This window comes from Mytilus trossulus, chromosome 8, assembly GCF_036588685.1.
Source record: "Mytilus trossulus isolate FHL-02 chromosome 8, PNRI_Mtr1.1.1.hap1, whole genome shotgun sequence".
NCBI classification, from domain to species: domain Eukaryota; kingdom Metazoa; phylum Mollusca; class Bivalvia; order Mytilida; family Mytilidae; genus Mytilus; species Mytilus trossulus.
In genome coordinates this window covers 47,775,334-47,837,521 of record NC_086380.1, presented here as the reverse complement: position 1 = coordinate 47,837,521, position 62,188 = coordinate 47,775,334, and the positions used below count along the sequence as shown (strand labels likewise).

Sequence of the window (62,188 nt, the reverse complement as noted above, 5' to 3'; positions counted from 1 at the left end):
TTTCCCAATAGATGTACATGTATATGTATTAAACGAGTACCAAGGTCCTAGCTGTAATATATACCAAATGAATGTGGTCTATGGTCCAATATCCAAAATCTAAATACAAGGTTAGATTCAGCATATCATAGAACCCCAAGAATTCAATTTTTGATGAAATCAAATAATGTCAATTTTAGACCTTTTAGACCTCAATGTGGACCAATTTGATAACCAGGACCAAATATTAAAAATCTAAATACATGATTAGATTCAGCATATTGAAGAACCCCATATATTCAATTAAATAATATGAACCTCATGAAGACAAAGCCTTCCAAACTATTTATGGCAATACATTAATTTATCATATCTGGGTATATGTAGGTAGAATAGTTTTGCACTTCCAGTCTTGAAGTAGTGTTGATGTGTATCTCAAGAAAACAAAGGCTGTCTAAAGTTGTGATGATAATACTTAGAATCCCAGTTGCTTACAAAGTATGTGTATATTTCTTTCACCACAAAGTATTTCTGTTAACAACTTAGTATCACTGTTCTCAAAGAAATTCTAATAACTTTCTAATCTAAAAATGTTTGCACTAGCTGTTTCCTCTCTTCTTTTTTTAAGAAAATTGTATTCTTTGCTATATGTAACAACTGCTTCTTTTTTGCGTAAATATACTTTTCTAAACCAGTGAATGAATTTCGTTCAAACAAACTTCCACAAATTAATTGGGTTTTCGCTTAGCAAATATTTGACTGTTCATTGCTATATATGGGGAGTGTATATGGTGTATCCTCCATTTCTTCTAAAATTTTAGAATTTATTGAAACTTTCTTAGATTAATTCTTAACCATGTTAACTATATAATGCCGTTGTATAATTTGTTTTTTTCCTAATGTGAATAGGCGTTGCCGTCAGTTCATATTGTTTTTCAGAAGATTGGTAGAAGATTATTTCTTTACCCTTTTAAAGTATATGTGCTTTTGAGACATTTTCTGACTCCTGTCCTGTTCAAAAGTTTGAACGATAAGCTGCAGATTCTTTTTGTTATCAGGGGGTCTCATTGTGGTGTGCCGATCCCGGATCCCGCTTACTGTTTTGTCACATTCCCGTTTCCCGCTTACACTATGTACGTAAGCAATTCTCATTTTTTTGTCATTTCCTGGATCCCGCTAGACCTCATTTCCCGTTTTCACGACACAATAATTTGACTTTCACGTTTCACGCTTACAAAATAATCGGCAATCCCGCGTCACGCTTAGACCCCAATGAGACCCATTTATCATAAAACTTGTCCTAGATTTTTTCTAAAGATTTTGATTGATTGGTATAGGCTTGCGAATTATGTGGACAGTTTTTTTTTTAATTACCATTGCTTACCATGCATGTACATATATTGTATATGTCACATGCCTTTTTTCCTCTCACACAATGCTTTGAAGGGTACATAGAAACAACTTATATCAGGGGTTAAATCAGCAATGTCTTGGGCTCATAGGTTAAATCAGCTTTATCTTGGACGAGTTCAAAAATCAGTGTGGATTACTTACTTTAAAAAGAATAATGCCCGTTGAAACATGAACTATTTGGGAAATTGTATACTAAGCGCTCTCATGTGTACAATTCTTGCCATATTTTTTTTTATGAAATAATGATTTCACCCAACAAAGGTAGGTGTGTAAATACATCATGGTGTAGAAAATCTATTTATATTTATAACATTTTAGTGGGGAAAACAAGCGGAAATGGAAATATAAAGGAAGATCACAAATTAAAAGGGTTTCCTTGTTAATGGTTTTAAGTACAATGTTATGTTTGGATTACCTGCTTTTAAATTATAATGTATAAAGAAATGTTGTACTGTCTTAAGGTGATTAGCTGTCATTGTATTTTTAGAAGTAACTGGTGTATTATGCATGATTGTTCTACCTCTGCTGTGCACGTGCTTAATGGCAATACAGCAAAAAACAGCTGTAAATGCACAATGTTAGGATCATATAGTGAACAGTGAAAATAAGTATTAACAAGAATGTGTTCATAGTACATGGATGCCCCACTCGAACTATCATTTTCTATGTTTAGTGAACCATTAAAAAAGGGGGTAAAAAATCTAATTTGGCATTACAATTGGAAAGATCATATCAAAGGGAACATGTGTACTATGTACTATTTCATGTGGACCATGCAATTTGGGTCAAAAGTCTGAGTAAGCTTTAAAATTAGAAAGATCATATGATAAGCAACAAGTGTACTAAGCTTCAAGTTGATTGGACTTCAGCTTCATCAAAAACTATACCTTGACCAAAAACTTTAACCTGAAGCAGGACCGATTCTATTTGAATGAATTAATGTTGATGATCATTAATGACCCATCCAATAAACGGATAACCTAGAACAACAGATTGTGACACCTGATGTTACTGTTGATTAGCTTGGAGTCGTAAAGAAAGCCAGGTAAAATTTCGTTATTGGCGGATCATATCAATACGAACAAAATAATATACAATCCATCTTCTAAAAAAGGCAGGGCGCCCTGGAAACTGTACAAAGGGCACAGGGCGGCACTCGGGTAAGGGCGGGTGGACCGCCCTGTGAAAAAGGACTAGCTTGAACACTGTCCATACACCAAATATAGTTGATTTATTGCATGTAGTATGTGATATTAGAACATTGATATTGAATTGAAAGTAAAAGGTTCAATGGGCCGGGTGTTTTATATATTATATATCATATCCATTTTACAATATCTTAACATTTAGATACAAAATGAAACATATTGTGCGCCATGTGGGAGCTTACATGTGTCACTCTATGCGACATTTCTGAACAAAAAGCGCAATTTTCAGGTCTCGTAGCCCAGCTGGCTACTGATCTTTATAAGTTAATCTCTACCTCTGAGATCATCATCTTCCCAATCACTGGATGTATAACCCACATCAATGGTTTAATAGCTTTAGATTTTCAGTAAGAAATAAATTTAAAGATACCTTTGTGCCCTGTAACATAATTTTCAACTTCAAAAATTAAAAAACTAATGCTAAACAGCCTATACAAGTCCTTGTTCTATTAAAGTGTATCAATCCCAATCCCAATCAATTCTATACTCATATGTTATTGAGGTCAAAGGGCCCCGTTGAATCCTGAGGTAGATGTGTTGAAATTCATTGTAGGTAACTAACAATATTTCAACGGGAACAGACCTCACCTTTCTTGGCTTCAGTGCATAGAGTATACATTAAACTATTTAACAAACATCAGTGTTTTTTTATGTATGATATTACAACATGTATAATTAAGATTTGGTGATCAGGAAGCTTGATAAATAGCAAGTACTCTTGACCTGAAATAAGACGAATGTGTTGTTTAAAATAAATAATGACAGTTAACTTCTGATTTAAAAATACGCTGTTTGTGTAAAAGAATTTCAAGGCCGACAACCCAATGTGAAAAACTGTATTTGATGTACATGTCGTGTTTGATTGGTCATTCATTCGTCTTAGTGCAATTCGGACAAAATGAGCCCCGAATGTAATTTTGAATAAAGACTTTTGCCTAATTGATGAACCAATCATTGTATTAAATGTGTTAAAGTTCTTTAATTTCCAAAGTAGAAAGTTATTCAAAGACGAATCTGACCTCTCTCAGTATTAAATAACTAATGTTTACAATAAAAGTGACATCACCTCCTCATTCTGCAATTCATAAACAAAAATCCCTACAGTTTGCCTAGACCCAAAGACCCAGGTGGGTAAAGTTATGAAACATTTTAAATTGAGGCCCAAAGTTGGGGTAGGGTGACCCTAGCAACTAGAGTGAAATTTAGAAAGACCCAAATTCAAAGAAAATGGGGGGGGGGGGGGGGGTAAAAGTATTAAAAAATTGCCACCACCTCTTCTTATACACGAAATACAATAAACAGCGTTGGTATGGCAATACTATAATATTAGTATAGTTAATTTCATAAAGTTTGATACAAATATGTTTTCTCTAATCTACAATGAAATAATATCTGTACAAAACTTTATGTTAACATATGGTTATTTTTCTACAAGTGGGTCCGTTATACCCAACCCTGCTTTCCTGCAATTATTTAGTCTCCAAAGTTTTTTTTTTATCATTTCTTCTTCTTCTTCTTCTTCTTCCCACTACGAGTCGAACTCTGTAGTAAAGTGTAATTGAATCGGGCGCATCTCAAACAGACAGGAGGCCACTCTTCTGGCCAAAAGTAAAAGTCCAGGAAATAAACTGGACGGTGTTTACAATAAAATATGATATTAATTACATCTATGTACACTGGTTATCCTGCTGTCTATTTCAGATGTGGCTGGGTCCAGGGGATGGTATTCACTCTGGCCCTGAAGTCCTCTAGAGATCCAGACTCCACTACAGATTCGGGGAGTTTATTCCATTCTCTAGTTGTTCTTGGGAAGAATGAGTGGTAGTATACATCCCTCTTCACTCTAGTTTTTCTAAATTTATGGTTGCCCCTGGTCCTACTGTCCCCTGTTGTGTAGTATTTGGCTGGATGAATGGCAATCATCTCGTGTTGAGTCTTGTAACACAGCACCAGACACTGTTTCCATCGTCTGTGTTGCAGTGATTCCCACTGAAGTTGGTCCAGTAGCTTAGTTACACATCCATGAGAGATTTTTTTTACTTAACGAGTAGCTAGTCTATCTGCTATCAATATCTATGTAGCAGCTAGGCTAGCTACACGTTCAATAGTCATAATTAAATCTATGTAACTTAAGGCTGACTGTTTTGTGGCATTTCTTGTTTGTGAGATTAACAAAGTCTCAACGTGTTTTATTTTTAACAAACTGTCCTAGGTGGTCGTCAGTAGCGTACACAACAAAACAGAAATGCATTAAATTCTGTCCTGTGAAGTTGAATAGACTATGCACGGGAAATAGTGCAGCCACGCATATTAGAAGCATTTTATGCACACAAGCGCCTTGAAATGTCATGCCGTGCATATACTCACATTGCACAAGGTATGTTCAATTTGCACCTTATGTATGTCATATTGTCCTTGGTCTTATGAAAATATTACTAGAGATAAGACCGTGGTGTCTTGTATATGTAATATATGGTCCATGGTCTTATGAAAATATTACTAGAGCTAAGACCATGGCGTCTTGTGTATGTCATATGGGGTCCCTGGTCTTATGAAATTATTACTAGAGATAAGACCGTGGTGTCTTGTGTATGTTATATAGGGTCCCTGGTCTTTGAAAATATTACTAGAGATAAGACCATGGTGTCTTGTGTATGACATATAAGGTCCCTGGTCTTTGAAAATATTACTAAAGATAAGATCGTGGTGTCTTGTGCATGTCATATAGGGTCCCTGGTCTTATGAAAATATTACTAGAGATAAGACCATGGGGTCTTGTGTATGTCATATGGGGTCCATGGTCTTTGAAAATATTACTAGAGATACGACCTTGGTGTCTTGTGTATGTCATATGGGGTCCCTGGTCTTATGAAAATATTACTAGAGATAAGACCATGGGGTCTTGTGTATGTCATATTGGGTCCCTGGTCTTATGAAAATATTTCTAGAGATAAGACCATGGGGTCTTGTGTATGTCATATTGGGTCCCTGGTCTTATGAAATTATTACTAGAGATAAGACCATGGGGTCTTGTGTATGTTATATGGGGTCCCTGGTCTTTGAAAATATTACTAGAGATAAGACCATGGCGTCTTGTGTATGTCATATGGGGTCCCTGGTCTTATGAAAATATTACTAGAGATAAGACCATGGGGTCTTGTGTATGTCATATTGGGTCCCTGGTCTTATGAAAATATTACTAGAGATAAGACCATGGTGTCTTGTGTATGTCATATGGGGTCCTTGGTCTTTGTAAATATTACTAGAGATAAGACCATGGCGTCTTGTGTATGTCATATGGGGTGCCTGTTCTTATGAAAATATTACTTAGGATAAGACCATGGGGTCTTGTGTATGTCATATAGGGTCCCTGGTCTTTGAAAATATTACTAGAGATACACCTTGGTTTGTTGTACGTTGCACCTTTTAGAAAAGGATTTTCAATTGTGTCCATGTCTCTGGTGATAACAATGTGTTCTTAGAGATGAAATGTGTTCTTAGAGATGAAATGACCCGCTCGGTTTATATCCTGTTACTTATTCGTTCCTTAATCGCTTTTAATACGCGTGATTTACGTTGCACCTTGAAATAAATCGTTTTTTAATTGTGTTCATGTCACTGGTGGTAATTATGTGTTCTCTGAGTTGAAAAACCCCTATTAGCGCCTATGTACCCGTTTCACCGCTACACTGATATCCTTTTAATTATTCGTTCCTTATTCGCTTATAAAACGTGTGTTATGCGTTTCGCTTTAACAAAAGAAATATTTTTGTGTCTCTGGTTGTAATTGTCGGTTCTAAAAGGTGAAATAACCCTAATAGAACATATCTTCCCGTTTCAGCGCTCGACTCAGTGATACCCTGTTACTTATTCGACCCTTATTCGCTTTTAAAACGTGTGTTATGCTTTGCACTTTAAAAAAGAAATGATTTTGTGTCTCTGGTGGTAACTGTCGGTTCTTAGAGGTGAAATAACCCTAAAAGAACATATGTACCCGTTTCAGCGCTCGACTGGTACCCTGTTACTTATTCGTTCCTTATTCGCTTTTAAAATGTGTGTTATGCGTTACACTTTAAAAAAGAAATAGTTTTGTGTCTCTGGTGGTAACAGTGTTGGTTCTTAGAGGTGAAATTACCCTAATAGAATATATCTACCCGTTTCAGCGCTAAAGTGATACCCTGTTACTTATTCGTTCCTTATTCGCTTTTAATGCGCAGGGTATACGTTCTTATAATACGTTTGTTGTACGTTGCACCTTTTAGAAAAGGATTTTCAATTGTGTTCATGTCTCTGGTGGTAACAATGTGTTCTTAGAGATGAAATGACCCTATTTGCGCGCATGTACCCGTTCCAGAGCTCGGTTAATACCCTGTTACCTATTCGTTACCTATTCGCTTTTTTACGTTTGTTGTACGTTGCACCTTTTAGAAAAGGATTTTCAATTGTGTTCATATCTCTGGTGGTAATAATGTGTTCTTATAGATGAAATATCCTTATTAGCGCGTATGTTCCCGTTCCAGCGCTCGGATAATACCCGGTTACTTATTCGTTCCTTATTCGCTTTTAATGCGCAGGGTATACGTTGCACTTTAAAATAAATCGTTTTTTAATTGTGTTCATGTCTCTGGTGGTAACAATGTGTTCTTAGAGATGAAATTACCCTATTAGAGCGCATGTACCCGTTCCAGCACTCGGTAAATACCCTGTTACCTATTTGTTACCTATTCACTTATAATACGTTTGTTGTACGTTGCACCTCTTAGAAAAGGACTTTCAATTAAGTTCATATCTCTGGTGGTAATAATGTTTTCTTATAGATGAAATACCCCTATTAGCGCTATTATTTTTATTGAATATTGCGGTGGACACGTTGCTTGTTTATGTGTTCTGTGTCATTTTGGTCTCTTGTGGAGAGTTGTCTCTTAAGCAATCATACCACATCTTCACATTTTTATATGTCTTATTATGTATATTTTATGTATATGTTCCGGACCATATGAGTATTTGGACCATACGCGTATGGTCATGACCATATGGGTATATACTGATATGGTCCGACCGTACGCGTATGGTCGGGGTAATTAACACTCTGTTACAGTTTACTTTTTTTAAATACTTCTAAACTCTGCATATGGTATGACCGTTCATTAAAAAGACGCTATCATGTAGGTAATTTTATTATTATATTATAATAAAAAGATAAGCTAAATAAAAATAAGAAGTTTCACATAGTTATTTTACTTAATTGTCAAATTTATAGTAAACACATTTTATACCGATGGTCATTACCGATGGTCATTACCGATTTGTTATTACGAGTAAATGGCAATAGGTCGACTAAAAAATTAAATACCAAAAACTTCTTAATCAACTGTTACATTTATATAAGAAGTCACTGCACTGGAAAGTAACATTCAATTAGTTTATTTAAGTTGTGTTGTGAAGATGGTGTATTGCAGTCATGTTACGATATTTGAGATGTAGAGCTTCTTAAAAACACCGTAGACATCGGAATGGCCAAAGAGCTCGGTATCACTGTATGCAGCTGCAAGAAAGGCTTGTTTTTCACTCGCAAACAAAATGTGTAAATGAAAACGATCGTGCACAAATTTCTTGCAAATGCAAAAAAGCTATGATACCATGTGGAAGTGAATGTCAACCAAGCCTACATGCACGAATGTAACTAGCGATGAAAACTAACTATGTCATCAATATTCAATTTTTACGAAGTTTTTGGATTATAAAATTAAAAAATTGTCATGTTTTTAGATAAAGTTTTTGTATTATTGAAACATTATATACCCTTCCGGAGCACCTGAGATCACCCCTAGTTTTTGTTGGGGTTCGTGTTGTTTATTCTTTAGTTTTCTATGTTGTGTCATGTGTACTATTGTTTTTCTGTTTGTCTTTTTCATTTTTAGCCATGGCGTTGTCAGTTTGTTTTAGATTTATGAGTTTGATTGTCCCTTTGGTGTCTTTCGTCCCTCTTTTATAATGTAATTTGAAAAAAAAATATACCTCATATGGTCCGGCCCGTTAATAACCAAATGAGTATTATACTCATATGGTCCGACCATACGCGTATGGTCGGACCATATGAGTATACGCATATGGTCATGACCATAAACGTATGGTCAAAATACTCATATGGTCCGGAATATATATAATGAACGCATTTCTAACCCTTTTGAAACCATAAAGCACATGCATATGTATAAAGAAAATTGCAAAAGATTTATATTTTTTTTATTAGATACTATAATCAATAACAGATAAGAATAACAATACATTAAATCATTCGAAAACTGTTCATCTCAAAATGTTTAAATGTTCAATAAATGTTCAATACTGTTCAATCACACAATTGACCACTGAGCGTTTTTCAGCTCTATTGTTGCTTATCTATTCTCTATATGAGCAATCTCATATTTGATTATTGTTTTTACATATTTTAATTCCAGTGAAATATAATTTAATTAGAGCCGGCTAAATAGCAAATTTGCTATTTTGCCGCTGCCAGTCAAATAGCCACTGCCTTTTTTTTTTACTATACATTCAATTTTTACTTGAGATCAACAATGTTAATTTTAGAACTGTATTTTCTTCAATTTAAGAACCTTGCTTAACTGCAAAAAAGATATGTTTTAGGAAAACAAAGTTCTCAATCACAACTTCGAAGATATTTATAAATATCTTGATCTTGGACTACTTGGTATTTTTTGCAATTTATTTTAATCTTTATATGATAATGTACTCCAAAGGTTAGTTTTATTTATAGACGAGATTAAAAAATGCAGAAGAATATAAGCTCTCTAAATATAAAAATGCTGTATATTATATTCCCATGAAGCATTTAAAATAAGAAAAGCAAAACCTGAACCTCGTTGGCATTTTGACTGTCCCTCTGGTATCTTTCGTCCCTCTTTTTTAGATATCCATGATTTATCCTTATTCTGTACATGGGATTTGAAAACTGACATGTATTCTTTTAACTTGCGAAAACCAAGAAAATGCTTATTTGGGCCCTTTTTGGCCCCTAATTCCTAAACTGTTGGGACCAAAACTTACAAAAACAATCCAAACCTTTCTTTTATGGTCATAAACCTAGTGTTTAAATTGCATAGATTTCTATTTACTTAAACTAAAGTTATAGTGCGAAAACCAAAAGTATTCGGACGACGACGACGACAACGCCAACCTGATACCAATATACGACCAAAAAATTAAAATTTTTGCGGTCGTATAAAAAAGTTAAAGCACTTTACCCATCTTGGTCGTTGGGTCCAAACAACCTTAGGTAATTCCCTATCATTTGTACTTATTGTTGACAAAGCTGTGCCGTAGGGAATTTTTGATAAATTAAAGGTGGAAGGTGGTAACACTACCCAAACTTTAAACCTTATAAAACCTTACCCACCTTGGTCCCATCATTTGAACTAAGTGTGGACAAAACCTTTCCCGATGGGATTTTTTTTTATGCATTGCAGAATAAAGGAGGTTGTTTCACCCTACCATAACTTTGGAACTCAACTAAAATAGTCCCACCTTTTACCACCTAGGGATTCGGGTCAAAGCAACCTTATGCAATTGGCTATTATTGGTACCGTGTGTGGATAAAAGCTTAGCATAAGGTTGTCTTAAACACATTTCATTTACCTTAAACTTCTCATTTCCTCTTGCTAAACTGCATCTGCTATGCTTTTTTAATATGTACACATGTATGAATTTAAATGAAAATTTAATTCACTTATTTTCATTCTTCTAAATAATCAAAATTTGTATTCATTGAAATGTATACTAAAGTAATTCAACAGTATAACCAAAATCATATATAAAATAGTGTATAATGTTGCAAAGCATGAGCCAATAAAAAACAGTATTGTGCCTGCACAATTTCTACTTTCAGAATGATAAAACAGAAAAAAACTATATTGACAATCCTGTGTATTGTTAGCTTAATTTTGTTGTAAAATTTAATATAGAAAATGTGGAAAAATGATGCAAATTTTACAGATCATAACTATAAAAGAACATTTTTGCTGTAAAATTAGTCAGTTGGCATTTCAACAACCAGGAGTATAGTTTCGTCATTTGATCGAAATAATTTGTTTAATACTCCCGGACAGTTCGCTGATTTGAATTTCATTATTTCTCAAAAGATCACAATTTGAAGTTCGTTCGTCGTCATTTGAACGCATTTTCGTCACAATTGATATAAATTGTCATCAAAAAACTTTGGACATTTCCATTTAAAAAATGACTTGAAATAAGTTCCTGTACTTTACATGATTAAACATATTTATCCTTGTCAACACAAATCACAAAAAAAAAATCACAGACACTGGATTTCTAATAGTATTTCTTTGTCTTTGGTGTCAATGAGGTTGCACAGGTTGAACATTAGAGCAACAAAAACTTTTTTTTTGTTCACTATAGCACTTGTTGTAAAAACATGAGATTGAATAAGATGCATGGTTGTCTTCTTTGAACAATTAAGTCAAGTATAATTCAATATGTGGAAGACGATCTAGATGATTGAGATAATGAAACAACCACTGCCTATTAGTATAAAACACAGTTGTCAGTGAATGCCTCGTACATGAGAGAGACTATGATCATGATGATATGATGGGATGTATACTGTTACAATCATCTAGATTTGGATATTCCTGAAATGAAAAAAAAATATATTTGAAGAAGTATTACAACTTTAGTTATAGCTAAAAATGGCAAAGTTTACTTAAAACTACTAATTAATAAGCAGGTTGTCTGATTCATTTGAAAATGTCAGGGCAGACAGATCTTGTCCTGATTAACAATATTACTCCATGTCAGATTTGATGTAAATGCTTTGGTTTCAGAGATATAAGCCAAATCTACATTTTACCCTTATGTTCTATTTTTAGCTATGGAGGCCATTTTGGTTATATCTTTTAAACACTTTACTCCAATGATGATTGTGGCCAAGTTTGGTTAAGTTTGGTCCAGTAGTTTCAGAGATTTTTGTAAAAGTTCAGGCTAGGTGAGCTAAAAATAGCCAAATAATTTTGATGAGAGAAACCTGTGTTCAAAACCCATAACAATAAGTTTGTTTCACTTTTTTGTCATAATTCAATAAGATGTATCACCTCAAAGATTAAATGAACCTGTCAAAACGTGGAAGTCGTCAAGTTAAAGTTAAAATAATTTGGAATTTTCTTGTTTCATAAATAATAAAAAAACCAAAAATCTTCCTTTTGGATAACAAATAGTTATCAAAGGTACCAGGATTATAATTAAGTACGCCAGACGCGCGTTTCGTCTACATAACACTCATCAGTGATGCTCATATTAAAATATTTATAAAGCCAAACAAGTACAAAGTTGAATAGCATTGAGGATCCAAAATTCCAAAAAGTTGTGCCAAATACGTCTAAGGTAATCTATGCCTGGGATAAGAAAATCCTTAGTTTTTCAAAAAATTCAAAGTTTTGTAACAGGAAATTTATTAAAATGACCACATTATTGATATTCAAACAGGAATGCATGACAACTGATGAATTCCAGGAAGACAACTATGAGGATCTGTTTGTGAAATGACAATATAATGTTGTCTTTGTCTGTAGACAAAACTTGGATGAGGATACCATACATTTTTTGTTTATAACCGTTGAGTAATTAAATTTCAAGGATAACAAATTTAAGAAATGATGACAAAATAGCATACCACTCATATTGTTAAATATGTGAAAGATAATTTTTTTTACATATTTGTGGTCTTGAAAGATATTTTTTACTTTTTTTTCCTACCGACCAACCTGACTTTTTAATGTGAAAAATATGTAAACCAGCAAAATTGAAAAACCCTGGCCTAACAGAAAATACATACAAAATTACACTGACATTTGTATAATATAGACATATATTTGAGAACAAGATTTATAAAGTAAATATCAAACTTTAAATGAATTTATAAAAAAAAAACATTTTGACTATTTTTTTTTTCTGATAATTCCATAATTATAGAATAAATACTTACTTCACTTCTGTTGTCCATAGAGGTCAACATTTTATTAAAATCAATAACAAGGTTATTGAAAGATGGTCGCCCTGATGGATTCTCATGCCAACAGGACTGCATCGTTTTATTAATTATTTCTGAAGCATATGGAGGTCTGCCCATTCTATGACCTTCTTTTAAAAGTTCAAATAATCTTTCCACAGGTACAGATGGATAAGGATTCCCTCCGAGTGTAAATATCTCCCACAACAATACTCCATAGGACCAACTATGAAAAAAAGATTAAAATTGTAAAGAACAAGGATTAATATATTTATGAATAAATTTAAATTACTTAGTGAATCAAAATATGCTTTTATTTCAACCATCTTTGCAATTTATTTTTACTTGAAGCAAGGTCCTACAAAAATCAGTCATCATAAAGTATCTGTAAGGCCTTTTTTGGGGGAAAATATTACTGCTGTAGAACCTGTGATATAAATTCGTTAAGGTGGTACCCAACACTTTAACTCAAATTAATTTGGCTCCTTTAATTTTCTTAAAATGTTGACAAAGTATTTACTTTGACCCTTTGACAAAAATATAAAAATTTCAAAAAGTTTGAACCAACCGTTTGATCAGAAAAAAATACACTGGTTATATAGCAGTTTGACAAACACTTATTTTGATCATTGAGAAGCTTAATACTCCCTTATGAACACAACGTCATTAAAACGTTCTGCTGATTTTACAGAGTTATCTCCCTGTAGTGTTAGGTACCATCTTAAGATGATATACAGGCATACATGTCAAGTGACATGATATTCGCGTGTAATACACGCTTTTTTAACAGTTTACACACGAGGATTTTGTCACTTGCGTGCATTGTACAGTACAATATGAAACAAGTTGAATTAAACTATAGTAGCAGTCTTTTGACCTTTGTTTTCGTAAGACTTAATTTCCAGAACATCTACATCATGTTTCTTATAAATGCTAACACAAATTCTTTATAGAATATGGAATCATTTTACTGTTTGTTCAAATCTTTCAGTATTTTAAGCTATAAAATAAAATCCTCTGTTCAAAACAGTTCTCTTTTTTATGTTTTTATTAATATCCAATAATGGCACTTTTCCCTAGTTAATTAAGATTGGAGTTGAGTGCACCTACACAAGGGTGCAATCAACATTTTTTTTCTCTATGACATCATACTTTAGGGACTATGCATGAGTGACCCTTAGTGGTGGAAGGATTAATAAAGATACTTGTATAAAACTAGATATCACTGAAATCAGAATGATCCCTAGTTTATAATGAAATAAAAATAACGCGACTTTTAATATATTGTCCTTGTCCTTGGCCTCATTTTTATGGTTGTGTGACGACTTGAAAATAGTTAAGATTTTTTTTTAATGTTAATTTCTCTCCTATTAAGAGTACTAGTAATATGAGTAATATGATAACTATATTTGGTATGTGCGTACCTTGCAAGATCCTCATGCCCGTCAGACAGATTTCACTTGACCTCAACCTCATTTTTTGATCAGGTAACAAGGTTAAGTTTTGGTGGTCAAGTCCATATCTTAGATACTCTAAGAAATAGGTCTTGTATATTCGGTGTATGGAAGGACTGTCAGGTGTACATGCCCAACTGACAGGTGTTATCTGACCTTGACCTCATTTTCTTGGTTTAATGGTTATAATTAAGTTTTTGTGTTTTGGTCTGTTTTTCTTAATCTGTTTGCAATAGGTTTACTATATTTGATGTATGGAATGATTGTAAGGTGTACATGTCTAGCTGACAGGTGTCAATTGGCCTTGAACTCATTTTCATGGTTCAGTGGTTACAGTTAAGTGTTTTGAGTTTTGGTCTTTTTTTCTATTACTATATGCAATAGGTCAACGGATTTGGCTATACTTCTTGGACCTTTTGGATTATAGCTCTTCATCTTTTATATAAGCTTTTGATTTCAAATATTTTGGCCACGAGCATCACTGAAGAGACATGTTTTGTCGAAATGCGCATCTGGTGCAAGAAAATTGGTACCGTTAATATTATTATTTGTTGTATGCAAATATATCATTATGTATTTGTCATTATCGCTATTTTGTGCATTTTGCCTTTGATCTTTTTTTGTGATAATTTTTCAGTTCGTGCTACTTGCTTGAGAAGGAAAATTATAGCTAAAAACTAAGCAGGCACGTGGCGTTGCTAGAATAGCTATAAACAGATTATCATTGGTCATCTCAACTCGATTGCCTTTCTCGATTTCGCCGTCCCGGTTCAAGCGAGAAAATCAATCTCGTTGAGATGATCAACGATATTCTAAATAAAGTATCGCAGGTTTAATTGACTTTGATCTCATTTTCACGGTTCATTGCTCAGGTTAATTTTTTGTGTTTTGGTCAATTTTTCTTAAACTATAAGCAATAGGTCAACAATACTTGTTGTATAGAAGAATTATAAGCTCCAATTTGATTTCATTCAACAAATTAATTCATGACCTGCATGTATACGCTTAGAACACGGCAACGTAGCAAATGGTGAATATTTATCATCCGTGTAATTTGGTCATAAGGATATTTGCAAACTTTCAACGGATTGCCAATGAGACAACTATTCACAAAAGACCAAAATGACACAGACATTATCAACTATAGGTCACCGTACGTAAGAGTTCATAAAATACAAATATTCCGCGTGGAACACCTCCTTTTGCTTCCTCTATTTTCACCCTTTGGATGGGACCTTCAAATTTAATTTTGCTTTCTAACCGATAAATGCATATACAAATCATGATGCATTTTTTATGTGTACTTTAAGGGCCCTTGATTGGAACAATATTCTTCTTTTTTTCTATCATAGAAATTACAATAAAACTTTCCAACAGGCTGTGTCTACTTAACGTTAACATTAATTGGTACTCGTTTCCCCTGATACATGTTAGACTGAGTCCTTTCGCCTGTAGAGTCTGTTCATCAGAAGTTCACAAAACTGTCAACGTTGCTATTACAAAAGGAGTGATTACATTAATTCAAAATCCATGACCCAAAATTTTTTACAAATGTAGTTTATGTCATAAAACATGAAGAAACAAATTTGGGAAGGGTATAAAAATATAGCAAGTAACACACTGTTCACACTAGCAATATTGACTATGGCCGTGTTCACACCAAACGCCGTGTACAGTAAACATGTTTACATTTGGTTTAATGAACTGTACACTAGTTTCACATAAGATTTGTCCACATCTATACACCTTGTTTAGTTACCTGGATAAGATTTGTTCACACTTGTAAACTATATGTCATTTAAATGTTCATTACGTAGAAACCGAATTCAAACTTTCAAACAACTTTTTTAGCAGTAAGGGAACGACCATTTGACTTTAAGAAAAAGGGGGGATGGATTTTTCCACAATTTGATTAAAAAAATCGGGTCAAACAGATGATTAGAATGAAAAAAATTCTGAATCCAAAGTTTCCCCATACATTATAGTGTTAAATATTGAATTGCTATCTTAACTTTCGCGCGAGAAAAAATTCGGACTCAGACCGCATTAAAAAAGGCTGCATCAGCTTGCTTATAGACAGAGAAAAAGAATTGCGATTTTAAGGATCAGTACATTTCTATCTTTTCTGTTTGTTTGAAATGATATTTTTCTACAAGTTTTTCTTTGGCAAAAGAAGAGGGTGATATTTTTTTTTTATTTCTAATTGTATTTTAACGGATCTGAGATTCTACACAAACAAGCAAGTAACCTCACCCTTTTTCAGTAATGCATTAATGAGTGAATCGTTGTTTGAATAAATACCAGTGGCAAATATTTCTGTCAAGTGTGTACGTCCAGTCGATATGGGAAGACCTTTTCTAATAAATTATGTGTTCGGCAAAGATGATGGATGAGTCTTGATAAGGGGCTAATAAGGCTACGTAAAGTGTTTTATAACAAATAAATATATCAAGTTTAGACAAATATTTCTGTAAAGAACTTTATTAATAAGTGTTATAAGTATCAATTTTATATAAAAAATCGTTTCTTTTTTACGTATAAATGGAAAAATTACAGTTCGGAATGCCTAGTTTTGTGTACACTGAACCTACACAAGGCCTACATCGACTATCGACTGAATGTAGGCAAAACATGATTTAAACTACATGTAAACATTGAGTTTTATCAATGGGAACGTAATTATGTTTAGTTTATGTGTGAGTTACACTAACATAACACCGAGTTTAGGTCAATGTGAACACGGCCTAAGGTGATCAGACACCACTCTTCATATGTTGTCTTAGGTTAACTCTGCTCACCTTGAACACATATTGACAATGTTTACCTCTGGTCCAGTTACAATGATTCTTTGATCAAATAACACACTCATTTATGTTGGTAACCTCTGGTCACCTCGTACATATATTCATTATGTTGACCTCTGGTCACCTTACTATAATGCTCACATAACACAATCGTTCACTTTGGTTACTTCTGGTCACCAAACACATTCATTGACGTTTTTTACCTCTGGTCGCCCTAAACCGCTATTCATATATTAACTTCGGTTCATGTTTGTAGATAATATCAGTCAGTACTTGAGGTACAGTTAATGTGTACGTCAAAAAAACAAAGCTTTTTCAAAGTTTTAATGGTTGCATACAATTCAGTACTCACGAGGGTTGGATGTTTGTAGATCATATTGGTCAATGCTTTAGGTACAGTTCATGTGTATGTCAAGAAGGCTGGGGATTTTGAAAGTTTTAATGGTTGCATACATTAGTATTCACAAGGGTTGTATGTTTGTAGATAATATCGGTCAGTACTTGAGGTACAGTTTATGTGTACGTCCACCAGACATAGCATTTTAAAATTTTTATGGTTGCACAACTTAGTATTCACTACGATTGGATACTTATAGATTATATTGGTCAGTACTTGAGGTACAGTTAATGTGTATGCCAAGAAGACAAAGCATTTTGAAAGTCTTAATGGTTGCATACATTAGTACTCACAAGGGTTGGGTGTTTGTAGATTATATTGGTCAGTACTTCAAGGTACAGTTAATGTGTACACCAAGAAGGAACACAAGGAATAAGATTAAGGTTATACTTATATCTATTCATGTTATCATAGTTTTGTAACAGAAATAAACAGGCCCTTAAAATTACATAGAAAATCTATTCGTAACACCAAGTTCAAAAGACAATGAAAGAAGAAGAACAAAGGCTTCATCAGAACATGACATACAAATTACACTGACTTGGGTCAGACAAATGGATTTTTTAAATAATAACAGCAACAGATTCTATTCCTTTTCAATTAAAAACTAAGATTGGTTTGCTCATTGGGAAAGACTGTCCTGTAACCTTTAGTTAATGACCTTCTACATAATGTAGTCCCTGGTGGAGCGTGGTAGCCTTGACAATCATACCACATTTTCTTGTGTCAATCAAATATTATCAATTAGAATGATTCATTTGATTCATATTTAATTAATCTTTATTGCTTTTAAGAATATTAATCAAAATGATAAACAAAAATTACAAGTATATACATTGTTTATTTCTTTAACATATACATGAATGGGAATATTATAATAAAGAATAAAAATTATAATTATAATGTTTACATATCAACACGAAAAACTGATTACATTTTCTGCAAAAAAAAGAAGTAATAATTCAATCGGTTTATAAATATATATATCTGCTATTAAAATATTTCCAAAATAAAAAGTAATTTCACCCGTTGCCTGCATTAATAATAAATAAGTGCTTATTCAAAAATTACAAATTTATCTTAATCCATAAATTCATTGTGTATATAAATAAGTTCATTCAACTTCAATAAATATAGTTTATATGTATAAGCTTATTCAAAGAAAAATAATGATATAATAATAAACTGGCATCAATTAAATGTAAAATGTTTTTGTACAATGTATAAACAGAATAGATTTGCATAAGTTATCATGTTGACTGAAGTGTATAAGTCCATGAAATGGAAATGCATCTACATAATAAACACATAAATGAAAATTACAATTTTTCATCACAGCTACACCAAAAAAGTTCTTGCCAGCTTATGCTATCTCAAATATTCCGACAACAAAAATCTACCTAAATTCAGGAAAATATCTCATGTCATTCAAATGTTATTAAAATTATTGAACTTAATATATACTTATCTAAGTCCAGTATGTTACATTTTAAAATTGATTATGATTCTATAATGTGTTTTCAAAAATAAATATATCATTCAGTGGTTGTTAATTGCAGGCTTATTTACTTATGAGTTTGTTACTAAATTTTACCAAATCTTGACTTTGATAAAAAAAAAAAAAATCAACACAGAGCATGTGGATCACTTTACAGATGATTTGTTGTATTAAATTTATTCTTTAAGAAACATTTTTTCTACTTGTATTTACCTATCAGTGAATGTTTGATTTTTGTTTCCCACTCCATTTGCACTGCAAGGTTGATGAAGTTGAAACAAGAGGCCTGGTAGATATTGGAAAATATCAGTGAATTAGTGTTTAGAAGCCAATAATTCAAAAATAGTAAAGGGGAATACACCTTTGTCTACATTGTCAGTATAAAAAGTATATATCATACCAAAAAGCAACATCACAAAAATACTGAACTCAAGAGGAAAATCTAATCAGAAAGTCCATAATCAGATGGTAAAATCAAATGACAAAACGCATCAAAAACGAATGGACAAGAACTGTCATATTCCTGACTTGGTACAGGCATTTTCAAATATAGAAAATGGTTTGTCGTCAATAAACAACATAAAAAAATGCAAAAATCGGTGTTCCTTAAAATTACATTATAGGGGCAGCAACCAAACAATGTGTTGTTACGTTTGTAGATAATCTTGACCTGAAAAACAATTTTATCCTATGTCAGAAATGCTCTAAACTCTATTTCTTTGTTAGGTTGTGTAAGAGGGTGAGAGCGAGTTGCTTATTTGATTTTTTTTCACATAAACACATTAATTGTGCGTTTAAATTGAGAATAAGGACATCAGGATGAAAGAAAACAGGTTTTAAAAGTCTGCTAAATACATTTATGTTGTCAAAACGCTCCAGATTACACATATACATATGACTTCTTATGAGAAACACAATTTCTATAACTTGACAATCAAACTCAAATAATAAAACCACATGAAAAGTTATAATAAATTAAATAAAGATTTGTCATGTGTTCAATCAAACAAAAGACTTAATATAACAATGTATAAGATGAACTGCAAAGGAAGCATAAAAATGTGTGATCCAATAGTCTTAAATAAATATATCTCAAATGCAAGTAACTCAAAAATTCATTCGATAGGAATACCACATGTAAAAATATAAATACATCTTTGTATTAACACAGACTGAAGTATTGATTTATGCTAAAATAAGACCTCACCTAATATGGCTAACACACTTACATTGATTTTTAAAAGTTGCTGCCTATTAATTTAAACCTACAATCATTCTTCAGATTATATGAGAATTGGTTACAGCCAACTTCAGTCATCAATTTTCAAGAAAGAGGATTCAGGCCATGTGGACAAAACAACATGCATACGAAAAGTCGTGTATCGATATCGAATCTACATTGGTCTTCTAGATACTAGATTAGTCCATGTTGATTTTATTAAGTTTAAGATACAATTTCTTGGTAGTATAGATTTATTTCATTGTCCTGCTCACAAGCAAACTTAAAACTCACAGTAAAACCCAGTAAGATAATATAATTGAAAAAATTAAAACATTTTTTACTTGAAATTGAAACATGATCTGTGTTTTGTGGTAATTGGCATTGTGCATATAAGAGGGGCGAAAGATACCAGAGGGACATTCAAACTCCTAGATCAAAAATAAACTGACAACGCCATGGCTACAAAAGATAAAGACAAACAGACAAACAATAGTACACAAAACACAACATAAGATTCATAACATTTGGTTGAGGCAAACTAAAGTAAGAGAAGGGATACCAAAAAGTCAACAATTTTTCCATTTGTAGAAGGGCATAACTTTAGAACAGTAAAAGTGACGCCACCAAAATTCAAACTTGATCTGTGTTTTTGTGGTAATAAGCATTGTGTATAAATTTCATAACATTTGGTGGAGGCAAACTAAAGTTAGAGAAGGGAAACCAATTTTGGGACGGACGTACAGACGGACAAGGGTTAATCGCAATACCCCCTCCGCTATGGCGGGGGCATAAAAATTGATCTGCACTGATTTTTCAAACTTGTTCTAGACATTGCTGACCTTCAATATAAATTCTATAAATATCTTGCAAGAATAGTACACAGGAGAGCACTTACAAGACTGGATGGATGCAGGGTATTTCTATGTCCCTTGCAATGTGTCAAACAGGGGATGATAAGTAATGGATAATAGATGAATTTCACCATTCTTGCATTTTCTAGTACATTTCCTATGTCACAATAATGTTAATATATATACATATCTTTATATCTAGCTCTGAAAATAACTCTGATGCTGTATAAATAAACTTTTTGTTGCTTTGTTCTTGAATTACAAAATGTTGTGGCAACAATTTCACTAAGATTTTGTACTAAAAAATAAATGTATTTTAAGAGATTCCACCTCTAGGTGTAATACCATCATTGATTTTCCCCTATTAGTCTTTGTTAAATTTGCACTTTTCAAAAAATTGTGCAGAATTTATCTTTGTTTCAAATAAAGAAATACTTGGCATGAGTAAAGTTTTATCCTGTCCAGTTCTATAGAAAAAGTTTCACATAACATTTCATTGCATATAAGAAAATAAAAATCATTGGAAGTTAACCAATCAAATTTCTCCTCTTATTCTATCTGTGTACAAGGTTTAGTAACCATGTAACCTCAAGATTACAAAATTTTCTATAGAAATCACAAATAAAAATAATGGTGTTTTGAAATACCCAAGACATATGTTTATGACACAGAAATAGTTTTACTGCAATAAAATGTAGGATTAATTACCTACAACGGTCAAATTCAAGGGAATATTTTTTAAGACCTACTTTCGTATGCAACCAGATGTGACGTACCATGATTTGGTGGTATTACACCTCTATATTCATTACTATGAATCAACTTTGGTATTCACTTTAGCTTTGATAGGGTGAGCAGATTCTAGTAACACAAAAGGCAGATTATACTTTTGGTATTCCTAATCTTTGTCGGTTTCCTAAACGTAGAAAAGCTTTTATCAGCTGGCTCCTCTCCCTTGCCTTTAATATATCATAAGGTCCAATAAAATGCAGAGTAGCTTTGTCTTCTGGACCTAATTTATCTTTGATATGAGTACAATACCTGGGTGATGTAGACAGGCATGTTATCAGTATCTGAAAAGAAAAATCAGTTATACTTAATTAGTATACCACTAGAAAGTTACTTGTTACCTGCCCAAGAGATGGTATAAAAGACACTTTAAACTGATATTTGTGAATATAGCACACTGGAAAAAAAGTAGAAGTACCCAGTGATCTTGCTCCACAAAATGATAAACCCTTCCCCTTGCAAAGTCCATGATTTGCTAAGGGGAAACCCTAAAAATAATTTTAATAAAAAAATTAAAGAACCTCACATACCCCACACCCCCACATTGTCACTTGACAAACAAAATCTCACCAGATTCCTAAGTTCAAAGACTCATAACTCTACAAAAGTCAACTGATAAAAATTTTCTTGTGGATATGCACAATTAACATATTATGTCCTCATAAACTACAAAGTTTCAACTGTTGCAGTAGTATAATTGGGCCAAAATTCTAAGTTCTAAGGGGCATAACTCCTAGAAAAAAAATTGAATCGTAATTTCCTGCAATAAGTTCATCTACATAGTATGTCCTTATTATCTACAAAGTGTCATGAAATTTTGTTGTGTGGTTTCAGAGAAGTTGCAATGACAAACTGTTGCAGTAGTATATTTTGGCCAAAATTCTAGGTAAAAGGGGCATAACTTCTAGAAAAAAATTGAATCGTAATTTCTTGTCGATATGCACATCTACATAGTATGTCCTTATTATCTACAAAGTTTCATGAAATTCTGTTGTGTGGTTTCAGAGGAGTTGCGATGACAAACTGTTGCAGTAGTATATTTTGGCCAAAATTCTAAGTTAAAGGGGCATTACTCCTACAATAAAAATTGAATCGTAATTTCCTGCCGATATGCACATCTACATAGTAAGTCCTTATTATCTACAAAGTTTCATGAAATTCTGTTGTGTGGTTTCAGAGAAGTTTGGATGACAAACTGTTGCAGTAGTATATTTTGGCCAAAGTTCTAAGTTACAGGGGCATAACTCCTACAAAAAAAAAATCGTAATTTCCTGTCGATATGCACATCTACATAGTAAGTCCTTATTATCTACAAAGTTTCATGAAATTCTGATGTGTGGTTTCAGAGAAGTTGGGATGACAAACTGTTGCAGTAGTATATTTTGGCCAAAATTTTAAGTTAAAGGGGCATAACTTCTACAAAAAAAAAAATCGTAATTTCCTGTCGATATGCACATCTACATAGTAAGTCCTTATTATCTACAAAGTTTCATGAAATTCTGTTGTGTGGTTTCAGAGAAGTTGGGATGACAAACTGTTGCAGTAGTATATTTTGGCCAAAATTCTAAGTAAAAGGGGCATAACTCCTACAAAAAAAAATTCGTAATTTCCTGTCGATATGCACATGTACATAGTAAGTCCTTATTATCTACAAAGTTTCATGAAATTCTGTTGTGTGGTTTCAGAGAAGTTGGGATGACAAACTGTTGCAGTAGTATATTTTGGCCAAAATTCTAAGTTAAAGGGGCATAACTCCTACAAAAAAAAATCGTAATTTCCTGTCGATATGCACATCTACATAGTAAGTCCTTATTTGTTGTGTGGGGTATAATTAACTGCTGACACAGAGAAATGTCTTGCTGTCAGCAGAAAATTCTGAAAAAGACAATTTGAGGGACAGCAGCATTGACAATTAATACAAAGTCGCTAGACCATGACATCGGGACAGGGCATCCAAATAACTAAACTGATTTGTACTGATAGTAATGCAATTTTATAGAAAATATCATTTATCTATCAAAAGGGATCATTAATTTTACTGGACTGAAAGTGTTAATCATTTAAGAGTTGATCGAAACATTTTAATCAATTAGCTATATATTAACATTACCTTTGTCTCATGGAGCAAAAGGCCAAGACATTCTTTTTTGAAGCAAGAATTGCCTAGTCCAATGATCAGCTGTCCAACATGTTGGCTAAATCCTCTTATCTTTGATGGATCCATAGTTTGAAGTGTCTCCTTATCAATAGCCTCTGGTTTTTGTCTAGTAACATGAATCTTTTGATCAACTAATGAATCATTGGTTGAAACTTTAACCTAAGAACAAGGAAAACCATATAGGACCCACTAATTCATAATTAATAACTACTGTACATTCAGAAATTATTGCAAGGTTTCTTTATAAAAATAATTTGACTGGTTTAATATCGCAATAATAACTAGAGGCTCTTAAGAGCCGGTGTTGCTCACCTTGGTCAATGTGTTGCAGTGCATATTAAACAAAGGACACTCTACATTATTTAAGACAAGAATAGAATTCATGACAAAACTCTCTGTTTTTGTGTCAGTGACTTGTTTGTAGAACTTACTTTACTGAACATTCTTGCTTACAGTTATCTCTATCTATAATGAGCTTGGCCCAGTAGTTTCAGAGCAGAAAATTTTTGTAGAAGATTAACTCCTGAAGTGGTCAATTGACAATTTTGATCATGGTGACTTATTTGTAGAGCTTACTTTGCTGTTTACAGTTTATCTCTTTCTATTATAATATTCAAGGTTATAACCAATAAACTGCTTCGCTGAGCGCAGCTGGATACGCCCCCAGAGGTCCAACCCTGAACAGTTGGGGCAAAAATGGACACAATATTCAAGCTTGATACAGGTCTGAATTTGGATTGTAATTAAATATTTGACATATTATAGGTTTCTGAATAAATGTAGCCAAAGAACTTGGAATTGGTTATATGAATAAAACCCCAAAACTTGGAAACGGTAATTCTGAAATTTATAAAAAATGAAAGGGAGCTCACGTCAATAGATATAAACAATTCACCAAAGTTTCATGCATATTGGTTAAAGCTTTTTTGAGTTAATGTCCGACATGTTGACGAAGGACGGACGGACAGACGGTCAACGGTATACCATAATACGACCCGTAAACGGGCATAAAAAAACTGCAAAATTTCCTTAAAATTAACAATTCAGGGGCAGCAACCCAACAACAGGTTGTCTGATGCATTTGAAAATTTCAGGGCAGAAAGATTTGTACCTGATAAACAATTTTACTCCTTCTCAGATTTGCTCTAAATGCTTTAGTTTCAGATATATAAGCCAAAATCTGCATTTGACCACAAGGTTCTATTTCTAGCCATGGCAGCCATCTTGGTCAATGGGTGTGGTCATCGGATACATTTTTTAAAGAAGATACCCTAAGCATAATTTAGGCCAAGTTTGGTTTAATTTGGCACAGTAATTTCAGAGGAGATTTTTGTAAAAGACTACAATAAAATGCTCCGCTGGGTGCAGCTTGATACGACCGCAGAGGTCGAACCCTGAACAGTTGGGGCAAGTATGGACACAACATTCAAGCTTGATACAGCACTGAATTTGGATTGTGATTAAATATTTGACATAGCATAGGTTTCTGACACAGAATGAATGTGCTCTAAGAACTAAAAAAATTTTTAATTTACCTATTCAAACCATATCATTATCATTTGCTTTTATATATAAATCATAAATAACCAATTTAAAATGGAAAATTTTAAAGAAGAAAAAAGGGAAAAAAAATCCCCCCCCCCCCTAATTTTGTGAACCCCCTTATGATTCATCACCCCCAAACTCAATACCAGCCTTCCCTTTGTGGTATGGTACCTTGCAGTACAATTTCATAGAGATCTATACACCTGAACACAAGTTATTGTCTGGAAACTAGAACCAGATGCTCCACAGGGCGTAGCTTTATACGACCGCAGAGGTTGAACCCTGAACGGTTGGGGCAAGTATGGACACAACATTCAAGCTGGATTCAGCTCTAAATTTGGATTGTGATTAAATAGTTGACACAGCATAGGTTTCTGACACAGAATGAATGTGTTCTAATGAACTTAAAATTTTTGTTTTCTCTTACAGCAATTCACTATGCTGTTGAATATTAATCCTCTCAAAAAATGTTTGAAGAAATTTTCTTTTTATTTATGAAATTTCAAATGAGAAAATGGAACCTAATTTTTTTAATCACATCCCCCTTTCCCTTATTCCAAAACTAATCTCAATTAAAATTTCTAATGGAGTTTGCAACAATAACTACTCATTTAAATACATCATAAAATATTAAGATGTAAACAAAACTGCTTGTTATCACTGAATGGTAAAGATTATTTTAATTTATTAGTTGGTAGTAAAAAGTGAATATACATTGTATATTGTATATAACAAAGATTTAAGTTGATTCTGGACAAAGAAAGATAACTCCAATTAAAAAAAATTCTTGCTATTGCACAACATTGTGCAATTAGATATTTCTTGCTTACTATTCTGGACAAAGAAAGATAACTCTAATTAAAAAAAAAATTGCTATTTCCCAATATTGTGTAATTAGATATTTCTTGCCATTGCGCAATACTGTGCAATTGAAAAGACTTGCTATTGCACAATACTTAATATAAAAATTTTAGATCCTGATTTGGACCAATGTAGACCAATTTGAAAACAAGACCAAAAATGAAGAATCTACATACACAGTTAGATTTGGCATATCAAAGAACCCCATTTATTCAATTTGTGATGAAATCAAACAAAGTTTAATTTTGGACCCCGATTTGGACCAACTTGAAAACTGGGCCAATAATCAAGAATCTAAGTACATTTTTAGATTCAGCATATCAAAGAACCCAACCGATTCATTTTTTGTCAAAATCAAACTAAGTTTAATTTTTGACCCTTTGGACCTTAATGTAGACCAATTTGAAAACGAGACCAAAAGTTAAGAATCTACATACACAGTTAGATTCAGCATATCAAAGAACCCCAATTATTCAATTTTGATAAAATCAAACAAAGTTTAATTTTGGACCCTTTGGGCCCCTTATTCCTAAACTGTTGGGACCAAAACTCCGAAAATCAATACCAACCTTCCTTTTATGGTCATAGACCTTGTGTTTAAATTTCATAGATTTCTATTTACTTATACTAACGTTATGGTGCAAAAACCAAGAAAAATACCTTTTTGGGTCCCTTTTTGGCCCCTAATTCCTAAACTGTTGGGACCTAAACTCCCAAAATCAATACCAACCTTCCTTTTGAGGAAAAAAACATTGTGTTTAAATTTCATAGATTTCTATTTACTTATACTAACGTTATGGTGCAAAAACCAAGAAAAATGCTTTTTTGGGTCCCTTTTTGGCCCCTTATTCCTAAACTGTTGGGACCTAAACTCCCACAATCTATACCAACCTTCCTTTTGTGGAAAAAAACATTGTGTTTAAATTTCATTGATTTCTATTTACTTAAACTAAAGTTATTGTGCGAAAACCAAGAACAATGCTTATTTGGGCCCTTTTTTGGACCCTAATTCCTAAAATGTTGAAACCAACACTCCCAAAATCAATCCCAAGATTTCTTTTGTCGTCATAAACCTTGTGTCAAAATTTCATAGATTTATATTAACTTAAACTATAGTTATAGTGCGAAAACCAAGAAAATGCTTATTTGGGCCTTTTTTGGCCCCTAATTCCTAAAATATTGGGACCAAAACTCCCAAAATCAATACCAACCTTTCTTTTGTGGTCATAAACCTTGTGTTAAAATTTCATAGATTTCTATTCACTTTTACTAAAGTTCGAGTGCAAAAACTAAAAGTATTCAGACGACGACGACGACGACGACGCAGACGCCGACGCCAACGTGATAGCAATATACGACGAAAATTTTTTCAAATTTTGCGGTCGTATAAAAATGCCTGTTTTTTGGCCTCTTTTTGGCCCCATATTCCTAAACATTTAAAGTAATTACCCCCAAACTCAAACCCAGCTTTCCCTTTGTGATATGGAACCTTGTAGTACAATTTCATAAAGATCCATACACTTACACACAAGTTATTGTCATGACTCTAGAAAAATGCTTGTTTTTTGCCCCTTTTTTTGCCCCTAATTCCTACAATTTTGAGGCAATTACCCCAAAATCAATCCAAACATTCCCTTTGTGATATGGAACCTTGCAGTACAATTTCAGAGAGATACATACACTTGCACAAGTTATTGTCTGGAAACTAGAAAAATGCTTATTTTTGGCCCCTTTTTCCTAAACGTTTTGGGCAATTACCCCCAAAACTCAATTCCAGCTTTCCCTTTGTAATATGGACCCTTGTAGTACAATTTCAGAAAATTCCATACACTTACACACAAGTTATTGTCATGAAACTAGAAAAATGCTTGTTTTTTGCCCCTTTTTTAGCCCCTAATTCCTAAAATTTTAAGGCAATTACCCCCAAAATCAATCCAAACATTCCCTTTGTGATATGGAACCTTGTGGTACAATGTCAGAGAGATCCATACACTAACACACAAGTTATGTCAGGAAGTTACAAAAATGCTTATTTTTGGCCCCTAATTCCTTAACTGTTTGTACCATAATCCCCAAAATCAATCCCAACTTTCCTTTTGTGGTATCGAACCTTATGGTAAAATTTCATAGAGATCCATTCACTTAAACTAAAGTTAAGAGTGCGAAAACCAATCGGTCTTCATAGACTAAATGTAGTTTTCATGATTTTAAACACCATTTTATATGATAAAATAAAGAATTTATCAGATTTGAGAGGAGTATAGAGATAAAGGGTTACTTTGAAAATAATGTCAAAAATATTACTTGAATAAGTTATTTTTAACATTTTTGAAAAAAAATAGAAATTACACTTACCTATTAAAGGCACATAATTGAATTAGGTTACAAATTATAAATAACTTCAGGTCTTAATTAATTCACAAGTATCAATCTATTTATATCAGTCTACCTTCAAGATTTTAGAGGAAAATGATAATTTAATAGTCCCAAGAGACCAATCTTTGACCCAGAAGCGTTGGTATGTAAGATAAGTGTGTGGGAAAGTTAATTAGTGTTTCTGAAGAATTAGTTTTTATATATCAAGGGAAAAATAACCAGATAACTGTGAAAATTATTTAAAGCTAGTAAAATCTGTATTCTTAAACACCTATAAAAATAATATTTAGAAAAATAACTTGTATAAGTTATATTTAAATTAGCCTCGTTTTCAACATTACTTGTATAGGTAATTTTAATTGTTACTTGTTTAAGTAATGCCCCTGACTGATCTATTATAATATTCAAGATAATAACAAAAAACTGCAAAATTTCCTTAAAATTACAAATTCAGAGGCAGCAACCCAACAACGGATTGTCTGATGCATCTGAAAATTTCAGGGCAGATAGATCTTGGCCTGATGAACATATTCACCCCTGTCAGATTTGCTCTAAATGCTTTAGTTTCAGAGATATAAGCCAAAAACTGCATTTTACACCCATGTTCTATTTTTAGCCATGGTGGCCATCTTGGTTAATGGGCGGGGTCATCGAATAGTTTTTTTATAACTAGATACCCTAAGGATGATTTAGGCAAAGTTTGCTTTAATTTGGACCAGTAGTTTCAGAGGACATGATTTTTGTAAAAGTTAAGGGACGACGATGATGATGGACGCCAAGTGATGAGAAAAGCTCACTTGGCCCTTTGGGCCAGTTGAGCTAAAAATTGCATTCTGATATCTGATACATAGTTCTGTATGCAGATTTCTTAAGTCTAGTCTTGTAAGTGCTCTCCTGTGTACTATTTTTGCCAAATATTTAAAGAATTTATATCGAAGGTTTATATCAGATGGCTTAAAATTTCTCCACTGATTTTTTTCAAAAAACTAAAATCCATGAACATGTATTGTAGCTTTTGCTCATACCACATGTACCACGAAAATATAAGTACTTTCACAGTTTTTGAGTTATATGTTTTACAATTGGAAATGAAAATTAATTGTTGACACACAAGCCTGAATTTTTTTTACTTTATTTATATATGAAGAAGTACCTCTGCAACTGTCATTATCTGTATTACATCAGGCATTTCATTTGATGAAATTCTGAAAGTTAAGTCTGGAACTGCCACAACACGTACATCCTTGATCATGGTTTCCTCGACCAATCCTATACTACAAAAAGAACCATTTTCAAAATTAACCTTTCATCATTTTCATATACAGGGTACCAGGATTTGATGATTTAGGTCGAGTCAATCGATTGCGATCTTGTTTTAATCAGTTATTTAAGGTGGTTACAATATTTCATGGATTTTAAATATGTCAAGGGCTAAATATTTTTGTGAGGTTTTTTGTTGATGCTTTTCTTGTCACTGATTTTGATCTTCCTAAATGTTTATAGGACAAGGTACAATTTGGGCTAAAAGTGAAAACTGTATGACTGGCATGAGGACCTTGCAAGGTACACACATTCCAAATATAGTTATCCTATTACTTAGAATAAGAGAGAATTCAACAATACAAAAAATTTTAACTTTTTTTTCAAGTAGTCACTGAACCATAAAAATGAGGTCAAGGACATTGGACATGTGACTGACAGAAACTTCGTAACATGAGGCATCTATATACAAAGTATGAAGCATCTAGGTCTTCCACCTTCTAAAATATATAGCTTTTAAGAAGTGAGCTAACACCGCCGCCGCCGTAGCCGCCGCCGTAGCCGCCGCCGGAACACTATCCCTAAGTCGAGCTTTCTGCAACTAAAGTCGCAGGCTCGACAATAAAACCACTGCAAGCAAAACGCATTTTTATTGTGCCATTCTTTAATTCTTATCTGGTGTCTATTTGAAAGCAGAAGTCATTGATATCATCTTTCACTGTGGATAGACAGGATAATGTTCCATGTCTTGGGCATTCGTCTTTACCAAACATAATACCTTTATTTCCTGCAGATGTTGTTTGATCTGTTTTAGAATCCTGCAACCAAAACCAGACGTCTTTAATCATGTTTTCAAAAATTAAATTGCCATAAAAGTTATTGCCTTTATTGAGGACATATTATTGCTAAAAGTTTTGAGATGTTCTGGTGTTTTAAAGTGGACACGCTTTGCAAATAATAATAATTGAACACCTTTGGATCATTTAGGATTTTGAGGACACGTTTGGGCATTGTTGGGGAGATTGACACTTTTGGAAGTGTTACATATACATTGTATCATGTCTGTCTGAATTTCAAAATTATAAAGAAATAACATTTTCATTCCACTAATTAAGCTTGCTCATGTTGTTTCAATTCTTGTTGTAGCAAGATGTTGGTAAGGAATCTTACTGCTATTCTCAATTTAAAAAAAACAAGATCTTACTGGTTTTACATGTATGTACATGTATTGTAACACAATAGTCCAGCAATGTGAAAAAAAACCCTGAAAAGTCAGTCCTCATTCTGCAGTATGTTAAGGTTAAGCACAAAGTGGTTAAAGAAACAGTCTTGTCAATAGTCATGATAGTAATGGTCAAAATTTATTTTCACCATATTTTTTAAAGAATTTACCTTCCCTTTAGGTTACACATTCTGCAAAACTTCTCCAGCATTGTTGTGAACCTCATTTCTTCCACTGTTCTAGAAGTCAACAACAAATCATAAAGTATTTCTTTTAGGTCATTTTGAAGGTCATGTCTTCCAGCTTCAATATGATGTATCAAAACTCTGAAAAAAAAATCCTAATTATTTATATAAGAACTGGACACTGCTTAGAGGTGCATAGAATCTGCTGTCGATTTGGAAACTTGTTCTATAATCTATTATTAAGTCAGACTTGGTGTCTATTTGAGTCGTACCTGTACATATATATATATGCAAAATCAAATAAATGGGGAATATGTCTATGGGACACAGATGATGCCCCCGCTAGCATATCATATAAAGTTATAAAGGGCAGGGTTTTCCCCGAGTCAATTATTTTTTTCACCAACTTACATAAATATATTTTTCGTTTAAAATGTTCCTTCTTTCTAACTCCCCCCCCCCCCTCCCCCCCATTTACTTTTTAAAAGATACTATAAAAATAGCAATATAGACATCATAATTTTGACTTCTGGGACACAAGATTCATCTTCAAAAGTTTATCGGATATACATTTCCCTTCCAGTTGAAGGATAAAGACTAAAGGCAGAGACTTTTCTTACTTTTCAACAGGTTTTGGAACAACCCTCCAAATGTGGGATATCCCTTAAATAAGGGACTGTCCCTCAGACAAGGGATCATTTTGCTGTTGTAGAAAAGTAAAAAGAAAAATTTAGCTTTTTTTTAACTTAAAAGGGGAAAAATTCATTATATTTGGAACAACTTTTCTTAAAGAGGGGTCCACTTATTTTTAAAAATAAAGAAGATACATGTATAAGTCCAGGAATATTACAAAATTCTTGGACATGTTTTGACCATATAATACCAGATAGTTGTATAGTTCTTTGGGAAAAGTTTCTTCAAATGATATGAATATGTGCCCTTTTGTACTAAGAAGTGGTTTTTACAACAAAACATTTTTTTTTTATCACTTGAAATTGATCCCTGATTTAAGGGATAGTTATTACATTGAAGGGTTACTTATTTGAGGAGTTGTTCCCAACCTGTTGAATATATTTCTTCATAACAACAGTTTTCTTTTCTGGACCATCGTAAATGAAAAAGTTGAGACGTAAAAATATGCTTGAAACACGTGCGTCGCCAAAACGAAAAATAAATAAGATGGATGAAATCAAATCATTATGTATATTTCTTTCGCCAAATTCTTTCGCAAATGATGAATTTTAATGGCCACAATTTTTATTTTTTTGCAAAATGCGAAAATGGAGAACGCCAGCGGTAACCTTGAAAGGGACATAACTGAAGAACAGTAAAAGTGACGCTACTCAAATTTGTACTTGATCTGAGTTTTGTGGTTATATGTATTGTGTATAAGTTTTATAACATTTCGTTGAGGCAAACTGAAGGTAGAGAACAGAAACAAAAAATTCAGCAATTATTCCATTTGTAAAGGGGCATAACTCTAGAACAGTAAAAGTGACACCACCAAAATTCAAACTTGATCTGTCATGTCTGTATTTTGTGGTATTAAGCATTGTGTATAAGTTTCATAACATTTGGTTGAGGCTAACTTTAGTTAGGGAATGGAAAGGAAAACTAGTATTTTTTCCATTTGTAAAGGGGCATAACTCTAGAACAGTAAAAGTGACACTACCAAAACTCAAACTTGATCTGTGTTTTATGGTAATAAGCATTGTGAATAAGTTTCATAACATTTGGTTGAGGCAACCTGAACTAGATTTGATTTGATTTTTGGTGTTTTAACGCCACTTTTAAGCACCGCTTTTGGGCCAATTTTTATTGGTGGAGGGAGACGGAGTGCCAGGAGAAAACCACCGACCTGTGATAGGAAAACTGACAATCCTAGTCAATTTAGATTGGAGTCTAGTGCACCCGCACAAGCGGGATTCGAACTCACAACCTCAGTGTTGACTGGCTAGTGATTACAGTAGTAACTACTTAGACCACTCGGCCACTGAGGCCCCTCCTAAACTAGAGAACGGGAATGAAAAATTCAGCAATTTTTCCATTTGTAAAGGGGCATAACTCTAGAACGGTTTAAGTGACGCCACTGAAATTTAAACTTGATCTGTGTTTTGTGGTAATAAGCCTTTTGTAGAAGTTTTATAACATTTGGTTGAGGCAAACTAAAGTTAGAGGACGGAAACCAACTTTGGGAAGTAAGCCAAAATATTTATCAAATGGAATTTATTTTAATATGTTGCATTAGAATGGAGATATCTGTATTGTATTTCGTTGCTAGCTCAGTATATAGGTAAACTCAATTTGTGACAGTCAAATCTACGTTTCACGAAGGCCAAGCTTAAAATACAATACAGATATCTCCCAATTACAGATATTTGAATTTTAATGAGGGCCTGTAAATAATGAAAACTTATAAATGTAAATAAAATGCTCCGCTGGGTGCAGCTTGATACGACCACAGAGGTCGAAACCTGAACAGTTGGGGCAAGTATGGACACAACATTCAAGCTTGATACAGCACTGAATTTGGATTGTGGTTAAATATTTGACACAGCATAGGTTTCTGACACAGAATGAATGTGGTCTAAGAACTTAAAGATATTTTTAATTTACCTATTCAAACCATATCATTATTATTTGCTTTTATATATAAATCAGAAATAACCAATTTAAAATGGAAAATTTTAAAGAAAAAAAAGGAAAAAAAAGGAAAAAAAAATCCCTCCCCCAAATTTTTTGAACCTGTGGCCCTTATGATTCATTACCCCCAAACTCAATCCCAGCCTTCCCTTTATAGTATGGTACATTGCAGTACAATTTCAGAGAGATCCATATATACACTTGAACACAAGTTATTGTCTTGAAAGTAGAAAAATGCTTGTTTTTAGGCCCCTTTTTGGCCCCAAATTCCTAAACGTTCAGGGCAATTACCCCAACCTCAAACCAAGCTTTCCCTTTGTGATATGGAACCTTGTAGTATAATTTCAGAAAGATCAATACACTTACACACAAGTTATTGTCTTGAAAGTAGAAAAATGCTTGTTTTTAGGCCCCTTTTTGGCCCCAAATTCCTAAACGTTTTGGGCAATTACCCCCAAACTCAATTCCAGCTTTCCCTTTGTAATATGGACCCTTGTAGTACAATTTCAGAAAATTCCATACACTTACACACAAGTTATTGTCATGAAACTAGAAAAATGCTTGTTTTTTGCCCCTTTTTTGGCCCCTAATTCCTAAAATTTTAAGGCAATTACCCCCATAATCAATCCCAGCATTCCCTTTGTGATATGGAACCTTGTGGTACAATGTCAGAGAGATCCATACACTAACACACAAGTTATGTCTGGAAGGTTTTTTTTGTCCCCTTTTTGACCCCTTATTCCTTAACTGTTGGTACCATTATCCCTAAAATCAATCTTAACCTTTCTGTTGTGGTATTGAACCTTATGGTAAAATTTCATAGAGATCTATTCACTTAAATTAAAGTTAGAGTGCGAAAACCAATGTGTCTTCTGACGACAACGACAACGACGCCGACTTCATACCAATATACGACCACAAAAATTTTTTTGCAGTCGTATAAAAATGGAAAAAAAATGGTAACATTTGTCATTTCCATGTGTAAGGGCAATAACTCCCATAAGAAGTTGTCTGACAGTTTTACAGCTGTGAGGTTTAATTATGCATACAAATTTTCCAAAATGCTAAAATTATCACTGATACCTTTATCTTACATTCATTTAGAGTATTTTCCTGAAGAAATAACTGTGAAGAACTTCTTAAAAGCAATCGTGCTTTGAAAACGTACACAGATTTAACATATCCGTCTCTGGTCCATGTTTTACCATTGTCAAGTCAACATCCAGTATTAGAAAAATGTGATTTTTAAAATATAAAGCAAAGTTGTTGAGAACATAATGTCTGTCACCATGCTGGTGACGATTTGTCTCGGTGCTGAAGTGTCTAGAATGCTGCAAACTTGACACATTCAGTCAGGGGTACTACTTGTACAAGTTATTATTATCCACCCTTAGTTGATCCGGCCCTATAATAAAATAATAATGAATAATTAACTTCGGCGGATTTTGTGACATATCTGAATCAGTATAAATGGAATTTGTAAAAAGTATCGATGAATAGTGACAGCAGGTAAGTGAAGGATGCCTAATATTACCTTTAGCATGTTTAGAGAAACATTCAGATGAATTACTTTAAATCGATACAAAAATGAGTAATCAGTATGATTTGTACAATTTGTTAAGCAGCATCGATATTAGTAGAGTGGGGCGCTCATATTCGCCGTGGACACAATTTCGCCGTTTTATGATTTTGAGGTGTAAAAACTTCAAAGGATGGTTGAAATGGAAGAAATATGCTGTTAAATCATATTTTTATAACAAATATGATTATTTTAGAAAATGTGACTAAACTTCGGCACCTACGGCAAAGGACCGAAAAATGGACAACGATTTTCAGCCAATTTCCTGAATGACAAAAACGATTTCAAAGAAGCATTCCTAAATAATTGTTTGACTGATTGCCCTAAATTTCAGTTTTTTACATCTTTCAAATGTCTGCTATTCGTCTATAATGAAATTTATTTGATAAATAAAGTTAAAAGCTGCAGTTATTTGGTTTTAAATAGATATGTCAAAACGGCGAATATGTGTCTCCCATCGACAAAATGTTAGGAAATTTCAAACACCCTTTAATCCAACTCTGCAGATGATTTTACTCAAAACAAACACGCTTTCAAGCTAAGAATATTTTGCATTTGAAGTTATCTTCATATAGAAATATCAGTATACTTCAAAAACATAAAGACCTGAACATAAACTGAAGAAAACATGGAAAGATATGGCGAAAATGAGCACCCCACTCTATATGAATATGAAGTTATTTTCCATGATAACTCAGAATACAATTGGGAAAAGTTTATATTCAATTCCGACACATAGAAGAGATAAATAGATATTCACAATCCACTGGAACACATAATAATGTAATTACCATAATGATCATTAGTCTATAGATACATTTGTAATTGGTTTGTTTATTCAACAATTGTCTGATGATCGTGTACCAAAGTAAGGCTGGTCGTAATCACTTAATTCAATTAAAATCATAGCTATTAAAATTTACTAAGAGCTAATTTCCTAATTCTTGTAGAGTAAAACTTTGGTGGCTTGCTTGCTTTGTTTGTATAAACTTTTAACTCAAGCTTTGACATCTTCAAACAATATATATAGGCATAGTTAAACCTGTATATATTATATTTACATTTAATTGGACGTTATCCCAATAAAATTGTACAATATACAAACAAAGCAAGTAAGTAAGCTAACCTGAAAGTCTTGCTCTACATGCATTAGGAAATTAGCTCTAAATAAACAATTCACAGGGCTGTAACTAGGCCTTGGGAACAGACGAGGCAGGGGTTTAATGGGAGCCGCCGATTGAGGCCCCCTGGCCGAAAATTGTAACATTATGGTTCGAAATATATCTTGTTACCTCCGTTGTTTGTATCATATTTATTGTTTTTGTTTCATATTTACGGTAAAATATCGGGAAACAAAGTGTGTTCTAACGTCTGTCAAATATGAAGTCGATTTTGTCAAGTCATTGTGCATTTATTTTCACACAGGATCGTATTTAACATTATGCACATAGGAAAAATAACAGACCACCGGCGCAATCTCTTTGACAATTGTATTTTCCTCTTTTAAACAAGACGAAACAAGTCTACAGATTATGTTTGCTAACATCCCGTTGGAAACAAAAACAATGTTTAGACCTAGTATTTCGTACATCCGGCCGTAATGGCGTTATCACATGTTAGTCACATGTTTCACGTATGACTGGAAATGATTAGAACTTTAGGACAAAAACAATTTTAATATATAACTGGACTTCTGTTTCCTGTGAAATGTAACGCATAACGATAAAGTAATTTTCTTACTTAATTATTACGAAGATCAAAACAAGAATGTAAATCATCTTGGATTTATCTGTTTGAACATCTCGCAAGAGTTCATATTTGCATATTGTTTTTAAGAATGCTATTACAACAAAGCAGATTACATCATCTAAAAATTGCGTTACGAAATCCGACACAAAAATCACGCCACTGTTCTTACATCTGCTACATAAATACTTATAGTTCTGGGCATTTTCTTCTCACTATTCTTATTGGTCGCGAGAAACGACACAAAAATACGGTTGTAGAATCTTTGATATTCGTATATTTTATTTTTTTTTCTAGGGAAGAGTAGCATACACTTGTATGTTGATAAAAATAATGGCATCTTTAGATGTAGTTGCAACTTTTCTTACAGTAATTCACATTTTATCACTTTTCTATAGTTATAGGAAACGGAGCCCAATAGCAAATTATGGTCCATATACATGGTTTAAAAAATAATAGTAATGATACAAAAAAAAAATAATGAATAAAATAAAATAATGTAGATAAATTACATATATATATTATATTTATATAATCTTCCTTTATTTCTTATCATTTAAATTTAGAAAAAACGATTGAATAAATTCAATTAAAATATATATGTCTTTATTTTCTATTAATAATACTCCACTTACAGGTGATGTTTTGTTTGTTTTTGTATGTTTCTTAGGTATGAAAAACCAACACTGTCAGAACAAATGCTGAATATAATTATAATAAATAAAGTTGTACAGGATTCTTTAATAAAATCAGATTATAATATGTCTCTGATTAAATTTAACAAATCTCACACTTTTCATCATTTTTGTGACTGTCATTTAATGACAGGAAACACAAGAAATGTTTATTGTAGTCATCTACTAATGGCACACTTCAAAGGTAATCATAGCAATAAAAATCATGTTGTTGGGAGAAACCACACCAAGGTAATAAACAATTAAGGAGTTTTAGGGAGGAATTAGTCCAAGTTTCCTCCCAAGATTTGGAGAGAGTTGCTGGAATTTCTTGGTGTGACACCAAGTTTTTACAGTGTAGGGAGTATGACATTACATCCTCTCTGTGTGTACTGTAGTACACATTATTGTTTAGAGGCCAGCTGAAGCACACCTCTGGATTCAGGATTTTCTCGCTGTACTGAAGACCCATTGGTGGCCTTCGGCTGTTTTCTGCTCTTTGGTCGGGTTGTTGTCTCTTTGACACATTCCACATTTCCATTCTCAATTTTATTACACCCAATCAATAATGATAAAAATTAAATACTCTCTAGTCACCTTTACCATGGTTAATTGTGCGACCGTCTTTATTTCACAAGCCCAAAGTATTCCCACAATACTCCATGGAAATTCAAAGTATCAAGCAATCAAATTGTCATTCTGCCAAGGTCTTGTCCTGTCCTTTTAACATTTGAATGGAATAATCACATACATTTTGTAACTTGCTCTCTATATATAGCTAAAAGAAAGCCTACTTCATGTATTTGCCGTTAAACCAAACAAATCCTCCATCCATCCAAAATAAATGTTTTGTTTTCGAATAGCAGCCAGGTTTGTAGCAAAACATTTGAAAATGCCTCAAATCTTCATTTTATTTGAAAGAGAACTACATACAAATTGTGGGGTGTTTAGGTATTCATGTGTGATCTGTGAATGCTTCTTTAATAATATTAACTGAGCAAGGTGAAGAATTCAAACTATTTTAATTTTGATTTACTTTGCGAACTGATAATGTTGGAAATATCCATTATCAATAATTCATTTTAACGGGAAATAAATAATTACAGAACCAAATGCCGGTTTACTGGCGATGGTAATCAGATACAGAGATATTACGTTGAAATAAAAGTACAGAAGCTGCACGTCAACATAAATTACTATTCGAAGTATGCATTACTTAATTCTTGATGTTAAAATGCAAGGATGTGTTCTACCCTCTGCATGCATGCCTAACTTTCTCCATTTTCTTTTTTTCCCTTATTATTTTTTTTTGCCAGCAATTGCCTCGTCTGCCTCATTGTAGTTACGGCCCTGATTCAAGGTCTTTATAGTTGGATCTTTTATTAGAAGTTCTAATAACGTTTGTCAGGACCTCAGCAGGAATATCAACTCTTCCTGCTGCTTTTCGAAGATAAGCATGAAATACATGTACAGCTTTTAAGACTTCTTCTTATATCTATCTATAATAATATTCAAGATAATAACAAAAAACTGCAAAATTTTGTTAAAACTACCAATTTGGTGGCAGAAACCCAACAATGGGTTGCTCGATTTGTCTGATAATTTCAGGGCCGATAGATCTTGACAAATTGAACAATTTAACTCCATGTCAGATTTGCTCTAAAAGCTTTAGTTTTTAAGATATAAGCTAAAAACTGCATTTGACCCCTATGTTCTATTTGTAGCCATGGTGGCCATGTTTGACCATGGATCAAATCTTCGGAGTTTCAGAGAAGAAGATTTTTGAAATATTTTATGACAACAGACGACGAAGGACGCCAAGTGATGGCATAAGCTCACATGGGGCCCTTTGGGCTCCGGTGATCTAAAAAGGGAGACAATGCCATTTAATATAAGGCAAAATAATAAAAAAAATCTTAAAGATCCATTATCTTTAATAAATATGTACAATGATGTATGGAAAAGTTTGACACAAGCTTTCTGTTTTTTTGGTGGTTTTTTTTTCGATTTTAAAGACTGAAAATAAAATATATTGACTCTGAAATTAAAATTTTGGGTTATATATTAAAACCACTATATACTCATGATACTGCACAGACTTTAAACCCATTGACAAGGATGATGGTGTCTAAGTAACTGCAATTCAGAATACCGAACATGTTGAATGAGGGCATTTTTTTAAAGAAAATACTTTTAACCATGCTATTGACATTCTTATCTTTATCTATAATCATATTTTTTACTTTTCTTTATTTTCTGTTTTTTTTTATATTTTTGGTTTATTTTTCTATTTCAACAATTTCTTTATCATATTGGCTTGAATTTTTTTATTTTGTTCATCTAAAGTTCCTTTCTTAGTGGTCCATTTATAAACATGATAAAACATCATTTCCTTAAGTTCTAGTTCGTTAATATATGATCATGATGATAAACCTGTCATCCATACATGTTTACTACGCATGGACGGACTTACCGGACAACCACACTTCTGTGAAAACAGAGGTGACCCATTTGTCTGATTGATTTTCAAATCTTTTCAGATATATGATTGCGGAAATAAGATAGTAAAAAATGTACGTAACATTGAGTTTTCAGTGAATAGATTCAAATCAAATTTGATGCAATTTTTATATAATAAAGAAGAAATATACACGATCAAAGCCTTAGATGGGCGGAGTTACCAGACTGCATCGTATCTTCATTTTTATTCCCTATAAATATTTTTTTATATTGGGGCGGATCGACTAAGGGCCCGATTGACATGAAGCTACAAGAACTTGAGAAGTACCTGACTGACATTGCAGTAGTGAATGAAAAGATGGTAATTTTAATTTTACCTGGAACTACTACCCACAGTTTTCATCAACTCTTCATCATCATGGTGTTCATCTGAATCAGCATCAACTTTGGGAAGAAAGTTTTTAACAAGATATTCTCTAACTTTAACAAAATTTTCCTGTTCAAGTTCTTTGACACTTGTGTCAAATGTCAAGTTAGCATTCAAATAATCCATCATCTTGATTAAATCTGCATCGAGGGGTGGCAAACCTGCATTTATATTTGAAAACATGTCGAAAAATTCATCAATGCTCTTCGTGGATGGGTCGATCCAGTTCCAATTAATCTGAAGATTTTCTAGTTCGCTCATCGTCCAATCACTTGTTTCACGCGGAATGTAACTACTCAGTGCAGTTAATTTCTTCTTCTTATCGCTTGATGCGGAATAATAATCGCCATCTAATCTATTTGTCCACAGTGGATCATCTTCTGAATTTGAGCTGTGCCGTTTGCGTTTGCGTTTAGGTTTCGAGGATGACGCCATGTTGTGCCGAGGATAATTGTTCTCAACTCATCAGTATACGGCAGCCGGTACGGTCACAGAACCGTTCGAATGCAGCACCGGAATACGTCCCCAGAACCATTTAAAAGTCATGCGCAGCACTTGTTAGCTAAATACCGACAAACAATTGTGACCTGAATGACCACAAATAAACACAACATAATATATATTATATATATATATTGTAATCACAGTAGTCTTAGATTATAATTATCAGTTTCGTTTGTTTGTCTCAGTGATTAAGGAGGTTATATGAGACATATAACCTCCTTGGTCTGATTAAATGATAACGAGGTGTTTGTCGCTCCTTTTTTTAAATAAATTGTGACCTATATTATAGTTGTTATAGTCATATCCCATAATTATTGTAGCTGAATATTTCTCTTATGTAAAAAGTACCCAGTAATCAATAAAAAAATTATTTGATCTATATGTATTCATCCATACGGAGACGCCCTTTAATTTCAACGATGAGTATTAATGGTATTAATATCAAAAGTCTATTATAGTTTAATACTTGTATACGTTATATTATTAGATCTTTAATTATAGGTATCTCCCAAGAGCGTTGCTGGAAAAGCTGGTTTGCGGGACGGTGACTTGATTTGCTACATTAACAAAGCTTACGTCGCTGACGTCACACATCAACACATGTTGATTTTCATTTGTAAATGAGTGGTTTGGCAAAGTTGCATGTCCACCGATGTCCAGACAAACCAAATTCTATTTGGAAGTCTCATACCTTGATAAACTCGTAATATTATATATAGTGTAAATCTCAAAATATATATAACTTTCATTTTCTACAGATTGTACATAAAATCAAATGTCCTTCACATTACATGTGATGTATTTCATCACGTGAGATTCATTGCTAGAAAAAAAAACTTTTAACGAGGCGTATATATCGGTTTATCAAATATATCTTTTTAAGGATGTCTGCTTGTCATGTTTAGAAATTTTTGAATTTGAGCGGTGCCGTTTGCGTTTAGGTTTCGAGGATGACGCCATGTTGTGGGTTGTGCCGAGTATAATTGTTCTCAACTCGGACTACCAGATATCTCGGCCCAAAACAAACTCGGCCTATTACAAAGTCGGCTTCACAAACTTGGTCTATAACAGACTCAGCCTATCACAAACTCGGACTGCTAAAAGATAAAAGTATGATAAACGAAATAAGTATTATTTTATTTGAAATTAACTATCAGTACTTTATCTTAAACGTTTTTACACTTTTGGTATTTGGCTGGATGTTGTCTCCAAATGACCTTAGATCGCCTCCAAATAACCCTTTGACGTCAAGCAATAATCACTTTTTTATTGTGAATTGTTATGTCAAAGTTTACGGGAACCTGTGTGATTCTACGTAATGGCGGACAAATTTGCATACAAGTGTAAATACGTCAAATTGCACCCATTTCAACAGTTTTTCACCTACATTTATTCAAAGAACAGACAAAAATGTTCATTCTGGGTTTTTTGTAGACGTATCCAATTTACTAGTTCAACACTGAATCACCGAAAAATGGGTTTGAACCTTCCTCCAAATAACACAAGAATCTGTAATGAAGAGTATCTAAACTTGCAAGTGAATATAGTTCATCAGCAATGTTTCTGAGCTTATTTTGTCAAAATTGAAGCAAACTTGCCACTAAAAGCGTATTATTATTTCACTGTTTGACTATGAATGAACTTGGCCAAAAATAACTATATCTTGCTTTATTATATTTCTTGTAGCTAAAACCCTTTAAACATTGTATTTTTAAAATCAATATGAGATAAGGTATCTTCTGCTACCAGTCATACTTTATCAATTATTTTTTTTATCTTAAGTGAATTTTGGTGGAATTAGACCTCAGTCAATTATTCTCTGAACAATTTTAAAAAAAAAAATTTCCCCCGTCTTATTCTTTAAATTGCAAGGTTTTCTTGTTTTAAAAAGATGTTTCCAAGTTATTTTATATATGATATCAAGCAGATTATACATTATTGAAACTGACCCAGTTTAACTGAACGCCTTTCTTCGTAAGAGTTATCTCCCCAAACACTATTTTTCTTGTTATCTCTACTACTTTAATTCACAACAGTAAAGACCATGACAAAACTACTTTCCCACATTGGTATTAAATCCTCAGGATGCTGACCACAATTTTGACCAGATAAATAATTAAAATGGCAAGGTGCACAACTATAGATGTCATGATGGAAGTACACCACTAATTCATATGGCCCCATTGCTTTCTATGTTAAATTCCTCAATTTCAAGCACTCAGGCACAGCTCTTTTGTTTTAAGTTCAAATAAAATGACAATCATTGCATGTCAAAGCAACACTTCATGGTGTCTTGTACTGACAAAAAATCAGCATACCTTTAATGGCATATAAGAAAGAACTGGTTCCCAAAACTTCGGATGTACCAAAATAGGTACTTCAGATCTGACAAACAGGCAAAATGTACCCTCTTTTTTAAATTTCATGCAATTTTTTTTATTATTAAAAATTATAAGTCAAAAAGTGTTCAACAATGATCACCAGTCATTCAGCTTTCATTTGATATCAAAATTGCCTAAATATTCTACATATTTTGAAAGTTACACCCATGCGTAGGAACTATTTTGTGTTAAATACGTACTACTTTCTGGCAATGGTATGTGCTTTCCGGCCGGGCCCGAATTAGTGTTGTTACACCTATAACAAAACCAAACTTGCCATATTGACTTCAGCATTTCTTAATTTCATTCTATGATATATTCTAAGCAATAAAAAACATATAAAGCTTTAGTCCAAACACTATTTTACTGATTTTAAGCTCAAATTGGACTGGTAGTAACATATGTGTTATGCAAAAAAAACCTGCATATAGGGATATTACCAATGGCCAGTATGATTTTTTTTATTCTCAATATCGTGGTTCTATTTGTTAATTTAAACTAGGAAAACAATGTGCTTACCAATAGTCATATTTTTGTCAGAGGATGTTCATTTAATAAAAATATATTAGTCCAAACCTAAGACATAATTGAGAATATTGTCCCCCCTTTTTTCTTCAAATTAGAAAAGGGACATTTTTGGTACAAACCAAACTTCTGTGGTACAATACAGATTATTGAGAGCAATTTATATATCCCTCAGCTGGATAACATGCAAAACTGGTTCAAAATTGCATGTACAGTGAGATTTTGGAATTCTTATATGAGTGTATAAAACCAATAAAACTTGAAAAATCATTGGATTATTTGACCAAGAGCTATTTTTTTTTAAAAATAAACAAGTCATAATATGCATGTTTTATTGATTTAAATCCCAAATAATGCAAAAATAAGAACTTGGGGTGACAAGTCTTAACTGCATGCATGTTGTATGACCATAAAAGGCTAAAATACCTTATTGTGTCAATTTAAGAGCTGAAACTTGGCATAAACAGAATTGTTCATCCACAAAAGTTGATTAATCATGATTACTGACATCAAATATGACCAATTTTCATTGGAATAGGTAAAACTTCTAAAAATTGAATTTCTGATGATTCTCTGTAATAGGAAGTACACCACTAATTCATGGCCCCATTGCTTGCTATGTTAATTCCTCAATTTCAAGCAGACACAGCTCTTTTGTTTTAAGTTCAAATAAAGTGACAATCATTGCATGTCAAAGCAACACTTTATGGTGTCTTAATGTACTGAAAAAAATCAGCATACCTTTAATGGCATATAAGTAAGGACTCTGTGGGAACGTCACGTCAATAAACTCATATCTGCCGTAATGCATAATTGGTGTTATCGACGTTGGTAAAAAATTACAAAAAAAGACTTTTTCACTCGATGTCCGTTAAAAATTAAATATCACAGGAAACTTAAATTTTAGCTCTTCAAACTAGGCTAAAAGTTATAGATTTTACCTTTTTGTATCTGTAATTCATAACAATGTGAAAATCGGTAATATTATCCACAACGTTTATTTTTCGCTATCATATGCAACAATTTAATATGCTATCGGGACCTAGCGCTATTTATAGAATCGTAAACAGACATCAAAATTTTACATGCATCATCCTGAAGTTGAGAACAGTAAAGTTTTGTAGGTATCCTAATCCAATGTTGTCAATAAGGTGTCTAATTTTGAAGAAAATCAACAAAATTTTGAGTTTTCCCCCGAAAAGATACCCATTGTTCACATATTTTTCAAGGATCTGTAATGTTTATTGGTCGTTATGGTTATAAATCAAGTAGAATCTTAGTGTAACAATGTATGGTTTACGCTCGAGAAAGAGTTACGCAGATTTAGACGTTTGGCGGGGAAATTAGTGGCAGGGTCGAAAGTTATAGGGGTGATCGTAAAGGACTCGCTATGCTCCGTAAGGGTAACATTTAGAGAACACCCCTATCAAGGAAATAGTATAGTCGCCCTGGGGTATATAACAGAGTGAGAAACGGCACTCGAGGCTGTCGGTTGGCTGTCGATGAGCCGTCTCAAGTCAACAGAGCGTACGTTGATTATATTAAGCGCTAGTAAGAGCCTTAATATATAAAGGACACTTTGTACCGGGTACAAAGTGAACGTACACATTGACAGGATTGACAAGGCAGACTGTCCAACTCGGAGGACAGGCTGTACCAGCCCGCCTTGTCTGGTAGTGACAGGTTGTTCCAGCCCGCACTGTCTGGTAGTGACAGGTTGTCCCATTCGGAGGACAAGTTGTTCCAGCCCGCACTGTCTGGTAGTGACAGGTTGTCCCACTGGGAGGACAAGTTGTACCAGGCCGCTCTGTCTTGTATTGACAGACTGTCCCATCCGGAGGACAAGCTGTACCAGCCATATTGTCTATCAGTGACACATCGTCCCATCTTGAGGACAGGCTGGTTTATTGTATTATATTTGTATATATATAATTGTCCATTGTTACTTTATATCGACAAAGAGTCAATGTGTATATTTTAGTTCATTGTGCATAATTTAGATAGTTGTAGTTTTTAGCATTACCGTATTGTTTGTGGACAACTTGGATCCAAGTATTGACTGGAACGGACGTTTGGGATATTAACGCCTGGTTACACGTTACATATTTGGTGGCTAGCGGTTGGGATTCAAGTTGTCTATCAATTAATTTTTGGATTGATTTGTCGTCATTTAATGTGTTTTCAGTATTGATTTGAAAGATTAAAGCGGATCAACCGTGAGGCATAGTTATTAGTCACGGCTGAGTTGTAACACGAGTGTATTATTTAATAAAAATTGTATTATTTTGATTACACTGTACTGTAATAAATATGTCAAATATTGACGATCAGATTGCAGAAATAAGTAGACAAATACAGTCTCTTAGTGAAAGCACAATACAACATGGACAAGGTTTTATATCATCTACACCTAAAGAGCAGGGTGTACGTCCAATGGTTGTTAAAGATAAAGATAGATATTTCAATCATAAGCAGGAATTAACGAAAAATCAAAGTACTGCTCATACTGTTTGCTATGGTTCGAATGATTTGAAAATCAAACCTTCAAAATATGATGGCAATACTCCTTGGATAGATTACTTAGCACACTTTGAGATGTGTACACTTGTTAATATGTGGTCTGAATACCAGAAAGGTTTGTACTTGGCCGTGTCACTGGTTGGAAAGGCTCAAGCAGTCCTTGGTGATTTACCAAAGGAAAAGAGACAAATATTTTCAGACCTAGTATATGCATTGGAGGAACGCTTTGCTCCATCTTGTCAAACTGAACTGTATCGTGTACAATTCAAGGAATATCGACAAAAAGCAAGTGACACTTTGCCGGGGTTAGGTCAGTCAGTTCGAAGACTTTCTAATCTGGCATACCCGACTGCTCCGTTAGAATTAAGAGACACGCTCGCCAAAGAACAATTTATAGATGCGTTAGTAGACTCTGAAATGAGATTGAGAATTAAACAGTCTCGTCCAAAAGGTCTTAACGATGCTATACGGTTGGCAGTTGAACTTGAAGCATATAACAAACCTGAGAGTAGAGCAATAGAAAGTATAGGTCACTTACGACGGACTACTAGTGACGAACGGACAGAAGCACCTACTAGTCCTGATACGGCTGTATCTATGACACAAATGACGACGTGGATGCAGACAATTGAAAATAGTATACAATCCTTAACAAAAGAAATTAAAGATTTAAAGTCCCAAAGAAAGTTCCAACCACGGAGAAAGATAAATAACTTACAAAGTAAAGGTAAAATGGGTGGTCCTTGTTTTAGTTGTGAAGAAATAGGACACTTTGCAAGAAATTGTCCCAATAATATTCAGATACTTAGTACTCGGGAAACAGATAATAACGGAACATATACGGACGGTACGGTCAAGACACTGAAGTCTGAGGTTAAGTATAATGACAAAGGCGCTGTTGTTGTTACAGCATCAGAGAATGCAGGAATGTTTGTTGAGCTGAGCATTCAAGGTGTACCAGTCAAATTTGTGGTTGATACCGGAGCTACACTTACTTTAGTTTCTACAAGAGTATATGATTCAATTCCTGATTTATGTAGGCCACATTTGAGTAAAACTAGGTCACAGATAAAGTCCGTCAGTGACAAGTATTTAAGCCCTCGGGGAAAAGGTAATTTTACACTTGATTTTGGTCAAGAGAAGCTTACTTCAGAGGCTGTTGTAGCTGACCTACAAGTCGAAGGAATTCAAGGTTTAGACTTTATGAAGAAAAATAAGTGTTTGATTGACGTGTCTGCTAACGTATTACACATCGATAACGTCAAGGTCCCCCTATGTGTTCAAGGTACCCAAAATAGAAATGCTGATGTTCAGAGAAAACAATGTCGGTTAACATCAGACAGACAGTCAATAACGGTTTCTGATTGTTCTAAGAGAGAACAAAGTCAGGTGAATACAGTTAAAAGTCAGATGCCCGACAAAAGTAAAGACTTGACTTTAATAGAGTTGCAATCAAATGACTCGGACCTTACACTTGTTAAGCGGTGGCTGACAGAAGGTCAAAGGCCACAGTGCAATGAGGTATCAAGTAAGGGATATTCTCTAAGGTCATTATGGAGTCAGTTTGGTTGTTTAGAAGTCCTTCGTGATGTAGTAGTTAGACGTCACGACGATCGGGAGCGGAACATTGTGAAATTACAAGCGGTAATTCCAATGTCGGAGCGCAAGCAAGTATTAGAATACTGTCATGACACAGACTATGCTGGTCACTTAGGTACGCGTACGACTCGAGAGAAGATATGTCAGTCTTACTATTGGCCTGGTATACAGTCCGACGTTAGGGCATATGTCGCTAGTTGTGCTAAGTGTTATAAGAGAAAACGCCAAATGAAAAGGAAGCGTGTCTCAATAAGATTAGAGGAGGGTAATGGTCGTCATGAGAGTAAGAGACCAGCATGTATGGCTGATAATGTAAATAAGTGAAATTCATATTGTGTCTAAATTTTGTTGAATTATATTTTGTAATTTTGAATGTATCATGCGGGACGCATGTAGATTGAGGCGTGGGTTATGTAATGTTTATTGGTCGTTATGGTTATAAATCAAGTAGAATCTTAGTGTAACAATGTATGGTTTACGCTCGAGAAAGAGTTACGCAGATTTAGACGTTTGGCGGGGAAATTAGTGGCAGGGTCGAAAGTTATAGGGGTGATCGTAAAGGACTTGCTATGCTCCGTAAGGGTAACATTTAGAGAACACCCCTATCAAGGAAATAGTATAGTCGCCCTGGGGTATATAACAGAGTGAGAAACGGCACTCGAGGCTGTCGGTTGGCTGTCCGTAAGGGTAACATTTAGAGAACACCCCTATCAAGGAAATAGTATAGTCGCCCTGGGGTATATAACAGAGTGAGAAACGGCACTCGAGGCTGTCGGTTGGCTGTCGATGAGCCGTCTCAAGTCAACAGAGCGTACGTTGATTATATTAAGCGCTAGTAAGAGCCTTAATATATAAAGGACACTTTGTACCAAGTACAAAGTGAACGTACACATTGACAGGATTGACAAGGCAGACTGTCCAACTCGGAGGACAGGCTGTACCAGCCCGCCTTGTCTGGTAGTGACAGGTTGTTCCAGCCCGCACTGTCTGGTAGTGACAGGTTGTCCCATTCGGAGGACAAGTTGTTCCAGCCCGCACTGTCTGGTAGTGACAGGTTGTCCCACTGGGAGGACAAGTTGTACCAGACCGCTTGCTTGTATTGACAGACTGTCCCATCCGGAGGACAAGCTGTACCAGCCAAACTGTCTATCAGTGACACATCGTCCCATCTTGAGGACAGGCTGGTTTATTGTATTATATTTGTATATATATAATTGTCCATTGTTACTTTATATCGACAAAGAGTCAATGTGTATATTTTAGTTCATTGTGCATAATTTAGATAGTTGTAGTTTTTAGCATTACCGTATTGTTTGTGGACAACTTGGATCCAAGTATTGACTGGAACGGACGTTTGGGATATTAACGCCTGGTTACACGTTACAGATCCATCGCTCCACGCAATCTACAACATATCATCTTTACAACAATGGCCAGTTTAGGTAAATGTGTTACGAATTGACGAGGCGCCAGTGCGTCAAAGGCGGCAAGGTCCAGCATTAAAAGAACCAAAAAGCGCCGTAACGTTAGATTTATTCACTGTTCACATCATCATGCAGTTAGTTAAACTTTCAATTTCTGCTAAAAAAAAAATACACTGACGAACGTAATGGTTGCGTTATTCACGATCCATTGTTGTCAATTAATCAGATTATAAATTCGAATACATATTTACTTCCATGCACAAATACGACAAAGAACGCTCGAAAACTAACTTCATGAAATATTGTCATATAAAGGTTAATTCCCTTTGTTTATAAAAAATAGTTTGGGTTACTTTGCAGAATATTCTGTACACTTGAATTCACATAACTTAATAAAAACTGTAATGCAATAGTAAGAGTTAAGTATAAATAATTTATTTACTCAACCAATTAATACTTTCCTTTAAAGAAAAAATATATTATTATAATTGAATTCAAACAGTCCACGTTTTGTAAAAATAATTTGAAAAAATAAACTATTCCCCCTTTTTCCAAAAGTAAAAAAAAAAAACAAGACGAAAAAGAAAAGTCAAAATGATTAAACGAAAAATTAAAATGAAAATAAGCAAAACAAGCAAAAAAGAATTAACAACTTCATGTTTTATTTTAAAACAATATGGATACAAAACAAAATAAAAATAAGGAGATGTGGTATGATTGCCAACGAAAAAAAATATCCATCAAAGTTCAAATGAAGTGGATGTAGCAATTAAAGACAACCGTACGGCCTTTAACAATGAGAAAAAAACCATACCATATGGTCGGCTATAAAAGCTTGTTATTGATTGTCCTCAGTTATTACCATTCAGTATTGATTAAATTTGAAAGCAACAAGTATAATATTTATAATAAGCATTTGATTCAACATTGAATTTGTGTCACGGAACACATACTACACGAAACACGTCTTCTTTAAAATATTAGACCCCGTTTACAATTGTACGAAATTGAACTGATCTTTATTTGAATCGATCTTAAAAAGACCAGTTCGCGTTTACATTTGCAAAAGCAAGATCGATCGAGATCGATCTTATTTAATCTAGTGCGTTTACACTGCATCATAAACAGAAACGGTCTGATCTGATTACTTTACATTTCGTAAACAAATAATCGTAAAAATAGAATTGAATAATAACGAGCGCATTTCGCGCGGACTATCACACACTGCAAAATTATGGAGAAAATAGTTGGATCATTGGAATGTGGTATGCAGTTATCAATTATCTTTTTGGTTCACAAGTCACAAGTTATTAAACAAAGAAATGCGAGACGACTATCACTTAAAAACAAACTGTCAATGCCTTTGAAGATAAGGATTTGCAGCAAAGAACTAGAATTTATCGGTTCAGAAAAATGATCCAAAAACGGCGGAATCATTTCCCATTCATCGTTTTTAAACACGTGTGTTTTTGCCACCGAACATGCACAGATTTATTTTCATATCCAAATAGAACATTCACTTGAAGAAAGCTCGATCACGATCGATTGCGATCGATCTTAGCGTTTACACTTGAAGAAAGATCGATTCAAATCTTTTTAAGTCCGATTAAAGATCGATCTTTCCCGTTTACATTAGACTAAGAATCGGTCTCAAAAAAGATCGATCTCAAGAAAGATTGATCTCTTTTACAAGTGTAAACGGGGTATTAGAAATTTACATAAATACTTCCAATCAAAAAATACTAAACCACTCACTAAATTCATTTCGAAATTGCAAAATTGCTGCACTTATTTGAACCAAGCGTATGTCAAAGTGTTACATGTATATGTTTAAAATCTAATAACATATCCCAAGTCAAAGTTAAAGGCAGTTTCTTGGCAGTTTTTTAGCCTTCCCAGTTCAGAAATTTAGCAGTTTCTGATGCTTGGTAGTTGTTAACCTTTCAAAATTAACCAGTTACTTCATATAAAAAAATAGCAGTTTTTCTAAACCTTCACAGTTATTCTGGCAGTTCAAAGCAGTTCCTTAGCTGTTTTAGGCAGTTCGTTAGCATTTTTTTTTTACGAAATATTTAAATTAGGTACAAAAAACTGCTTTCAGTTCATGAATATTCATATCTAACTGCTTCAGGTTAATTGATATTCATATAACATTGGGAAATAACTACTAAGGAAATGTTAATATGGTCATGATCTTATGCATTATTCATACTAGTAGCTGTTAAAAAGTAACATAATTATCTAAAACAAAAATATACTTTCTGAACAAATTTATTGTTGTTATCCATGCAACTGACACAAAAGACATAAAGTTACCTTAAATAACAAGTGACAAATGAAGAACATATTATTGTCATTTTTTATTATACAATACTAATAATTAAGTAGAATACTGGAAAGAAATATTTCCGATGAAGAAACTACTTTTTATTTTTTGAATTCGCCCAAAGGTCCCATATTTACTTATTTTTTTTCAACCAAAGATACCTTTTATTTATAAAAAAAACTTCAACCTTAAGGTAAAGACCAACTTATGTTTATGAATTTTTGAAGCATGACATCTAACCTTCTTTAATATAAAGCATAATGCTGTCATTAATGATAAGCATTTATCTAATATAGTAGTGTATTATATAGATAATTAATTGCTTATACGCACTAGAATATATTTTCATATTGAAGCATATATTGTTCATAAGTTATTTACACAAAAATGTTGCATTTAAATACAAAGGCACATCCGATTAGAAATGGAAAACATGGACATTTTGCTAATTAAGGAAAACTCAACATCTTGAAAGCGGAACAATTAATCAAGAAATTTGTCTTACGCCTTACCCTTTTAAGAAGAAAGGTCATATAAAGTTTGTGTGCGAAAAAAAAAAAGACACAACGTTACCTTAAATAACAAGTGACAAATGAAGAACATATTATTGTCCTTTCTTGATACAATACTAATTATTGAATAGAATATTGGAAAGAAATAACTACGATGAAGAAACTATTTTTATTTTTGAATTCGCCCAAAGGTCCCATATTTACTTATTTTATTCACCCAAAGGTCCCTTTTATTTATCAAACAATTATCAACCTTAAGGCAAAGACCAACTTATGTTTATCAATCTTAGTTGCATGAATTTTAACCTTCTTTCATATAAAGCATAATGCTGCCATTAATGATAAGCATTTTACTAATATAGTAGTGAAGTATATAGATAATTAATTGCTTATACGCACTAGAATATATTTTCATATTGAAGCATATATTGTTCTTAAGTTATTTACATAAAAATGTTGTATTTAAATACAAAGGCATACCCGATTATAAATGGAAAACATGGAGAGTTTGCTTATAAAGGAAACTCACCATCTTGAAAGCGGAACAATGAATCTCGACATTTGCCTCACGCCTTACCATTTTAAGAAGAAAGGTCCTATGAAGGTGGTGTTCGAAAAATAAAGACACAAAGTTACCTTAAATAACAAGTGACAAATTAAGAAAATATTATTGCCCTTTTTTGATACAATACTAATAATTAAATAGAATATTGGAAAGAAATAACTCCGATGAAGAAACTATTTTTAATTTTTTAATTCGCCAAAAGGTCCCATATTTATTTATTTTATTCACCCGAAAGTCCCTTTTATTTATCAAAAAATTATCAACCTTAAGGCAAATACCAACTTATGTTTATCAATTTTAGTTGCATGAACTTTAACTATCTTTAATATAAAACATAATGCTGCCTTCAATGATAAGCATTTTATTAATATAACAGTGTAGTATATAGACAGTTAATTAATTATACGCACTAGAAAATATTTTCATATTGAAGCATAGATTGTTCTTTAGTTATTTACACAAAAATGTTTTATTTAAATAACAAGTCATATCCAATCAGTAATGAAAGACATGCAGAGTTAGCTAATAAAGAAAAACTCACCATCTTAAAAGCGGAACAATGAATCAAGACATTTGTCTCACGCCTTACCCTTTTAAGAAGAAAGGTCATATGAAGGTGGTGTTCGGAAAAAAAAGACACAAAGTTAACTTGAATAACAAGTGACAAATGAAGAACATATTATTGTCACTTTTTTTATACAATACTAATAATTAAATAGAATATTGGAAAGAAATAATTCCGATGAAGAAACTATTTTTTATTTTTGAATTCGCCCAAAGGTCCCACATTTACTTATTTTATTCACCCAAAGGTCCCTTTAATTGATCAAAACATTATCAACCTTAAGGCAAATACCAACTTATGTTGATCAATTTTAGTTGCAATAACTTAAACCTTTTTTAATATAAAACATAATGCTGCCTTCAATGATAATCATTTTACTAATATAACAGTGTAGTATATAGATAATTAATTGCTTATACGCACTAGAAAATATTTTCATATTGAAGCATATATTGTTCTTTAGTTATTTACTCAAAAATGCTTTATTTAAATAACAAGGCATATCCAATCAGTAGTGAAAGACCTTTTATTTATCAAAAAACTACAAACCTTAAGGTAAAGACCAACTTATGTTTATGAATTTTTGTAGCATGACATTTAACTTTCTTTAATATAAAGCATAATGCTGACATTTATGATAAGCATTTTTCTAATATAATAGTGTAGTATAAAGATAATTAATTGCTTATACGCACTAAAATATGTTTTCATATTGAAGCATAGATTGTTCTTAAGTTATTTACACAAAAATGTTGTATTTAAATACAAAGTCATATCCGATTAGAAATCGAAAACATGGAGAGTTTGCTAATTAAGGAAAACTGACCATCTTGAAAGCGGAACAATGAATCAAAATATTTGCCTCACGCCACACCCTTTCAAGAAGAAGGGTCATATGAAGGTGGTGTTCGAAAAATAAAGACACAAAGTTACCTTAAATATCAAGTGACAAATGAAGAACATGTTATTGTCCTTTTTTGATACAAAACTAATAATTGAATAGAATATTGGAAAGAAATAATTCCGATGAAGAAACTTTTTTTAATTTTTGAATTCGCCCAAAGGTCCTATATTTACTTATTTTATTCACCCAACGGTCCCTTTAATTGAACAAAAAAGTATCAACCTTAAGGCAAATACCAACTTATGTTTATCAATTTTAGTTGCATGAACTTTAACCTTCTTTAATATAAAACATAATGCTGTCATTAATGGTAAGCATTTAACTAATATAACAGTGTAGTATATAGATAATTAATTGCTTATCCGTACTAGAAAATATTTTCATATTGAAGCATAAATTGTTCTTTAGTTATTTACACAAAAATGTTTTATTTAAATAACAAGGCATATCCAATCAGTAATGAAAGACATGCAGAGTTTGCTAATGAAGGAAAACTCACATTCTTGAAAACGGAACAATGAATCAAGACATTTGCCTCACGCCTTACCCTTTTAAGAAGAAAGGTCATATGAAGGTGGTGTTGGAAAAATAAAGACACAAAGTTACCTTAAATAACAAGTGACAAATGAAGAACATATTATTGTCCTTTTTTGATGCAACATTAATAATTAAACAGAATATCGGAAAGAAATAATTCCGATGAAGAAACTTTTTTTATTTTTGAATTCGCCCAAAGGTCCCATATTTACTTATTTTATTCACGCAAAGGTCCCTTTTATTTAAAAAAAAAATGCAAACCTTAAGGTAATGCCCAACTTACGTTTATGAATTTTTGTAGCATGACATTTAACCTTCTTTGATATAAAGCATAATGCTGTCATTAATGATAAGCATTTTACGAATATAATAGTGAAGTTCATAGATAATTACTTGCTTATACGCATTAGAATATATTTTCATATAGAAGCATAGCTTGTTCTTTATTTATTTACACAAAAATGTTTTATTTAAATAAAAAGGCATACCCAATCAATAATGAAAGACATGCAGAGTTTGCTAATATAGGAAAACTCACCATCTTGAAAGCGGAAAAATGAATCTAGATATTTGCCTTACGCCGTACCCTTTTATAGTGAGTTGCTTATAGGTGTTACTGTAAAATTTTACCTATAGCTCAACCTGTTTTTAAAATTGTCAACACAATAGGGACATTTAAATTGACCAGTTGGTATTGTTAAATTTAAATCTACCTTGATGCTACCTGTAAAAATATTTATTCACCTAACCAAAAGTTTCAGCATGCTTTTTTCCTGAACTTTTTTTTACCTAGGATTATTCTATTGAGAGATTTTTATTTTACTGTCATTCAAAATCTTATGAGTGATCAAGCCAAACAAGAATGACTTTATCATATATTTTATTTTCTTGCAGTTAATTCAAAATTGCATGACCTAAAATGCACTACATTTCATCTAAATGTTTGCATAGCCACTACTAGCAGTGTTTAATACCCCAAATAATCCAGTCGTAATATTTCACTCACTATAATGAAACCTCAAAATCATATTTGAATAAACAATTTCCTTTATTTTTTTACACTAATATTTGACATCTCATCCAGAATTCCAAAGATTTTAAATAATTCCCAATTTTATTCATTTTTCACTACTTCACAAGATTTTTTTCTAAATCCATAGTATGAATTCTGATTAACTTCCAATGATATACATCCTAATTTAACAGGTGCAGAATTTATACATAATTCAGAATCATTTCCATTACTTTATTCCAAATAGTTATCCTCACTTATATTTTGTAAAATTTTATTTATATTTTTACTGTATATCACCTGATTTTAATATATCCACAGTAAACATTTTATTTCATTTCCTATAATAAATTTCCAAATCAAACAATATTTGATTCAGAATTTTATAATGACTATTAACAATTTCACATTCACTTAAAACATTGACTCATGTTAGGAGTATTTTAGAATATTTTACTTTCATTTTTCACTTTATCACTAGATTAGACTATATCCACTGCATTACTTCAACATTTTATTTCATTTCCAAGATCCCATTTAAATAGGGAATCATCTTAAATTTGTAATAGATCCCAAAATTAATAATGAATATTTCAAAAATCACATTTAAAGCCACAGAAACATGTTGGATGAACACACACTATATCTCCTACTTGAATTCCAGTTTTGAAATTTTTAAATCTTTAACATAACTAAATCCCATCGTATGAAAAATTGAATTTCCTTTAGTGATCACAGCATTTTATGCTCAAAACTCCCACTTATATTATAATTGAATTCAAATAAAAAACACATCAAGGTATACTCCAAAATTATTTTGAATTTTATATGTACAACATCATATGTAAGCACCACAAAACGGTTTGAATGAATTATTTCCTCCTTGATGTCCTTCATGACAATAAAATCTTGAAAGAAACACACCACATTTTAAGAAGCAAAATTGCTATAAAAAGTCTGAGTAGTGAATTCAAATAAAATAAATCCAATATTGTACACACAATGACACCAAAAGATTAAAATATTGCAAATAATAATCCAAAATGAGAATCTTGAAGGGTCATGTGAAGAAAAGAACAACATATCCCTCTGAAAATTTAAACTGTAAACACCTGAGCAGCTATTTCTTGTTTCACTGGCAGCTGGACAATACTATACATGTATAAGGGTTAGAATACTATACATGTATAAGGGTTAGAATTTTAAAGAAGCATTTTGGTGTAAAAACAGTTTAAATTTTCAAACAAATTAATACATATTTATTTTAATCTTTTACTGATTTAGAATTTTAGGTAAAAAATAGATAAATCATATATATCAGGGATTTAAAACAATGAAAACCAAAACTATTTTCTTCCCTATCAATTTTTAATAGAATAATCCTAGGTAATAAAATCTTCAGGAAAAAAGCATGCTGAAACTTTAGGTTAGGTGAATAAAAATCTGTACAGGTAGAATCAAGGTATATTTTAAATCTAACAATACCAACTGGTCAATTCAAATGTCCCTATTGTGTTGACAATTTTAAAAACAGGTTGAGCTATAGGTAAAATTTTACAGTAACACCTATAAGCAACTCACTGTAAGAAGAAAGTTCATATGAAAGTGGTGTTCGAAAAATAAAGACACAAAGTAACCTTAAACAACAAGTGACAAATTAAGAAAATATTATTGTCCTTTTTTGATACAATACTAATAATTAAATAGAATATTGGAAAGAAATAATTACGATGAAGAAACTTTTTTTTATTTTTGAATTCGCCCAAAGGTCCCATTTTTACTTATTTTATTCACCCAAAGGTCCCTTTAATTGATCAAAACATTATCAACCTTAAGGCAAATACCAATTTATGATTATCAATTTTAGTTGCATGAACTTTAACTTACTTTAATATAAAACATAATGCTGTCATTAATGGTAAGCATTTAACTAATATAACAGTGTAGTATATAGATAATTAATTGCTTATACGTACTAGAAAATATTTTCATATTGAAGCATAAATTGTTCTTTAGTTATTTACACAAAAATGTTTTATCTAAATAACAAGACGTATCCAATCAATAATGAAAGACATGCAGAGTTTGCTAATAAAGGAAAACTCACTATCTTGAAAGCGGAAAAATGAATCAAGATATTTGCCTTACGCTGTACCCTTTTAAGAAGAAAGGTGATATGAAAGTGGTGTTCGGAAAATAAAGACACAAAGTTACCTTAAATAACAAGTAACAAATGTAGAACATATTAAAAGACATGCGGAGTTTGCTAATAACGGAAAACTCACCATCTTGAAAGCGGAACAATGAATCAAGACATTTGCCTCACGCCTTACCCTTTTAAGAAGAAAGGTCATATAAAGGTGGTGTTCGAAAAATAAAGACACAAAGTTACCTTAAATAACAAGTGACAAATGAAGAACATATTATTGTCCTTTTTTGATACAACATTAATAATTAAACAGAATATCGGAAAGAAATAACTCCGATGAAGAAACTATTTTTAATTTTTGAATTCGCCCAAAGGTCCCATATTTACTTATTTTATTCACCCAAAGGTCCCTTTTATTTATAAAAAAACTGCAAACCTTAAGGTAATGCCCAACTTACGTTTATGAATTTTTGTAGCATGACATTTAACCTTCTTTGATATAAAGCATAATGCTGTCATTAATGATAAGCATTTTACGAATATAGTAGTGAAGTTCATAGATAATTACTTGCTTATACGCATTAGAATAATTATATTTTCATATTGAAGCATAGATTGTTCTTTATTTTTACACAAAAATGTTTTTTTTAAATAAAAAGGCATACCCAATCAGTAATGAAAGACATGCAGAGTTTGCTTATAAAGGAAAACTAACCATCTTGAAAGCGGAAAAATGAATCAAGATATTTGCCTTACGCCGTATCATTTTAAGAAGAAAGTTGAAATGAAAGTGGTGTTCGGAAAATAAAGACACAAAGTTACCTTAAATAACAGGTGACAGATGAAGAAAATATTAATTGTCCTTTTTTGATACAATACTAATAATTAAATAGAATATTGGAAAGAAATAATTCCGATGAAGAAACTTTTTTTTTATTTTTGAATTCGCCCAAAGGTCCCATATTTACTTATTTTATTCACCCAAAGGTCCTTTTAATTGATCAAAACATTATCAACCTTAAGGCAAATACCAACTTATGTTGATCAATTTTAGTTGCAATAATTTTAACTAACCTTCTTTAATATAAAACATAATGCTGCCTTCAATGATAAGCATTTTACTTATATAACAGTGTAGTATATAGATACTTAATTGCTTATACGCACTAGAAAATATTTTCATATTGAAGCATAGATTGTTCTTTAGTTATTTACTCAAAAATGTTTTATTTAAATAACAAGGCATATCCAATCAGTAATGAAAAACATGCAGAGTTTGCTAATAAAGGAAAACTCACTATCTTGAAAGCGGAAAAATGAATCAAGATATTTGCCTTACGCTGTACCATTTTAAGAAGAAAGTTGATATAAAAGTGGTGTTCGGAAAATAAAGACACAAAGTTACATTAAATAACAAGTAATAAATGTAGAACATATTATTGTCCTTTTTTGATACAATACTAATAATTAAATAGAATATTGGAAAGAAATAATTCCGATGAAGAAACTATTTTTTTATTTTTGAATTCGCCCAAAGGTCCCATATTTACCTATTTTATTCACCCAAAGGTCCCTTTTATTTAAAAAAAAAATATCATCCTTAAGGCAAATACCAACTTATGTTTATCAATTTTAGTTGCATGAACTTTAACATTCTTTAATATAAAACAGAATGCTGCCATTACTGATTAGCATTTAACTAATATAATTGTGTGGTAAATAGATAATTAATTGCTTATACGCACTAGAAAATATTTTCATATTGAAGCATAGATTGTTCTTTAGTTATTTACACAAAAATGTTTTATTTTAATAAGAAGGCATATCCAATCAGTAATGAAAGACATGCAAAGTTTGCTAATAAAGGAAAACTCACTATCTTGAAAGCGGAAAAATGAATCAAGATATTTGCCTTACGCTGTACCCTTTTAAGAAGAAAGGTGATATGAAAGTGGTGTTCGGAAAATAAAGACACAAAGTTACCTTAAATAACAAGTAACAAATGTAGAACATATTAAAAGACATGCGGAGTTTGCTAATAACGGAAAACTCACCATCTTGAAAGCGGAACAATGAATCAAGACATTTGCCTCACGCCTTACCCTTTTAAGAAGAAAGGTCATATAAAGGTGGTGTTCGAAAAATAAAGACACAAAGTTACCTTAAATAACAAGTGACAAATGAAGAACATATTATTGTCCTTTTTTGATACAACATTAATAATTAAACAGAATATCGGAAAGAAATAACTCCGATGAAGAAACTATTTTTAATTTTTGAATTCGCCCAAAGGTCCCATATTTACTTATTTTATTCACCCAAAGGTCCCTTTTATTTATAAAAAAACTGCAAACCTTAAGGTAATGCCCAACTTACGTTTATGAATTTTTGTAGCATGACATTTAACCTTCTTTGATATAAAGCATAATGCTGTCATTAATGATAAGCATTTTACGAATATAGTAGTGAAGTTCATAGATAATTACTTGCTTATACGCATTAGAATAATTATATTTTCATATTGAAGCATAGATTGTTCTTTATTTTTACACAAAAATGTTTTTTTTAAATAAAAAGGCATACCCAATCAGTAATGAAAGACATGCAGAGTTTGCTTATAAAGGAAAACTAACCATCTTGAAAGCGGAAAAATGAATCAAGATATTTGCCTTACGCCGTATCATTTTAAGAAGAAAGTTGAAATGAAAGTGGTGTTCGGAAAATAAAGACACAAAGTTACCTTAAATAACAGGTGACAGATGAAGAAAATATTAATTGTCCTTTTTTGATACAATACTAATAATTAAATAGAATATTGGAAAGAAATAATTCCGATGAAGAAACTTTTTTTTTATTTTTGAATTCGCCCAAAGGTCCCATATTTACTTATTTTATTCACCCAAAGGTCCTTTTAATTGATCAAAACATTATCAACCTTAAGGCAAATACCAACTTATGTTGATCAATTTTAGTTGCAATAATTTTAACTAACCTTCTTTAATATAAAACATAATGCTGCCTTCAATGATAAGCATTTTACTAATATAACAGTGTAGTATATAGATACTTAATTGCTTATACGCACTAGAAAATATTTTCATATTGAAGCATAGATTGTTCTTTAGTTATTTACTCAAAAATGTTTTATTTAAATAACAAGGCATATCCAATCAGTAATGAAAAACATGCAGAGTTTGCTAATAAAGGAAAACTCACTATCTTGAAAGCGGAAAAATGAATCAAGATATTTGCCTTACGCTGTACCATTTTAAGAAGAAAGTTGATATAAAAGTGGTGTTCGGAAAATAAAGACACAAAGTTACATTAAATAACAAGTAATAAATGTAGAACATATTATTGTCCTTTTTTGATACAATACTAATAATTAAATAGAATATTGGAAAGAAATAATTCCGATGAAGAAACTATTTTTTTATTTTTGAATTCGCCCAAAGGTCCCATATTTACCTATTTTATTCACCCAAAGGTCCCGTTTATTTAAAAAAAAAATATCATCCTTAAGGCAAATACCAACTTATGTTTATCAATTTTAGTTGCATGAACTTTAACATTCTTTAATATAAAACAGAATGCTGCCATTACTGATTAGCATTTAACTAATATAATTGTGTGGTAAATAGATAATTAATTGCTTATACGCACTAGAAAATATTTTCATATTGAAGCATAGATTGTTCTTTAGTTATTTACACAAAAATGTTTTATTTTAATAAGAAGGCATATCCAATCAGTAATGAAAGACATGCAAAGTTTGCTAATAAAGGAAAACTCACCATCTTGAAAGCGGAACAACGAATCTGGATATTTGCCTTACGCCGAACCCTTTTAAGAAGAAAGTTGATATGAAAGTG

The 62,188-nt window shown here is 32.6% G+C and overlaps 2 protein-coding genes and 1 long non-coding RNA gene across 5 annotated transcripts; 1 reads left to right on the top strand and 2 right to left on the bottom strand.

Annotated features, from left to right (window-relative positions):
• Positions 1-9,172: 9,172 nt before the first annotated feature.
• Positions 9,173-12,864, bottom strand: LOC134681062 (uncharacterized). Its single transcript, XR_010100563.1, has 2 exons — positions 12,619-12,864; positions 9,173-11,269 (listed from the first exon to the last, which is right to left on the bottom strand). It is a non-coding gene; the product is annotated as an uncharacterized LOC134681062 (long non-coding RNA).
• An 8,125-nt stretch (positions 12,865-20,989) lies between these two features.
• LOC134681060 (uncharacterized) lies at positions 20,990-41,351 on the bottom strand. 3 transcript variants are annotated; one of them, XR_010100562.1, is made up of 6 exons: positions 40,744-41,347; positions 31,250-31,405; positions 29,751-29,871; positions 23,768-23,974; positions 21,666-21,941; positions 20,990-21,198 (listed from the first exon to the last, which is right to left on the bottom strand). XR_010100562.1 is itself a non-coding variant. In XM_063540468.1 (6 exons), the coding sequence occupies exons 1-6, from the start codon at positions 41,226-41,228 to the stop codon at positions 21,750-21,752; spliced, it is 1,107 nt and encodes a 368-aa protein (XP_063396538.1). In that variant the 5' UTR covers positions 41,229-41,351; the 3' UTR covers positions 20,990-21,749. The 3 variants fall into 3 exon arrangements, 2 of the variants coding, with proteins under 2 accessions (XP_063396538.1, XP_063396537.1); XM_063540468.1 differs by having other exon boundaries at positions 20,990-21,941; positions 23,768-23,888; positions 23,943-23,974; positions 40,744-41,351; XM_063540467.1 differs by having other exon boundaries at positions 20,990-21,941; positions 40,744-41,348.
• A 5,162-nt stretch (positions 41,352-46,513) lies between these two features.
• LOC134727722 (uncharacterized) lies at positions 46,514-48,646 on the top strand. Its single transcript, XM_063592106.1, has one exon. It carries the CDS (start codon positions 46,514-46,516, stop codon positions 48,644-48,646), a length of 2,133 nt encoding a protein of 710 aa, XP_063448176.1.
• The last annotated feature ends 13,542 nt before the right edge of the window (positions 48,647-62,188 follow it).

Coding starts and splice junctions, on each gene's coding strand:
- LOC134681060 (XM_063540467.1), bottom strand. CDS start 41,228: ATGGCGTCATCCTCGAAACCTAAACGCAAACGCAAACGGCACAGCTCA. Junction 31,406..40,743: donor ACTGTGGGTAGTAGTTCCAG/GTAAAATTAAAA, acceptor TTTTTTTTTCAG/AGTTTTGATACATCATATTG. Junction 29,872..31,249: donor ATGTGTAACCTAAAGGGAAG/GTAAATTCTTTA, acceptor TTCTTTTTGTAG/TATAGGATTGGTCGAGGAAA.
- LOC134727722 (XM_063592106.1), top strand. CDS start 46,514: ATGTCAAATATTGACGATCAGATTGCAGAAATAAGTAGACAAATACAG.